Source organism: Capsella rubella, unplaced genomic scaffold, assembly GCF_000375325.1.
Source record: "Capsella rubella cultivar Monte Gargano unplaced genomic scaffold, Caprub1_0 scaffold_3, whole genome shotgun sequence".
NCBI classification, from domain to species: Eukaryota; Viridiplantae; Streptophyta; class Magnoliopsida; order Brassicales; family Brassicaceae; genus Capsella; species Capsella rubella.
The window spans coordinates 9108880-9161651 of record NW_006238921.1 but is presented as its reverse complement, the minus strand read 5'-3'; the positions used below and the strand labels follow the sequence as shown (position 1 = coordinate 9161651).

Below are 52772 nucleotides of genomic sequence, written 5' to 3'. Positions count from 1 at the left end.
TATACCCAAACCAACAAATAACCTGATTTAATTGTAAAATTAAAGTTGAAACCTTAATCCTCTTATGTAAACAAAAACCGCCGTATATTCTTGTTAATTATAAATTTTAAATCCCTATCTTATTAATAAACCAAATTGACATAACTGAAATTACGTTATTTGTTTAATTTATTAATAATTTTTAATATATAATTCTTTATAATATTTATTTTATATATTTTCTTTTTCGATAGGGTTAATAATATTTTTATTTTATCCAAATATTAACAAAATTAGTTACGACACGTGTCAATATCTTATAGTTTATAATTGACACGTGTCACGATCTTGTTAATGGCTAACTTTGAAAACCAAGGTTTATATAATAAGATATACGAATTTAAAAACAACCAGTTACCAAAATGAAATAAAAAAAATAATCTCAGCTCTTTTATACTATTTTTTTTTTATTATCCAGCTTCTTACTATTTTATATTAATTATCAATTCTTTTATCTGTTAAAAATATTATATGATTCTTGTCGCCAATTAGATCTGTTGTGTTTTTTATTTTATTTTTGACATCTCCAAGTGAAGTTTATTCGATGTATTCATTCATTATATTAAATCGATTCATGCAATGACATGCACAGAAGGAAAAACAAAATGTAAAAAAAAAAAAAATGTTATGATGCAACTAAAAATGTTAAAAGAAGTGAAATAAAAATATAAGATTGAAAAAAAAAAGAGTGAGTTGGACCAATGAGGCCATGCGTACAATAATAATAGAGTGGGCGGTGCTGATGCCAACTTTTTTTATACACAAGAATGAGTCTTCTTTGAAGTTTTTACTAACTTCTCACAAAAACATACCAAATTATATTTTTAATATGCTAAAGAAAAACTTGAATTTTCGACCAAATCAAACTGATTATTTTTAATCTTCTACGTATCTTTTTTTTTTTGTTTTCTTGGGTGTGTTTCTTTGTTCAGTTTTTGGCACTCCTTACATATAATAGAATAAAATATATTTATGCATTTTATAAGCATTAAAACCAGCTAATAAGGATTGATAAATATATCAGAAATTAAATAAATAAATTAAGTGATGATATAAAGCACATGAAGTAGGAACATAATTAATGTAGCTTCGATAATTAAGCATGGAAATATAAAAAGAGCATGTTTTAGCATGCAGAATAAGAATTATGCATTTGTCTTTTCACGTGATTAACCTAAAGCACTTAGCCAATTATAGCATATTATATAATTATACCTTCTTCCGGTACTCTCACATGTTCTTCACATATATATAAGTTTACTCAATTTTTGTGGTTGGGGGAGTTCTAAAATATCAGGTTTATCTTATCTATAATATGAGTCTCTATGAGAGATTTAGAAGTATAGATTATATACTTAACATACAAAGACGAAGCGTTTACTAATTTTTTGAATGTGTTTTATTTAATTAGCCGAATCATGTATATAGAGACAAAGAGATGGGATGATCAAAATAAAAAAATGTAATATGTCGAGCGGCGAGAGTGAAGCCAAAAGAGAAGATGCTTATCTCTACAAGTCACACACTAAACTTAGCTTGCATCACATGCCTCACTCACTAATTCACTCTTATCATTATTATGAATTATATTGAAATTTTAAAAGTTTTAATTTCAAAATGACATAAGAAAATTGTTGTCAATGTTGGAGAGTTGTTGAACGTGGAGATGTGACTTATGTCTTCTTCTTTTCTTTCTTTCTTTTATCACTTGTCATATCATATTATCTACCATATATAATTGTATGCTTCTAAACCAGTTATTTCACATACATTTCTCTCCATTTGACAATGACATTGTGCAATGTTTTAAAAGTAACACAAAAGATAAGCTACTTAATTAGTGGTTACACTCTCCATACTAATCAGAAGTTTATAATAATATTGGTTCACCACTTAACTCTAAACTAAACTAAAGACAAAAGTTAACATTAGATCTAATGATAGATTTAACCTTTTTTTAGTTGTAAAATTCATTGGTCTCTACAATATCATTTCAATGTTTGACTTATTCACACACCTCTTATATTCTCTCTATCTCTCTCATCTCTTTAAGACAGTGTAAGTGTGTAATACAAGCAAGTACTTCTTCTCTCTCACATATTCTCTCCTTTCTCACCCATCTCCTTTTTATTAGTCTTCTTCCCAACATCATCCAAACTTATCACACTCTCTTGATTAGTTTTCTAATGGGTAAGCTCCAGAAGATTGGGAGAGTATGGGATTGTCTTTTCCTTCCTACAAATCAGTGTTCATGTTTCTGTCTAAACACACTAGGAGACGATGAAGAAGATGAAGAGTTTGAGAAGAAGCCATTGATAGATTCTTCAACAGAGAAATCTGGAAAAGTCATGAGATTAAAAGATGTTGTAGCTGCTGATCATCGTCAGACTCTTGCCTTTCATCTTAAGCCTAAGGTATATATATTATTATAACCCACTAAATCAACATCCTAAAACATTATATGACGTATGATAAATTTCTTGAGCTTTGTAAAAAAATGCTTATCACAAAGCAAAATATTTGGGAAACAGTGAAAAATATATGTTTTATTTAGCTCTTCAAAAGTTGTGTGAGGGCTCTTTTTTTCTTGTTATCCCACACATTAATTAGTTTCTCCCAAAATTATATAGATTAATGTATTTTTGATTTTGGTTTATAAAATAATTGTAAATATGGGAATGGTGATGTATGGCAGATAGTGGAGCTAAAGGTGTCAATGCATTGCTACGGATGTGCTAAGAAAGTCGAGAAGCATATTTCTAAATTAGACGGTAACGCCAAATCTTCTTTATTTCTTTAGGCTCTTCTTTTATGGAAAAAAAAAAACATTTATACAAATTATATTACATATGACATGATGAGTCCTCTTCAATAATTGCAGTAGTAGTATAGTTCAAAGAACGAACCAAAATGGTTCTGTAGTTTTCTATGCCTAACTCCAAAATGTGAAGCTGAATTGTTGAGAAAAGGTCCATAGAATGTAGCTTTTTTACTGAAAGTTTCATATGGTTAGTAGTATTAATTAGGGATAAACATAGATCTTGTTAACTCTTAATGATAATTGCAATCATTTGGTTGTAAGAAAGAAATGACAATGAATAATATATATATATTTTAATAAATTTGTACATGTAGAACAGAAATTCAAACATTGCAGAGTTCTGACATTTAAAAGAACTCTTTTGGTTTTTATTTTATTTATAATATAAATGATTTATTACATTTTCTAAAGAAGAAATGTTTGTGAAAGTAATGAAAATGGATGTGACTTGAACAGGAGTGACATGGTACAAAGTCGAGCTAGAGAGCAAGAAGGTGGTGGTGAAAGGGAACATAATGCCAATAGATGTGTTAGAGAGTATTTGTAAAGTCAAGAATGCTCAGCTTTGGTCTTCTTCTTCTTCCTAATATCACACTCTTAAGTCTTATCACTCTAGTCTTCTCTCTTCTTATTTCACATGGGCCTTTCATGTCAATCTCTATCTTCATGTTATCATTATCTAGTTATGTGCGTACATACACATGCATGCATCTCTATCTCCTCTAAATCTCTCTATCCCTCATTGTTCTTTTTTGGATCCATTATAGGTTGTAATGTTGAATCTATCTCATTAATCATATTTATATAAATTAATGAGAATGGTTTTCGTTTTTTTTTTTGTTTTACAATCACAATGTCAAATAATCATATCTCTAACACATCTTATTAAAATGACTAACTATGAAACCATATTTGTATCTATCTATGAATTTCCAACTTCGGATGGACTCTTCATTTTTATATTACTTGAAGTAACATTTTTGATATGATGTGGGATTTCTAACAAATTGTGTATTTGGGTGAAATTATTTAGTAATACTAACACCAAGTGGCTGTGGTTATGTTAGTGTTAATATATTTATAAGTCATCAACCAAGTAGTAAATACATGCACATGCTTAAGTACTATATAATTACTTCTAGTTTTGAGAGTCATCAAAGTCTAATAACAACAATTTGACTAGTAATAATACATCTTATCTTATAGAACTTTGTTTTTGGTTACATACATCTTTAAAATATTGGACTCGATCGAAGTCGTGCGAACTGTGGTGGACCATAAGAAGAAGAGAAGCCCCCTCCTATAGTCCTATATGCCATAGGTAGATGATGATACATTGCCTCGTTTAAAGAATCTTTTAGCTTTGAAATGAGATCAGTTCAATTTATGGATTCAATGTCAGATTTCATTTTGACTTTTTTTGTACAATGTCTTTTTTATAGGAATCACTTGTTTTCACGTTCTGGTTTGGTTTCAGTATACACCAAACATTGATTCTACTTAAGTTTATATGTCGTAATTTTTTACCATCTCAAAATAGTGTTCACATTTATCATCGGCACAACTAATTTAAGTTGTTGGAAGTTTTCACTTGTGTTGTGTTGGTTGTTGCCATTTGTATAAACAAAAGAGTTGGTTGTTACCATTTTACACCGAAAATAATATTATCATTTTAGAATTTTTTTTTTTGTTTTGTTGACCTAAACTCACAATATCAGGCTGACAAGTAACATTATTTTCTAATTCAAAGTTTTGTTTTGTTTTTATTTAATAAATTTATTTTCATCAACTATTTATTCCAGCATTCTTATTGTTGAAGTCAGCAACCGGAAAGATTAAATAAATTAACTAGACTTGAGAAATAAAACCGAACCGAATTTTCCAAACTGAACCAAAATAAATTTGGGTAAATCGGTTCAAGTTTGGTTATAGCAGAATTAGACAAGATACAAAATAAATTCAGTTAACTATTCGGTTCGGTTCGGCAACAAATAATCGAATCGTTAACTAATCGAAAATCTGATTTGATTGATATAAACCGAGATTTAAAATCTATTCATGCACTGAATTAACCAAATTAGCCAGAATTATCCAGATTTAACTAAATTTAAACAAAAGATTCAAAATTTCAATTAACAAAAAAAGTTAACCGAAAACCCGATAACTGAACCAAATCGTTAATTGTTTTGGTTTTTTTTTTATAACAATTTGAATTTCTGAACTAACCGGATTACCTGAAATGAATTGTCAAAATAAACCGAAGTTTAAAGCTTAGCTATAGAACCATTAAGAAAGTTTAGGTTAAACCTTGAAAGCTTTATAAATAGAGGCCCCTATGAGTAAAAAAGCCCAATCTGATGTAGTAATTGTCATTTATCAAGTTACCCAATAAAAAAAGATTACGATCAAAAAATAATAATTTAAATAATTGACACGTGTACCCTAGAATTCCTAAACTTCATCTCCTTCGTCTCTCTCTTTCCCCCAAATTGAGCCGCCGCGGCTATGTTTTCTCAGGCGACGCCAGATTCATAGAAAAACACCTCCGGTAGATCGAATCGCTGAATCATGTCCCGAAATTTCTACACTGAATCAAAAACGACGACACAATCATGGTTTCTCGATGAAGAAGAGCTACAAAGACTTTGAATTTTTGTAAACAAGAAGAATGGATTCATCTTCAACGAAATCGAAGATCTCGCAATCACGTAAGACGAACAACAAGTCAAACAAGAAGCACGAATCAAATGGGAAACAGCTTAGCAAGAAACAACAGCAACAACAACAGCAACATGAAGAAGATGGTGGGTGTTTGAGATCATCATGGATCTGCAAGAATGCATCTTGCAGAGCTAATGTGCCTAAAGATGATTCCTTTTGCAAGAGGTGTTCTTGTTGTGTGTGCCATAATTTCGATGAAAACAAGGATCCTAGTCTTTGGTTTGTTTGTGAAGCTGAGAAACCTGATGATTTTGAGTTCTGTGGCTTGTCGTGTCACATTGAGTGTGCTTTTAGAGAAAAAAAGGTTGGAGTTACTAGTAATGCGGATCTGATTAAGCTTGATGGATGTTTCTGTTGTTACTCTTGTGGCAAAGTTTCTCAAATTCTTGGGTAAAGTTTCTTCCTTTGCTCTTTTCTTTGAGGATACAATGTTTATGGCTTTATGTAACTCAATGTGTGTGTGTGTTCATGAAGATGTTGGAAGAAGCAGCTTATGGTAGCTAAGGAAGCAAGACGGCGTGATGTTCTGTGTTATAGGATAGAATTGAGTTATAGAATGCTTGATGGCACTAGTCGGTTTTGTGAATTGCATAAGATTGTATGCGATGCTAAGTCTAAGCTGGAAGTTGAAGTCGGGCCTCTTGATGAACCTGCTGCTAGAAACGATAGGGGTATTGTTAGTAGACTTTCTGTAGCAGGCGAGGTACAAGGGCTCTGCACCTCTGCAATAACAGAGGCAGAGAAACTGTCAGTCAGTACAGCCATAGGTTTGTATTAGAGACATGTTAATTGCAATGTGTCTGAAAGAGAAAATGATGATATAAGTTACTATTATGTTTTTTTCTTTTGCAGATTCAATTCCTGCTGCGTGCAGGTTTCATTTTGAAGATATTGCACAAACACAAGTGACTCTTCGATTAGTTGAGCTACCTAGTGCTGCAGAAAATGATGTTAAGGGTTACAAGTTATGGTGTTTCAAGAAAGGAGAGAAGCCTAAGGATGATTTATTTATTGATTGCAGTAGAACTGAGATAAGGATGGTAATATCTGACCTTGCGCCTTGCACACAGTACACATTCCGTGTTGTCTCTTACACAGAAGCTGGTATATATGGCCATTCCAACGCTACATGCTTTACAAAGAGCGTTGAGATATTGCAATCAGTGGGTAGTAAGGACAAGAGAATAGCTGATTTAGTAGGTAATGATCAGCCTTCAGATAGAGAGGAGAAGAGTAGCATTTCCTCGAGATTCCAAATCGCGCAACTTTCGAAGTATGTGCAGCTGGCTGAAGCCCAGGAGGAAGGCTTGCTTGAGGCGTTTTACAATGTAGATAGTGAGAAAACCCGTGAGCCAGAGGTAGAATTGCCATCTCGACGGCCGCATGAGTTTGATCTAAATGTAGTTTCAGTGCCAGACTTGAACGAGGAACTAACTCCTCCACCTGATTCCTCTGGAGGTGAAGACAATGGAGTGCCGTTAAATTCAGTTGCTGAGGCTGATGGTGATGATGATAACTATGATGATGCTGTGTCCAACGGTCAACGGAAGACGAACAACAACTGCTTGGTAATATCAGATGGGAGTGGTGACGATCCTGCGTTTGATTTCCTTATGACCAGGAAGAGGAAAGCTATTTCTACCAGTAATGACTCAGAGAACCATGAATGTGATAGTTCGTCGATTGATGACACTCTTGAAAAATGTGTGAAGGTGATCAGGTGGCTGGAGCGTGAAGGCCACATTGATAAAATATTCAGGGTCAGGTTCTTGACATGGTTCAGCCTGAGCTCAACCGTTCAGGAGCAGTCCGTTGTGAGTACATTTGTGCAGACTCTAGAGGATGATCCAAGCAGCCTTGCTGGCCAGCTTCTTGATGCATTCGCTGATGTTATCTCAACCAAAAGGCCAAACAATGGAGTAATAATCTCACACTAATCAGCTTCCCATTCAACCACATTCTTTCTTAGTATGAATAATATGATTAGACCATAATAGTCCACGATTTCTCTACCGTGGATTCGGATTTCTATCATCAATTTGGACCACAGGATTGACCACATTGCAATCTCTTTGGATTGGGTTTTAGATTTAGGATTTGACATAAAAAAAAAAAAAAGACTTCCTTATGGCAAGTACTTTTGCCTTTGTTCCTTGTATCTGTTCATATCTATAAAACTAAAGAGGTCATGTGAGTTTTCTCTGTTGTGCACTTAGTAAGTCACTATGACGGTATGACCTGTTTGTTATATCTATGAAGGTTTAATATGATAAGCCAACTTGTATCGTAGGGTAGCCAAAATAGTCAGATATGGCCAATGTGGGTTTTGTAAGAATTAAGTGGGATTAAGCCTTTGATAAAAAAAAAAAATCAATTGCGAATTACAGTACATGGAAATGGTATATCTATTTTTAGCAAGTTGGTGGAAGATTTTACAATGGAATTATTACGAAAAATGCCTTTTCGCCATTTTTTATCGAAAATTTTACGAATGTATCATTTTTTACTAAAATCTTATGGATTTGCCATTTTTGAACTTTTAAATATATCTATTTTTGATTTTTTTTTTTTTTGTGCTAAAAACGTATTTTATAATAAATACTAAACCCTAAAGATAATTAGAACCGATTAAACCCAAGCATAACGAGTAAAATAAATTTTTAATCATATTTTTCTAATCTACAAAAATGGTAAATCTATAAAATTTTATTAAAAAAAATGGCAAAACCAAAATATGTCACTAAAAAAAGTCCCAACTCATAATTGATCCTTTACAATCGCTAAAAGGTTTGCTTGTTTCAGAATTAGGAATTATTGTGTTCAAATACTTATCATAGTAAACAACATCTTATAAACTAGATATTATCTTTTCCAAACTATAATAACATTTTATTTTGTATAAACATGTAAAACCTTACATAGAAATATAGAATGGTAGTGTTTTGGGTGTATAACCAAATATTACATGACCTACTATAGAAAATTCTTTTTTAGTATTGTTGATCTCTCAAGACTCAAGAGAATTGATACAATATATATAATCAACTTATGCTTAACTTTATGAGACTAGAAAATGAACATGAATAAGTAAATTATATAAATCTAGAATTTATATTGTGTTAGGATAAAGAGATTTTAAATATTTATTTAACATGTTTGTTAGTTGAAATATAATTTGAGATCTATCATCTATATATTGTATCATATCTCTTGTGAACAACACTTATAAAGAGTTTTCTCCGAACCATTTATCAACTTATCAAGTATTTGAACATTGATTCTAACATTTTGTTAACTATCATGTTTTTGTTTATATGTTTGAAAATATTCATTTCTTCTATTAAAATAAAAATTACATTTTCTATATATGTAATATGATTTTTTTTTTTGTAAATCAAAAATAAATTCAAAAATTTATATAAAAAATTCATATCTATTTCTCGTCAACCACACACATTAATTAAAATGATACTCCATAATTTTTATTTTAAAAAACAACAATTTATTTGATTATTTATTAGTATTTTAACTTTTTCTTGTAAGAGAAATTTCTATTAATTATTATATTAAAATTCAAGAAGATAGTATCTAAATATATTATAAAATATGTAGCCTAATATTTATCATGTTATGTAGTAATAATATAAAGCAAAGAAAATATAAAAATTTCTAACATATCAACTGAACGAAATATGCTTATTTGAAAAAACAATTGCAATGTAAGTTTGCTGCTGATGATTTTAGATACTATTTTGGCCATACTCAAATTGGCTGCAACCAGTATAGTAAATGTGTTGGTCATGTTATTTTATTTTAACATCGAAAGAAAAGACTATGTTTAAGAAAAGAGGATTTCTAAGTATTGGTCATGTTAATTTAAATGTGTTTATCAATACTTAATACATATCGTTTTAAAATATTTTTCTTAAGAATCTCATTAGGAGTACTACTATGGGAGAGGAATAAATTAGTTAAGAAACTTTAATGAAGTTCTTAACATTGAAAAACCAAAAAAAAAAATTGTTTATAACTAAACTTTGAAAAAAAAATTAACAAAATAAAAATGGTTATTGCCTTATTGGAGATGGTCTAATACTCTAATGCAATAACCATAATTTATGTTTGCATGTGGTTTGAAGTCTGAGAAGTGTACTGATATGATTCACATAATTGAAAATAAATAGGATAATAATCTTTGCAATCGTTAATTACATATCAGATTGAGTAAATTTGTAAAATTAATTCTTTATTAAATACCAATAAATTGATATTTTAATATAAAATATAGATTTTTGTTAATTATTATTAATGTTAGTTTAGTAATATGGGTATTATAGAAATAGTTCTTAAATGAAACAAAAAGAGAGTAGTTTCAAAACTATAAGAAGATATAAGTTATTTTCCAACTTTTTCTCAAAAATTAATGAATATATCTTCTGTTTTCTCTGTTTTGATTTTGTTGGTTGATTATTTTAATCTAAAATTAGCTTATGGTTCTTTGTTTAGGAATTAACTTATGGTTTTTTATGAAGGAAATTTAGGTTTAAGGGTTTGTGTTTGACCAGACTGTCACATTTTGGGTTAGGCATCATATTATTTATATGTGTTCCCTTTAATTAATTTGATTTCAAGCTCACTAACTACATCATAGTTTTTCTTCTATGCAATTACTAATTAGTTGTGTGAAGAAATTATTTTCTGAACGTAATAATTTAATTTTAAATTTTAACGGTATCAAAAAGAATAATAATAATAATTAAAAAATAATAATTAAAAAAAAAACCAAAAAAAAAGTTTTGAAAAGGTTTTATCTTTTAAAAGAGTAAGCCATGATCAAATTATTACAGACCGCTAGTTTTGGTTTTGCCACTCTTCTTCTCTCTTCTCTAGCATGCCGCTTCTTCATCCTCAGTCGCTGCGGCATCCTTTTATCGTGTTTCAGTCAACAACCACAAGAAGCAATTCCACTTCAAGATTGTCACTTTCTCACAAGTTTCTCCATTCTCAGTCTTCCACCATCTCAATCTCCAGGACACGAATACTCAAACGGGTCTCTCAGAATCTCTCTGTATCTAATTCTGTTTCCGCTCAAGGTAATAAAGCTTGTGTCTTTTTCACTATTTGGCCTCAAAGTTGTATCTTTTTGTGGTTATGGTCTGATTGAGTCGGGTCTGCGTCTGAGCTACTACATCAAAGGAGCTAGTTATGCTTATGTTTGGGTGGTTATTTTGCACAGCTAGTGGTACTGGTGAGAGTGTTGCTACGACATCAGAAAGAGATGTGTTGAAGGCGTTGTCTCAGATCATTGATCCTGATTTTGGGACAGATATAGTTTCTTGTGGTTTTGTGAAAGATTTGGGAATTGATGAGGCTTTGGGAGAGGTAAAAAATACCAAATTGTTCTGTTTTAGATTGTTTTTCAAGGCTGAAACATGTTTATTGTCTTCTGTTGTAGGTTTCGTTCCGTTTGGAGCTCACAACACCGGCTTGTCCAGTCAAGGACATGGTACATGACAAAAGCATCCAATATTGTTTTATCACACTACTACTACTTATTAAAATGTGGAGCTTTATCCTAAGTTATATAAGTAATGAATCTGTCTTTAGTAGATTCTAGTTTTTGATGGATTATAATATGATATGATACAATTGTTTTGTAGTTTGAGAACAAGGCAAATGAGGTAGTTGCAGCACTTCCATGGGTGAAGAAGGTCAATGTGACAATGTCAGCACAACCAGCCAAACCCATATATGCAGGGCAGCTTCCCCTTGGTTTATCAAGAATTTCGAACATTATCGCTGTTTCAAGTTGCAAGGTACATATATCTTCAAATAAATTCCCATTCTTTGTAGTTCTTGATGTCTCTTTTTGTACTGAAGTTTGTACTTATAGTTTAGTAACTATGGAACGCTATGCAATTTTGAATTTTACATGCTCCTGTGCCAAAGTAGTTATGGTTATTTCTTAGTTCGTTGTTGAATTCTTATTTTTGTTAACCAGTTAATGGATATAGGGTAGATATAAATAAAACAGGATTTGGTCTTTCTTCTTTTGAGACTAGAAACTTATCTGCCATATCTTTCTTTACTTCCATCCCTTTAGTTTATGACACGCTGTTGTTAGATGAACATTTCAGGGTGGTGTTGGAAAATCAACAGTAGCCGTAAATCTTGCCTATACATTAGCTGGTATGGGTGCTAGAGTTGGCATCTTTGATGCGGATGTCTATGGTCCAAGTTTACCAACCATGGTCAATCCTGAGAGCCGTATACTGGAAATGGTAATTATATTCTGACTCACCTTCTGATAGCAGTAACACCAAAAGACTAACTTTTTGAGTTTTTTGTGTGTTCAATAGAACCCGGAGAAGAAGACCATCATTCCAACAGAATACATGGGGGTCAAGCTGGTCTCATTTGGATTTGCAGGACAAGGGCGTGCCATAATGAGAGGTCCTATGGTGTCTGGTGTTATAAACCAACTTCTGACGACAACTGAATGGTTTGTTCATTTCAGTAACATCATGACTTCATGTTTTTCCAGTAGTATTCATAATCTTAAGGGGAATTTGATGCAGGGGAGAGCTGGATTATCTTGTTATCGACATGCCTCCTGGAACTGGTGATATACAACTGACCTTATGTCAGGTTCGGCTCTGAAGATCATACAATCATGTATACTTGTAGTTCGCGACTGCAGCATTCAGTCAGATTCATAGTGAAAGTAAATGCAAAATATACTTGTGCACACGCTTGTTCTGTAGCATGTAACAATTGAATAACTTTGCTTCTGCTAGATGCTATGGCTATTCATTGATCATTTTTTTCTTTTTTGATGTATCTTATACTATTATGATATGCATGGTATCAGGTTGCGCCTCTAACAGCAGCAGTAATTGTCACCACCCCTCAAAAGTTGGCGTTTATCGATGTTGCTAAAGGTGTACGAATGTTCTCAAAGCTAAAGGTGTTTTCCCTATTCAATAAAGTATCATTTTCCTGATATAGAGCTTGTGAACTTGCTTTTCTTCTTTACTTTGCAACAAACAGATATGAACTTCCTAGATTATTTTCTTGTTTGGTTTTGCGGAGTAGGTGCCTTGCGTTGCTGTTGTAGAGAATATGTGCCACTTTGACGCTGATGGGAAACGTTATTATCCTTTTGGGAAAGGTTCAGGTTCAGAGGTAGCTGATTTATGCCGTCTCTTATTTTCACTTGAAGTAACCAATTGAAAATTTCAACAGGAACATGTACATTAAGCACATTTAGATAACTTCTGACAATACATCTCTGGCTGCAGGTTGTCAAGCAATTCGGCATACCTCACCTCTTTGACCTCCCCATTAGACCAACGGTATGTATATTTCCATATGATGTCGACTTTTATGAAATATCACAGTTGCATCTTTAGCTTTTGACATTAGTTAATGGAAAAAACTCATTTTGATCATTCTTTCCTATTATCAAGTGATTGAATAGTAATATTACTGGACTTATTGTTCTAAACTGGTTTATCTTTTATTTCTTCTTGATTGTTAGTTATCTGCTTCGGGGGATAGCGGAACTCCTGAAGTAGTGTCGGATCCACTAAGTGATGTTGCCAGAACGTTCCAAGATCTTGGTGTATGTGTAGTGCAACAATGTGCCAAGATACGCCAGCAAGGTACAACCCAACTATTCATCACTATGAACCTCCTATTATAAAGTCATACAACAAACATGTTAAAAAAACCTTCCTTTCTCTTTTAGTATCAATGAATGAGTTAAGTTAAAGACTCTTTCTTTCCTGTGTATTGTATGTTTATAACAGTATCAACGGCTGTAACATACGACAAATATCTCAAGGCAATTAGAGTGAAGGTACCAAACTCAGACGAAGAGTTCCTACTGCACCCTGCAACCGTCAGAAGAAATGATCGATCTGCCCAAAGCGTGGTACGGAAGACATTAAGCCCAAGAATCCACTTCTTCCTGAAGCTTCCTTTGTTTTCTGTCTTTAAACTTAAAAACAAGAATTCAAAATGTCAATTTCTGGATCTTTGTTAAACAGGACGAATGGACTGGAGAGCAAAAGGTTCAATATGGGGATATAGCAGAAGATATCGAACCAGATGACATACGGCCAATGGGAAACTATGCTGTCTCAATAACCTGGCCAGACGGTTTTAGCCAGGTATATTTAATAAAACTTTGAAATCAGAAACTAACACAAAGAAACCAGAACATGTTGAGATGTTTATGAGTCTTGGGTTTGGTCCCTTCTGCAGATTGCTCCATATGATCAGCTGGAAACAATTGAACGGCTAGTAGAAGTTCCACCACTGTCTCCAGTCGAAGTCTGATACTCGAACGAACAATAGTTTTTTCCCGTTTATGATCTCTCTCGAAGAACAGAATTTGTATATTCATTCATATCAAGGAAAATACATTCAATTGAAGCATAGTTATGAAAACTTGCAAAGAGAGTAACCATAAATATAAGCTTTAACGTTTTCCTTATATAAACTACAGTTGTATCCATAGCTTTTGCACTAGAACTTGATTAGTCTATAACTCTACTAGCTAACACCATAACAGCATTGCAAAGGCGATATATAACCTTTTCATAAAGGCATATTTGTGTGGACGTCGGACGTACATGGGTGATAATACTATAAGAGAAGAAGTTGTATGTCATTTTCGTAATAAATGATGATAACTTTTCATTTTGATCAAAACACATGATCGTGGACCATGCATGTGCAGAAGAAGAAACTTGGTCGTTTCACCAATAACACATACTAACCCCGTTTTAATCGTTGCAAACTAAAAACCAAAAAACACGAAAAAAAAACCATGATGAAATTATATTGTTTTATTTGTCCAAACTAATCTTCAAGATATGTGAAAAGAACTCATATTGTTGTTATATATAGAAATTTCTTATGTCTAGGGCGACTTCACTACGACTTGGCTGGATTTGTCAGTCATCATTCATCACAACTTGTGAATCAAAAGAGTTTACAAAAGAAGTAGTAACATGAAATGGAATCTAGAGATTGGGGTAATATGATGATTAATGGAACAAAACACGTGGTGGTGGTGCATGTGTGTATGTATGTATATAGCATTGTAATGGGATAGAGAGATGATTGGTAATGTTAATAGAAGTCATTTATGTCGGGGAAAGAGAGTAGGAACCGGCTTTTAAAAGCAAAAGGCAATTTGTAGTTGTACTCTCTTCTCTCATTTTTATTCAGTTGTCTCATTCTATGTTTCTAACACATCAATTCCCAATTTTTGTGGTTTTGGAAAGCTTAAAATCTTATCTTAAGACAAAAGTTAAGAAAATCTCAACTATCTTTTTCTTCTTTCCTTAACTCAAAACGTGATTTACAATTTACAAAAGGTATTGAGTTATTCATTTTGTATGTAATAACTAGAAAGTTAAAGATGTTTCTATTCTTTTATTTCTTCATTCTTTGACCGAGATGTTACTTTACACTGAATCGTTTTATGATGAACTTGATAGAGAAAACTAATGTATAGAAAATGTTAAAAATTTTGATAGAGAAAACAAAAGACGATGATACCATACAAGCGTGACATATTCTTGATTAGGAGGAGTCTTATGTATTTATATGATCTATGTCAATGTGTATGGAATACTATTGTAACTAGGGTTCCTGAAAGTTTAACTTTACAATCTCAAAAGTACTATATATATATCAAGAAGTGATGGTGTGAAAATGGACTAATTTGGGTAAAGTTAAAAAAAGAAAGATGTGTGAATGGACAAGCCGACAAGGTAATTACTACACGACAACCCCAAGCTTTTTATTGTATTTAACATATCAACCTTTAAATTTGTACTTGTACATTAACTAAACTAAAATGTAACTTTTATTCTAATCTATTTTTACTCTAAGTCAAAAATCAGGATATTGGAAATTTCAAATATATTTTTTCTGAACTTGTGGTGGAATAGTGAATTAGTGATTGGTCCAAATTAGGAAGAAGAAAATGACAAGGTATGGACAAAACTAAACTTTTGCGGTCTGGTCCTGCAGATTCCTCATGTGCGGTTGTGTGCCTCTTGTCTTTTTCTTTTGGACCAAACTATCTCTGGTTTAACCTTTGAACTAATATTGGGACCTTACACTTTTCGTTTTTAACATTTTAGAGGCTAGAGCTTCTTTCTTCTCATTTGCTATCACTAAGATTAGAGTTTGGAGAATCTTGTTCATTGTTAGTTCTTGTTAAGCATCTTTTATTATTGCTTGAATGATTAACATAGTTCTGATAAGCATTTAAGACAACACCTACAATTCATCTTTTAAGAGATCATAGCCATATTTGAGTGAAGTATTTGCAGCTATAGCTTAAAAGATTTGTTTCAAGAAAAGTCAAATAAGTACAACGTTTTTTTTTCTTTAATCTCATACAATTTTTTAATACCAATTTTTCCCAGTTGGTGGTGGCGAGATTGACTCCATGCACAGCTACTACTTTTGAAATATCAAATAAAGAGGATCACTTGTGTATACCACTAAATATGTGTTTTCAGACTTATTATAAACATATTACTAGCATAGCAACAACAAAAAATATCGACCTTACGTAAGAGTAGTCTAGGGGATATAAACAAAAAATGGTTGTATCATTGTAAAGCGAAAGGTCATCATCTTATACGTTTTCTTATACGAGTACTTCTATGATTAATAAAACATTGATGTTAATTAATTTATTAGAATTCGTCATTGTGTTTCATTTTCATTGACTACAACATGATTTAGATTAATGGTTTATGTTAGTTTATGCATTTTTCACGTACAAACAAAAGTAGTTTATATTGTTTATCTCGAATCCAAAATAAATATACCTTCTTTATACCAAAAAGTAGAGATTCGTTTTCACATAGATAATTTATTTTTTATGATGGGTATTGTTTTATCCTCGCTAAGATGCTATGTAGATAGACAATGAATACAAAAACAGCCATTGTTGAAAAGGCCATAAATGTTTGGATGTACAAAAAATGCGAGCCTAATAAAATCGGTGGTTGGATGTCAATTAAGAACCATAAACCTAATCCATCTCTCTTCTCTCTTTATATATACGCACACAACTTATCAAAGCTCTTGTCCCATCTAACAAAACTCTCTTGTAAGCATGGTGGTTAATCAGAATATATCCGGCCTTGCATCCGCTATGAACGCCAAAATCATCGGTTCTGGCGAGAGAACAATGATCTTGGCACACGGTTTTGGAGGCGACCAGTCGGTTTGGGACAAGATGATACCGGTCTTGTCCCAATCTTTCAAAATCTTGGTCTTTGACTGGCTTTTCTCTGGAGCCGTTAAAGACCAAACTCTTTATGACCCTTCAAAGTATAACTCTTTAGATGCTTTCTCAGATGATCTTATTGCTCTTATGGAGGAGTTGAAGTTTGGTCCGGTCGTTTTCGTAGGCCATTCCATGTCGGGTATGATCGGTTGTGCTGCTTCTATTAAAAGGCCCGACTTGTTTACAAGTCTTCTTCTCGTTGGTGCTTCTCCCAGGTATGCTCACTCCTACTAATTATCACTTCCCTTAATTATAATCAGAAGTGAAAATCAAATACATGTGTGTAATCCAGTTCTGAAGATAATATCATCTAGGTAGATAAATATAATGAAAACAGATGATTAAGAACTATAACTTACGTTCGAAAGAGAGATCTAAATTCGTAAAGTTATACATTTCATCGATCGTATAATATTCCTTCGTGAATATGTGTTTCATGAAGAAGACAAAAAACGTATGCTTTACGATAATATACTATATTAAATGGTTTTTTTTTATGTGGATGATATCTATATGTAATGTTAGTGTAGTACTGTTGCCAAGTGTAGAACATGTGGACATTGTCAACTTCTAGCTTATTGGATGAATATGACATATGATCACCACATCTTGTCCTACTTCCAACTTAATTCCCTGCAGTCTACGCACATATACTACTAACATACATACATATATGTGCATGTTACATGCATACCAATATGGCACATGTGTGTGTTTTGTATGAAGAGAACATGCATATCAATATATTATCAGTTGTTTTTCAAGTTAGAAGTACTAAAACTTAACCCATCTTAATATATCACGTGGACCACTAAAAACACACTACTTTTCATATATATAGAAAATTATTGAATGGGAATTAATTGTTCAAAGTATCATATTTTGACTGATTACTTTAGATATTTATTATAATTATAGGTGAGTATAATTAATGCAAAAGTTGATAATGTTTGACTATAAATATACGTTCTAATGCAACGTACGAATTATATTTAGATGATCAAATCAGTAACGTTACTATATGGAAATGCAAATAGGTACATAAACTGTGAGGACTACGAAGGAGGGTTTGAGTCAAAAGACATCGACACAATCATCTCAAACATTGGCTCCAACTACGAAGCATGGGCGGTTGCTTTCTCATCCATCGTGGTCGACCCGAGAGATTCTGACTCAGTCCAAAGGTTTGAGAAGTGCCTTAAGAAGATGAAGCCCGAGACGGCTCTTGCCATAGCTAAGATAGTTTTTGGTAGCGACGAGAGAGAGCTCTTGGGACAAGTGTCAGTGCCTTGTCACGTCATACAGACTGGAAACGACGTCGTGGTGCCTGTCTCCGTCGCGTACTTCATGCAGGAGAAGATTAAAGGGAACTCGACGGTGGAGATCATCGAAGACGCCATCGGGCATTTTCCACAGATGACCTCGCATTTGGAACTGCTTGGTGTCATGAGGCGTCTCCTCGAGTTTTAAGAATTAAATTCATAAGAGCTTCTTGTCTATATATATGATCGTATTACTAAGATAATGAAGTGTGTCCATTAGTAGTATATGTTTTGTGTAATATGTAACGTGAGAATGTGTGTGTTTTTATTGATAGCTTAAAGTAATTTACTAAGCTTTCAAAAATATATATGGAGTTAAAAAGGGACCGTGTGCAATTTATCGGTTATACTTAATTGTGCATCACTTTGGTTTATTTGTTTAAAATTCAATTGGTATTTGCATATCAATCAATATGAAGTGGAATCAATTTGACAAAAACAAAAGATTTGACCAAATCAAACTTGACAAATTATCATTTCAATTACGTAGTTGACTTCTTTTTTTCTTTAGATTAAGCGTCTCGTGGGTTGCTTTAAGAAAGATAATTAGAAGAATGGTATAGGTTATTGACCCGGATACAATAAGGATAATTATTTACTTAAGACATATACTATTATTTTATCTGAAGAGCAAATACATTATCTGGAAATTAGACCAAATCACATTTGATATAATTGGCCAGTTTTTAAGAACCTCTTGATAAGATATGATTTAACAAAAAAAAAATGATTTAACAAAATACTTATTTACTGCCCGTTTGAGGTTGACTAGATTATTTTGTTGTAACTTGATGTTAAATATAGTAACACTATAAATTAGTGGAAACGTCAATGTAATAATAGTTGGCTTTCGGACTACAAGCTTGGTTCCGGTCTAGAAGCTGATTTAGTTTCTGATTTTTATCAAATTATTTATTTTCAACAAATTTTTCGATAAAACGTTGCACTAATAGTACAAACGCTTATTTTTTCTTTTAAATATAATTTAACATTAAATTAAAAAATAAAAATAAATAATAGTTGGCTTTGGTAATTATGCTGGTGCAATCTCTTGTTCTTAATTTCCTTAGCTCTCCTATATTCAATTTGTTAATAGACTTAGAGAAGTTAGAACAGTAAATGTTTGAGCATTTCGTATGCATCTATATATCGACCAAACATTTTGTTTATAATGATTGACTAGTCCATTGTCCAAATTACGACAAGAAGTAATCAAAACTCAAACTCTTAGTCTTGGTGGCAGCAAATGATGATCACATCTCTTTTCCCGCTTCTAACATTCATCTTCTGATTCTGTCGTAGTTTTTGTAATTGGTGTGGAGAGATGTCATCTGCGCCGTCTCCGGGTTCTACTCCGTCAACTCCACCACCACTTCCTCCCATTCCTCCTATAGCTCAGCCTCCCGTTATCATTCCTCCTATACCTCTTCCTCCCGTTGTTCCTCCTATAGCTCAGCCTCCCGTTATCATTCCTCCTATACCTTTGCCTCCCGTCGTTCCTCCTATACCTCAGCCTCCCGTTGTTCCTCCTATACCTTTGCCTCCCGTTGTTCCTTCTCCGCCTCCGCCTACACCCATTCCTCCTCCACCTCCGTTGACACCTTCACCTCCTTTGACGCCTTCTCCTTTGCCTCCTTCACCTCCCTTGACGCCTTCTCCTCTGCCTCCTTCACCTCTTTTCACACCTTCTCCTCTGCCTCCTTCACCTCCCTTGACGCCTTCTCCTCCGCCTCCATCTCCAACTATTCCTTCACCTCCCTTTACCCCTTCTTCTCCACCTCCACCTCCTCCCTCAAAGCCTTCTTCTCCTCCGCCTCCGTCTCCTTCTACCCCTTCAACTCCGCCGCCTCCCTCTACGCCTACTCTCGGCCCTCCACCTCCAGAAAGTCCCTCTAGCGGTGCCGGATCTTTATCGCCACCATCTCCCTCTTCCGTTGGTATATCGACGGGAGTGGCGGTTGGACTCGCCATCGGAGGAGTTGCTATACTTGTTATGGTATTGACTTTGATTTTTTTCATTTGTAAGAAGAAACGACGAAGAGACGAAGAAGCACCTCCTTCTCAATTTGGTAAAACAAATACCTCAAATTAAATTAAATTAAATCAAGAAATCAAATCTTGAACTAATATTAATTATTCCTCATTTTCTATGACTTATCTACATTTTCTATAGTTTATCTACATTTTCTTTGCACGTAGGTGATTTTCCAATATATAGGGAAACAAAATATATGAATATGGAAACAAAATATATGAATATGCAATTTGCGAAAATTATATTACATTTTTGTTTGTAGACATCTTCAAACTTGTATTTTGAAAGATCTGATGTTCTTGTGTTTGTCAGCTGGAGGCCCTTATTACGGTGGGCATCAGCAACAAAATGCATCGTCACGACAATCGGATCACGTGAGGACATCACTGGCACCACCAGGTCCACCACGTCCTCTACACTTCATGAGCAGTAGTACTAGCAGCGGTGGCTACGACTCAAACTACTCGGATCAATCGGTTCTTCCTCCACAATCTCCAGGGCTTGCATTAGGCATCTATCAAGGCACTTTCAATTACGATGAGCTTTCAAGAGCCACCAATGGCTTCTCTGAGGCCAACTTGTTAGGACAAGGCGGTTTCGGATACGTGTTCAAAGGTATGTTGCGTAATGGGAAAGAAGTTGCTGTTAAACAGTTGAAAGAAGGGAGTTCACAAGGAGAAAGAGAGTTTCAAGCAGAGGTTGGGATCATTAGTAGAGTTCACCACAGACATTTGGTTGCTCTTGTCGGTTATTGCATCGCCGATGCTCAAAGATTGCTTGTCTATGAGTTTGTTCCCAACAACACTCTCGAGTTTCACCTCCATGGTTAGTGAAAAAATCCTAAACTCTTCTTATACGTACGTTTTAGTTATTGCATGCTTTAATGTTTTCAATTAGTGACGATTTTATTTTTTTTGGGAATTGAATTTTTGAAAGGGAAAGGACGGCCTCCAATGGAATGGAGTTCAAGATTGAAGATTGCTATTGGTTCTGCCAAAGGATTGTCATATCTTCATGAAAATTGTAAGTCTAAGATATATATGAAAAAAATATATTGAGTAGCTTTTGAGAAAAAATAAAATAACCCATATGCATGTTTGTTTATTCAGGCAATCCTAAAATTATCCACCGTGATATCAAAGCGTCAAACATACTGATTGATTTCAAATTTGAAGCAAAGGTATATATATCAATCATCTTTTTTTTTTCTTCTTCTTTCCTTTTTAATGTTTCCATGCATGCATGAAGGCATAACATGTAACTTGGTATGATATTTTGGTGAAGCATTAAGCAGTGTGTGTCTCTCTATCTTATAGGTTGCTGATTTTGGTCTTGCCAAGATTGCTTCTGATACAAACACTCATGTATCTACTCGTGTTATGGGAACCTTTGGGTAAAGAGAATCTTGAAGCTACTAAATATGTACTTTTGTGTGAATGTTTACATATTCTGAACCTTTTGGTATTGGATCTTTAGGTATTTGGCTCCAGAATATGCTTCAAGTGGAAAGCTCACAGAAAAATCTGACGTCTTCTCATTTGGTGTTGTGCTTTTGGAGCTAATAACAGGGCGTCGCCCTATTGATGCAAACAATGTCCATGCAGATAATAGCTTGGTTGATTGGGTAATTAATATAAATTTCAAATAATCTAACACTGCACGTAAGTTCTACAACGTGACTGTTGATTAATGAAGCAAAATCTATGTTTTTGAATAATTGGAACAGGCACGACCTTTGCTTAACCAAGTATCCGAGATAGGAAACTATGAGGTTGTGGTTGATACAAAGCTGAATAATGAGTATGATAGAGAAGAGATGGCTCGTATGGTTGCTTGTGCCGCAGCTTGTGTCCGCTCTACAGCTCGCCGTAGACCTCGCATGGACCAGGTAACTTGATTAGAAGCCTAGAACTAAAAGACTTGTAAAGTTTTTGGCTTTGTATAAAAATTACTAGAATTATTTATATATGTATAATTATATTTATTTATAGTATGATAACTTAAAATTAAAAAATAGGTTATTTGTACTTATTTTGATTCCGGTTTTGTTTTTGGTTTATCCTGAAAAATTATTGTTAGATTTGGGTTTAGTGTTCATGCAACACCACTTGATTAAAACCTGACTTGAAGGAGAATGTTCCAACATGTTTTAGCTACATTTTTTTTTTTCATTCTGCCAAACATTAGTCATTTAATTAAAATGCTAATGATATACTAATCTAATGCTTACTTGGTCTAAAAAAAATGAGCAGGTTGCACGTGTGCTAGAAGGAAACATATCACCGTCAGATTTGAACCAAGGGATCACACCGGGTCATAGCAATGTGTATGGCTCATCTGGAGGAAGCACGGATTATGACTCGAGCCAAGACAATGATGGCATGAACAAGTTTAGGAAAGTTGGAATGCTTGAGACTCAAGATTTGTATAGTAATCCTATCAGTGAGTATGATTTGTACCCTTCCTTGTCGAGCACTGAGGTTCAGACCACACGGGAAATGGAGATGAGAAATGCTAAAAGACCTGGTCAAGGTTATGGTTAGAGAGGCGAGAAATCACATAGCCCTTTTTCAAATTATTGTCTTCTTTTAACTATAGAGATTTGAGTAATTGTGTCATAACTCTAATTGAACTACGATAAACAAGATACAGTTATACTGATTTTGTGGTTTTCAAGTTTTTTTCTTTGGTGTATATATTTCACTAGAAGTTGTGAGGTTAATATTGAGGTTGGATTCTTGAGAAGAAAAAAAAATTGAGGTTTGAAGATGAAATGTTGATTAGTAATAGTTTGGACGAGTTAGAATTGTTTGTTTGTCAAATTCGTTTGAAAGTTCGAAATCTCCATCGGACTGAATTATCTTAAACCATCTTTACTGCAGTACCCTATGTAAAACACTTAAAAATAAAATAATAATATAATAAATGACTGTAATGTCATATTGTGTTAAGTATCGTTACTGACATTGCTTCAAGAAGAAGCGGTACTCAAATATTGATGTATTTTAATTTTATTTTAGATTTACTTTTTTGCCAAAAAACCATTAAGCAACTTCCACCGGAGGTGCCTTTAGTAAGTAACTATCTTGATATTTGTGTAGGATTACCAAAATCCTTTTAGAATATGATGTTATGCAAGTTTCAAAATGTTGCATTACTTCCAAAAAGTGTTAACACTATTTTTACATTAGAAATTAGATGAACTAACTATTTTAATGATGTTTTAGATAAAAGCACGAATATTAAAAAAAATTAGAAACTAAAATTTATTTAACAATTTTTCAAAAAGAAAAATTCAACTAATTATAAAATTTAAAGAGTCAAAAATATCACATGACAATAAAAAATAAGTATCAAAATTTGTAAATTATCTTATAAAATAAATAAGACAAAAAAAAAAAAAGTTGGACAGTCTAATAAAAAAAAGGAAAATCTTTTTTATTTCATCATTCTAACATAATCACTACTGGGCCTGTTAGTATTGGGCCGAAGGACATATTTCCAGAGTAGTGAACCCTTCCACTGAGGTAGAGTACTTTGGTAGTTGGATCAGTCAGGATCACAATTACTGTGTCTGATGTTTGATTTCTCCGACAGACTTGGCATTGGGAAATAACAGTAATGATCAAGACTTTGTCTCTGGCTTCTGCTCGCATCTTCTTCTCCAGAACCTCTCCAGCCATTTCTATTCGCTGCTGTAAGCTCTCTTCATCGCATCGTCGGGAGTTCACTACTGTGATGGCCAGTGGAAGCGACGAGTTCGTGAAAGGACATGTTTATCCAAATGGAGTTGCTTTCATCACTCTTGATCGGCCTAAAGCTCTTAACGCCATGAATCTAGGTCCGTATTAAGAAAGGCTTAAGCTTTTTATGTAATGAGTCAAACCCAAGTTGAATACATTGAAGAAACTAATTTTGCAGAAATGGATTTGAAGTACAAGAGCTTGCTTGATGAATGGGAATTTGATCCTAGAGTCAAATGTGTTATCGTAGAAGGAAGCACACCTCGGGCCTTTTGTGCTGGTAAAGAACCTTCTTTTGTGTGTGTGTTGATTTGTGGATTCTGGTTTTTAAGATTGTAGTTGCATTTTATAGAGAATTAGTCTTGGTTAATGCTAGATTTTTAGTGCTTCTGTGATGGTTTTGGAGTGACCATTTGATGAATGGTGCAGGGAGGAATATTAAAAGAGTTGTTGCAGTCTTGCAGATATGAATCATGTGTTATTGGCTGCCTTGGCTTTTTGTCCTCTGTGTTTTGTTTTTTTTTTGTGAGGTTTTTGTGGATTCATTTTCTTGGATCAAAGCTGTTTTAAATGGATGGAAATTTTGTAACCATGGTCTAAGTTTATCTGCAGGAGGTGATGTGAAGGAGATTACTACCAAAAATCAGTTGTCTGATATGATAGAGGTCTGACTGTGTTCTTTTTATTTTCCATAAGTCAAGATATGAAGCTTATTGAAACAGAAACAGAATCGATTAGACATGCAACAGCAGTGAATTTAGTGTTTTAGAAAACCAATACGTGTTGTGTTACCTGATAGTACAAAGCAAGCACATTTTTCTATTATACTGTAATTTTTATAAACATACTTGAAGTAGTAGAAAACTTCTACCTTGGTAACAGTAGGTGGTCTATTTTGATCAAATTAATCTGTGTGGTACTGACTCTTTAGTCTAGGCTTTTAAAGATATTCCATGAAGCGGCCCTTGTTCACCTTCAGTTTCGCATAATTTTTGTTTTCACCTTTAGTTGCTTTAGTTCACTTGATTACCCTCCAAAATGTTTTTCTTTTCTTTTGTATGATGTCCTAACTTCATTACTTTGCTTCCTTTTAGGTATTTACAGCTGAGTATGGCCTTATATGCAAGATTGCTGGATACAAAAAACCATATGTCTCTTTAATGGATGGCATAACAATGGGCTTTGGTATTGGTCTTTCTGGACATGGCCGCTACCGGGTGATAACAGAGGTAGAAATAGTATATACTTGATCTGAAATTTTGTGCTGATAACATTTAGCATGGATTCCTACCTCTGTCATTGTTTTATTACCTATTTCCAGAGGACGGTCCTCGCAATGCCAGAAAATGGAATAGGCTTGTTTCCAGATGTTGGTTTTTCATATATAGCAGCTCAAAGCCCTGGTAGAGGATCTACTGGTATGTTCATATTAACAGGATCTTAACTTTATATTAGAATATTTTAAAGAATAAGGGAGCAAAGGTCAGTTATATTGTCTCTAGGTCAGCTTAGGTTCGTTCTCAAAAATTACAAAACTTGTGATTATTGCTATAGTACCTCCCAAGTTTTGCTTTCGGTAATTCAGTCAGATTCATTGTAGAAGGAATTTTCTTGCTTTCATGTCAATTGTTAACCTGATCATTATGTTCAAAGAAGTATGTTTCATATTGCTGAGATCCTCTACAATGCACATATCAATCACTGTAATATTCTTTAACTACAACTTTTCAACCATCAAATTCTGCAGGTGCTTACCTTGGTATGACTGGGAGAAGAATTTCCAAACCTTCAGATGCACTGTTTGTGGGCCTCGGAACACATTATGTACCATCTGAAAAACTAGGTTCACTAAAAGAAGCCATTTTGTCAGCCGACCTGTAGGCCTTCGCAGACTGTTTTGTTCGCATATTTTGGTTGATTTCATGTGCATATTTCATATCAATGAGCTTTTTGTATTACTCCTTTTTTGTCTCTCATGAAGCATATGTGTTGGTGATACAGTTCCCAAGATCCCCATCAAGACATCCAATCAACTTTATCAAATTACAGCAGTGGTCCTGAATCTGAATCCCACCTCAAAATGTTTTTGCCTCAGATAGAATCAGCTTTTAGTGCAAGTAAGTCTGTTAAGGAAACAATAGAAGAGCTGAAGAAGTACCAGCAGAGCACTGAAGCTTCAGGTATTATATACATCACGCTTTTAAGGTTTCGGTGAAGATTATTTTTGTTCCATGTTTTCTTAGTGTTTTTTATATAGAAATACCAAACCCTTGGTGCGTGTGTGGTATCAATAAGAAAGACTACTCTTCACGATAATAGAACCTCTGCACATCTCTAGTAGTGGCTACTTATAAAATAACTTCTGTGCATTTTGATGAAATCAAACATATTTTTGACTTTCTGCGAGTTCTAACTGAAACCTTATGGATACATGTTCACTTATTTGTTGTTTACAATATGATCAAATTGAAATCGTTTTATCCTGCCTCCGAAACTTGGATACAACGTTTGTGTACAGTTGCAGAATGGGCTAACGAAACACTCGAAGGCCTTGTGAAAGGGGCACCGTTTTCTCTTCACCTAACGCATAAGTACTTCTCCAAAGTTCTTTGTGCAAAGGGTAAAACTGACAACGAGATGGCAACGGTGAGTCCAAACTCTTTTTTCCAATTACGTTACAAGTTTTCACTAGTAAGGCTTAAGTTCTCTTTCCATCTTGAAGCTTAATGGTGTGATGAAAACTGAGTACCGTATTGCTCTAAGATCTGCTTTGCGCAGTGATTTCACTGAAGGTGTTAGAGCAGTCTTGGTTGACAAAGACCAGGTTTTGTCCATCATTTCTCTTTCTGCTGTTTATACATTCAGTAATTCAGTCTGTCACATGAAGTTTGCGTCCACTAATGCCATTTTAGGGGAAATTTTGACGAGCAGAGTTTATAAACTTAGACATGTCTCAGTCACTGTTTGTTAGCCTCTGTTGTCTCTCCTCACTATAAGCTCATTCATTAGTGGGGTTTTTTTCCGCAGAATCCAAAATGGAAACCAGCAAGCTTAGACGAGGTAGATGAGACAGAAGTGGATTCTCTCTTTAAGCCATTAAGTCCTGGACTGGAAGAGCTAAACGTATGAAAAAGCGACTTACCAAACAACATACGATACTTGCTTACCTTACCTCATGGATTGGTGGATTATTGTGTTGCAGCTTTTTAAATATTTTGTTCAACTCGTAGATTAGTAAATATTTTCTAATAAGTTGTCTCTCTTTACTTTTACGGCATAGTGTGTTACCATCAATTCATATATTTACAGGATTTTATCCTTCTCAAACTACTCCAAACAGTATGAGTTATTTTCTAATAAGTCGTCTCTCTTGATCAATCTGTCAATATACCACTCTTTTAACTTAACAGGAAATGATACAAAACCAAATAAATAAATAACAGAGTAATCAATAAACAAAGTACAAACGGAATAAGAAACATTCCTAATGGTAAGCAAAAGAAGTGGTAGTGAAAAGAGAAGCAGAATCACAAAAAATTGTTTGGAAAACTTGAAAGCAATTTTACATGGAAGTGACATTATATATCTCTATTAATCTGAACAGAGCACAAGATCCTTTTTTTTCTCTTTTAGTCTTTACATGTCAATAGGATACGACAAGAAAAAAAGAAAGAAGAAGAAGCTCGTCTAGATGTTGAAACTCTTTTAAAATCAATTTTCAGAACTCAATGTTTACGCCACGAAGAAGAGGAAAATCATGAGAAATGCAATGAGTACGAAGAAAATCTTCATCATCAGCCATCTGTTTGACGATATACTGTTGAGATACCTGGCCAGTTGGCTCTGTGCGCCTTCCACATTCGCTAATGTATCTTCCATGTTTTGATCGATCCTGTACAAACCGGTACCATATTATATCTATACTTTGACGTTTCCAAACAATGTGTTCAATGAATCTTAAAACATTATCAACATGAGGAAGACCAACCTGATAGCAATCTCCCCTTGCTGGGAAACCATGGTTGCTAGTTGTGTGAAGATACTGCCTAGCTCATGGATTGTTGATTCGACGTTGTGTAGAGCTTCAGCTCGGCTCTGCATATATGTGTCTTGCAAGGGGACCATCTGTTGCTGTTGTTGTTGTTGTTGACTCTGCTGCAACAATGGTGAAGATTCGGCCTCTCCCTGCTTCCTGTAAATGTAGAGATTATGTACGGTCTTGAGTTCTTGACAAGCCAAATTCTAAATTGAGCAACGACTGCCATGGTACAGGTATACGATTCTAGTAAATACATAGCAACTTTCTAGACTCCCATTAGACAAATTCTTAGCCTGATTTCAAGAGGTAAGCTGTATTTTGCAACTGTGGTTATTAGGTTAATAGTACTTTACCATGGGACTAACTGAGATGACGATGAAGAAGCCCCATTTGCCCATGGAAGAGGAGCAGATTCACTAGCAGCAGCAGCCTTAGCAGCCAAAGGGCGCTGGCGAACGAATGGGTTTGTTGATTCTTTTGAAGCGTTTGAAGAGAAAAGTTGCCTTCGATTTTCATGGATCTTCATGTTCTGCAATATCATACATGTAATTCATAGCTCAGACTAGCATCATTATACTAACAATAAGGTAATATCCCCTTCTGAATATTCATGCTTTATCGATAAGAAATCCAAGGAAACAAAGAAAGAACCTCAGTTCTCATAGTAAGAACATCCTTAAACTCTTTGGTAGTGTCCATCAGACGATTCTTTAGATCGTCAACAACTGTTGCTGAGAAAGTAGTTTTATCCCTATCTCTAGAGTTATTCCCTTCATCATTCTGAGAGCTGCGGAACACTTGAAGGTCGATAAGAGCAGTATTTAAAGCAGAGATCTCTTGCTTGACGACTACTGTCAGCTCTTGTATCTCCCGAGTCGGATCATCAAAAACTGATGTCTTCTTTGCAACTGATTTGCAAACAAATTCACAAAGTTAATACATTATTCACACACAAAAAACAGCCTCTTCCATTCCCTACTATAACAATGAAACGTTCTGAAGTACTAAAATAAGCACTTGAGAAATTAACACCACTAAACAAATCGGTTCCACGAGTTTACGCCCCTGTGTGGCAGAAGCCATGGTGGTGCCTATGCTTCTCAATCCAATCAAATGATATCTCCTGCTACGATCTAGACCATTTCTAACTCTTAAGCTAAAGCCATTAGGTTATAACTTATCCAGATTCACAAGATGCCACTAATATCAAACAACTTACGTTTCGCAAGCTTCGAGAGCTTCTGCGAGGTCTGATTAATAGCTAAACCAATCTGAGCAGCTCTCCTGTTGAACTCAGATCGTTTATTCAGATCCTCTCTTCTCCCACCGTCGCTTCTATTATTACCATACGGCACATTACTATTCGCCGCCGGAGCAATCGATCCCCTTAGACTCTCCACAATTTTGAAAAATTCGCCCGTCCGATCTCGATACGACGATTGCCCATGCCTCACCGACATTATTATTCTTCGAATTCGTTCGAGAAACTTCGGATCTGGCCTCTCTCAGAAGCAAAATCAACCAAGAACCTATAGAGATTGAAACGAAAATGGGATTCGAATCTGGTGATCAGAAAGATGATAAAAAACCGGATTTGGAGCTTAAACCGATCAACGCGTTGGTAGCAAATTTTTTTTTATCAATTTTTGGTCCATTGTGTTTTCTTAAATTTAAGATTTTGGCCCTATATTTATTTATTTGTTTTGTATGGTACCCAAAATTAGTTTGCGTTACAAAATCGAATGTTTCAATTTCGAGAAACGATTCTATATTTTTATTGGATTTAGTAAATTCAGGTTTTTAAATTCGTTGAAACTCAACATAAAATGAAAAAATCCTATATAGTAATAATAATAACACCGATAAATACTTCTATGAATTGAGTTTTTTCATCGTAATTATTTTCAAAATATATTTTTATATTGATAACTATTTAAAAGAAAACTAAAATAGTTAACCGTATTAAATTTGCCATCTTAGTTGTGTTAGAAATTCTTAAATGGAAAATTTCATTTAGCTTTGTCTTAAGATTATTTGTTTTTATCGTCGTATTCGGAAACTTGTTTGAGATTTTTTCAACTTACTTGTTTAGCTTACCGGGTTACGAAATCTCTACTTATTAATTTCAAAAGTTCAGCTCTTACCATAATAAGAGGAAGTAGATGTTATTTAGATACACTAAACGAGTAAGCTGAAAAAAAGAAGTGTGTTTTATTGTGCTTTTTGGTCTAAGGTTTAAGCCTTGTGCTTTTTCTTAGTTGCTGATTTTACCCTCTTACACTTTTCATTTGAAATCTTTTGCTTTGTACTTCTAATGTTTTTAGTTTTCTTTTCATAGGGCCTAATTTCTAAAGAAATTTTGTCTTTCTCCGGATCCAGCTATGGTTCCGAAAACATTTATGTCGTTCACCGATTTATAGTTCCTCCTTTTGTATTTTGTATCTATCTTGGTGTGAACCCAAGTTTGTTAATAAAACTTCAGTCGACCAAAAAGTATTTTTTTTTGAAAAAATCATAAAATATTTAACCAATTTTTAATGTAAAAGTTTGATTAGTGTCGACTACCCTTTTGTAAGAAATAGATGGTTTAAATAGCAACTTTTTCAAACTTTATTGTTATGGTATTGTTGATTATTCTTTTAGTTAAAACATAATATATGAGTTTGTATATATACAGTTTATTCTCTAAAAAAAAAAGAAAAAGAGAGTTGTATTTTATGAAATATTAATGTTAGGTCCACATTACTACAAAAACCTGAATATGAAAAAACATTAGTATTCAAATCAGTATCGATCCAACAATGAAAAGTTTAAACTATAGGCTTTTTAAATTTACCGATACATACGAGTATATAAATGTTTGATTTATCTTTATATAGTTATATATGTATTTCGTTTTGTATTCACTGCGTTAGCGATCGAATACATAAAAATAAACCTCAATAGCAACATCAAAATGGTTAAAAGATAGTAAAAATGTCGCTCTGACAACTTTTAGAGGTAATGTCAGTGTTTTTGGTATCGTTAGAAAAATCTAAGATCGTTATTATAATCCCTGTCACTACTTTTAGAGCTGATGAATGTGTTATGGTTTAATGGTTGGACTATATATAATTTATTTATTTTCTTTTTAAAAAAATCTACAAATTGATTGATTTCCAATTAAACCAGACAAACCCAAAGATGTGGTATAAAATGTCTAAACATAAGTGAAAATAAGCATATAAAAAGTATACTGTTATCGTTTGTGAAAAATTTTAGTCCATGTAACCATAATGTTTTCTTCGAAGATCATCTAGGATGGAGCTTCACATAGATAGAAAAGCTTGCACTTGGGAAAACCGCTTAAACTCATCTATGTTACTACGTTAGATTAGTGTCTTGAATTTGACTTGAAATATCATTGGGTATCTAAGGCTTTGAATGGAGAAAGCGGATTAGGCAAAGCGGATCATGTGGAATAAATGCAGATTAAGCATTTTTGACACAACAACTGCATATGAAACGGTTCTCCCGCACAAACACTAGAACTGTCTTTTATCTGTACCTTCATTCACAACCTAAATATCTGAAATACAAATATATATTCAACAATAACCGCAAACTAAAAATATATAAAATACTTGAAATACCAAAAAATACATAGAAAACATATTTGACTAGAAACTAAAACTTTTTTTTAATGAATATATAAATTTTCTTTGTACATGTTAAATCCAAATAAGAAACCAATCACCTCCAGATTTCTTTTATGCATCATGTACACATACTACATCTTTGAATGACATTGGATTGTACACCTGTGTCAGGGAATTTTGCCATGTGAGATTTATAATTTTCACTAGATTTTGATAATTGTCAAAAAGAAAATAACAAAGCATAACAAATTGATACAATCAATACATACAAACGAAACAAAAAAAAATTGTTTGCAAAATATAAAACTTTTCCAGTTACAAAACATTTACACTTTGATTAGTCACATCAAAGACTCTAATCTAAACATAAATGAGAGAATCCTAAGCAAACATATATACTAAAAACTTTTCATTTTCCCCAAACGAAATTAAAATAGACTGAACCAATTACAACAACCACTTCTCTACTGACACACTCCGACAAGCTTTGAAACTCCCGTGTCAATCAATTCTGAGAATTCCCCACCAATAGAAAATTTTCTGATAATTTGCTATTTAGCCCCTCATCTTTTCCATTATTACACTTTTCCATAATGAAAACAAAAACCCTTTTTTATTAATGTTTTCGAGAAAGTTGAATCGTTACCGCCAAAGGCAAAGACGGGACAGCCCCATCATCAGCTTCTTCAATCTTCTTCTTCTTCTTCTTCCTTCTTCTTCGTCGTCGAATTCACTCTTCTAGGGTTTTTTTTCTTCTTCTCTTCAGCCATGGATATGACTACTTGTGTTGCTAGAAGAACTCGATCGAGAACTGAGTCTTACTTGAACTCGATTCTGAATAAATCAAAAGGGATTGGTGATTCTGAGGGTTCGTTAAATTCGAGGACGGGGCAGAAGAGCATGCGCGATGCTTGTTTGCCATCTCCGAGGAAGAAGAAACGGCGGCGGAGAAAAGTGAGTGAGGATGAAGACGACGACGACGATGTTGAATTTATCAGAACTGATTATCCAGAAGGTAAGCGAGTGGGTGAATGTATTGTTGATGGTGTTGGTTCTAATTTTGAGGTTTTGGAATCGAAATCGCTTGATTGTGGTGATAAGGTTTGTGATTTTGATATCGATGATGATAATTTGAGAGGTGAGGAGAAAACTTCGAATTTTAAGCCTTTGTCTCCTCATGATGATGATGTTGTTTTTGTTGGGACTATCCCGGGAGAGAATGAGCATGTAGAGGAAGGTGGCAATGTTGGTTCTGCTTCGGTTATGTCTCCTAGGGTTTGTGATTTTGATGTTGATGATGGTAATTTGAGGGGTGAAGAGAAAACTTCTCCTTTGAATCCTTTGTCTCCGGATGAAGATGTTGTTTTTATCGGGACTAACTCGAAAGAGAACGAACGTGTTGAAGATAGCAATGTTGGTTCCGGGGTTTGTGATATTCTTCTGGATGATATTAATTTGAGGGGTGGGAAGAAGATTTCTGAGTATGATGAGGTTGTAAGTCTGAGTATTGATTCTGTGGAGGAATCAGGGACGGATTCAGGCGAGGAAGTTAGTGGCCGAGATAGGGATTCTGGTGAAAGTCATAGTGATGGTGAAGATGCTGATTCTGACTCATCTGATTACGTGGTGGAGTCTTCAGATTCTTCTGATGTAGATAGCTCTGATAGTGGTCTCGTTTGTTCTGAGGATGAAGAGAGGGATGCAGAGGGTGATGCCAGAGACGTTGCTAAAGAAAAAAAGAACCCAAGTGAAAAAGTATACAACCATAAAAAGTCGAGGACTTCTCGTAGGGAGAATAACTTGCATGTGTTTAACCTGCTAGCTAAATCTATTTGGGAGAGCACATACATTTTGGGGGAAGACATTTGCTCAGGGGACAAAACAGCAGAGGTTGATTGTAGAGAAGATGTTTTAATTAGGGAGAGCCTAAGTGAAAAGGTAAATGAACAGGGGAAACCAAGGGAACGGAGGAGTTTCCATAGGGTGAAGGAGAAGAACCACTTGACGGGTGAGACTTTTGTTGCTGGCGAAAAACTATGTGATGGACAAGAGACAATAGACTGCTTGACAAAAGAATCACCTCCTGTAAACTTGAGATTCGGCTGTGAGGAGCCTGTGCTTATCGAGAAAACAGAGGAGGAGAAAGAATTAGACAGCTTGTGGGAAGATATGACCCTTGCTCTAACATTGGAAGGAATGCACTCATCTACTCCTGCTAAAGTAAGACTACTAATTCTTCTATTTTTCCCTTGCTATGCCTGACTATCTTGTTGCCTGCTTTTTACCTACAGCTTTGTCTTAGCTTTGTTTCGCCATGATATTAAATCACTTGCTTTTTGATTTATCAGAATGGAGATATGTTATGTAGCAAAGAGACGCACGACTTTGTCCTGGATGAGGAAATTGGTTTGAAATGCTGCCACTGTTCTTATGTGGCTGTCGAGATCAAAGACATCTCACCAGCCATGGTAACATTCATTGAACTCCGAAATCCTAGATTAAGTTGTACTAATTTGTTGATTTTCTTTTTGTATTTAGTAACATGTTCATTTTTTGGCATTGTGCAGGAAAAGTATCGTCCTCGTGTTAATGACAATACGAAATGTAGAGATAAAAAGGGTGACCCTTTACCTAACAGGCTTGAGTTTGATGCTTCAGATCCCAGCAGATATGTTGCCCCTTTGGATAATACAGAAGGAACTGTTTGGCAATATGTCCCTGGCATCAAAGATACTTTGTACCCACACCAACAAGAAGGTTTTGAATTTATCTGGAGGAACTTAGCTGGGACAACAAAACTTAATGAGTTAAACACCGTAGGGGTTAAGGAAAGTGGCGGATGCATTATTTCGCACAAGGCTGGAACTGGTAAGACACTCTTGACCATCGTTTTTCTTCTGTCATACTTAAAACGGTTCCCAGATAGCCATCCTGTGGTCATAGCTCCTGCAACTCTAATGCGTACGTGGGAAGAAGAATTCAAGAAATGGAACACAAATATCCCATTTTATAACATGAATAGTCTGCAGTTCTCAAAGTATGAGGACGCTTCAGCTGTCTCACGTTTAAATGGAAATAGGCAACATAACTCCATCCGTATGGTTAAGTTATATTCGTGGTGGAATCAGAAAAGCGTACTTGGAGTTAGCTACCCTCTGTATGAGAAGCTCGCGGCAAATAAGAACGCTGGAGAAATGCAAGTGTTTAGGAAGATGTTGCTAGAATTGCCGGGGTTGCTGGTCCTTGACGAGGGCCACACTCCCAGAAACCAGAATAGTCTCATTTGGAAAGTGCTTACTGAAGTCAGAACAGAAAAGCGTATCATTCTTTCAGGGACACTGTTCCAAAATAATTTCAAGGAACTTTCTAATGTCTTATGCCTGGCAAGACCATCTTTGAAAGATACGATATCTTCGAGACTACAAGAACTTGGCAAGTGGAGCCAAGAAGGAGAACACGGAAGGGTGAACGAAGAAATTGGATTGGTGGATTTTAAGGCTGTGATTGCTCCTTTTGTGCATTTCCACGAAGGAAACATCCTTCAAGAAAGCCTTCCAGGTCTAAGAGACTGTGTTGTGGTGTTGAACCCGCCTTTTCAACAGAAGAAAATTCTAGACAGAATTGATACTTTTCAAAACACATTTGAATTTGAGCACAAGCTTTCAGCTGTTTCAGTACACCCATCTTTGTATTTGTGCTGCAATCCGACAAAGAAGGAAGACTTGGTTATTGGGCCTGCAGCATTAGGAATTCTGAAGAGGATTAGACTTGACTACAAGGAAGGTGTGAAAACAAAGTTCCTTATCGACTTCATATACATCAGTCAAACAGTGAAAGAGAAAGTGTTGGTGTATAGCCAATACATTGACACTCTAAAGTTGATCATGGAGCAGCTCAGTGTAGTATTTGGCTGGACTGAAGGGAAAGAAATTCTCTTTATGCATGGTAAAGTTGAACAAAGAGACAGGCAGCATCTGATCAACAACTTCAACAATCCAGACAGTGAATCTAAAGTTCTACTGGCATCAACAAAAGCATGTTCCGAGGGTATCAGTCTAGTTGGCGCTTCAAGAGTTGTGTTTCTTGATGTCGTTTGGAACCCTTCTGTTGAAAGCCAAGCCATAAGTCGAGCTTACAGAATTGGCCAAAAGCGTGCTGTGTTCATTTACCATCTCATGGTTAAAGACACATCTGAGTGGAACAAGTACTGTAGGCAAAGTGAGAAATATCGCATATCCGAACTGGTCTTCTCTTCTACCAATGAGAATGATAAGCCGATTAACAACAAAGTGTCTGAAGATAGAATCCTCGACGAGATGGTTCAACTCGAGAAGCTGAAAGACATCTTTGAGAAGATACTTTATTACCCAAGGGAATCTGACATGTTTACCGGCATCTTCTGATTGAAATCTCATTTCTCTGTTAATCCCACTGAGACTCTTGACGTTTATAATATAGTTCCCTTTGGAATTGATCACTCTAGTAATATGTAATTTTCTGATTCGATTTCTTCTTATTAATGAAGTTGTGTAATTATCCATGGCTATGCTATTCGAAGGCAACAATCTTTAGTTTGAAAGATTCTTCTGCAGGAAGTAAAATTTGAGAGATTTACAATGACATAACCAACAGGTACGTACTACAAGATGGTAAGGACCAACATAACTAAAACTGTGGCTGCAAATCTGGTCAACACTCTCGAAGATCCAGGCTGCAACCTCGGTGAATTTCCTGTATCAATCATCACAGGGAACTCACAAAGTTCATCAGATGGATCTTCGTCTGTGATCAAACCCAACCCCAAGAAATCGCAGTCCCAAGTTTCCTGATCGTGCATCTGATAATACATATTAAAGGCATATGAAGCATTGCCTATGGCAGTAAGATGGTTACAAGAGGATCCATACCCGAGTGCTGTGCAATCAGATAAGCTACAAGCATAGTCGATGTTATCAGGCAAGTCATCGAGGTTAGATGCATTAGGATCAAGAACACACCAAGTTTTGGGCAGATACTTCACATCTTCCACAGGAACTAAAGGGTTGTCATTGCCTTTACCCGACAAGTCAAGCTCATATTTTGGTCTCCCATCAAACCCAAAGATCCCCCAATGTCTCTCAAAAGTCCCTGGCGCAATGCTCTTGGCGTCCTCATCAACAAGACTGAAAAGGTACACATCCATGACCACTCCTTTCCTCGCAGGCGTTCCATTTCCAGACATAGCATGCTTTACCATCCCCTGATTAAATCTCTTTGCACTCTTTACATTAGCATTCTTGTCTCCATCAGTAGGCCATCCGACCTCTCCCACAATGATCTTCATTCCCAAGAAGCTATATCTCTCCATAGCACAAATCAAAGTGTCGAGATTTGCATCAAACACATTGGTGTAGACCAAACTTCCATCTCTTAAAGGCTTGTTAGTCCCATCAAAGAAGGCAAAATCCAAAGGGAAGTAAGCATTTCCATAGAGACTAAGGAAAGGGTATATGTTGACCGTGAAAGGTGAATCATGTGAATACAAGAAATTGATTATCTCAATCGTTGCATCCCTAAGCTCAGGCCTAAAGTCTCCAGCTGATGGAACAGGGTTTGCTTCAGGCGAAAAATAGATGTCTGCGTTGAAAGGAACAGTGACTTTCACATTTTTCAAATCAGCTTCCTCTAATGCTCGTTGGATGTTGACGAGAGCTGGTAAAGTGAACTCAACATAAGTACCATTATATGTCTGAAGGAAAGGCTCGTTTCCAACAGCTATGTACTTGATGTTGACTCCACCATGGTAAGAATAAGCAGTAACGTTCTCTTCAACCCATGAAGCTGCAACAGATGTATCTTGAGCCACTTCTTTAAGAAACCGGTTTGGTATTCCTATCATGACTTCGATGTCTGAGCCAACTAGAGCGTCTAAGATGTTTTGGTCGGCTTCAAACAGTTTCAGCTTAGTGAAACCATTGTCTTGTAGCATCTTCACCACCTTTTCAGGTGGAAGCTGGTGACTCGCCATTGTTCCCCAGTTCACTCCTACACTACTAGTGTTGCTAGAGGCAACGGAAGCTTGTGAGAAAAGAAAGAAACAGAGAATAATCTGATGAGGAAAGAAGCACTTTGTTAACTCTGATCTCTCTTCTGCCATTTTTCTTTCTTGATTAGTCTTGTTTTCTTCTTGTTTATAGAGTCTTTAAGGGAGAAGACGAAATGTGATTTTGTACTTTGGTTCAGTTAAAGAAGCAGACACAACATGCAAAATTAGCCATTGGCCTTGTTGTGGAAACACTTTGTACATGCCTATCTGTTAATCCACATGGCATTGACTCACCACAAATTTCTTTTTTTTATTCACATAATATATGTTTCATATTTGTTGTGTAAAAACAAAACACACACAAACACAAGTATTGTTCAAACTTAGATCTGGAAACGAAATTGATGTACTTCATTTTTTTGTACTAGTCTATAAACAAACTGTAATTGAAAAGCTGAACAACTTCTTAATCAAATGGTGGGTTGCTTGAAATCGAAAAATCTCTTTTACCAAATATAGGTTTGTTGAGGTTCAGTTTTTATATTGTCGGTGATCATTATGTTTGTCAAGTTTAATGTTTTCATTTTTAGTGGCTTGGAATATTGATTTTTTTTTGGTATTAGGACACAGCTTCTTTGGTTAATAGATAGAGATGATTATTTATATCATGTTATGTCTAATGTTATTGGTTTTCTAGGACAGGGTGCTTCTTTATTTATAGTATCTCAAATAATAAACTTATTAAATTACTCATTCTCTTGTCTTGATAACGTTGGTCGATCAGACTATTCAAGTTATAGAGAATGCAAGTGCACCATATAAAATTTTATATGTAATGCTAATTTATGTTAGATACTAATTATGTAGTTATAAACTTTCTTTGCACCCGTTCAATATATTTCCTTCAAATATGGATCAAAAAATTTATAATTTAATATTTTTATATATTTAAATAGTTTTCATGAATTTTACTTTCTTTTCAAATAAATTGTATTTTTAAAAAAATTATACTCTTTTGAATAATTTTCGCATAAGTTTTGCATAATGTTTGTATGTAATTATTATTTAAATTTTGTTACAAAACTGTTGTTTTTATGAGTGAGAAAGAGAGCTCTAGTTACAAACTAAAACAAAGGACACACCAGAATTGCTAGATTTGTTATAGGTTTGTGAAATCAAACATTACTTTATGAAATTAAACATGCCTATTAAAAACTAAGCTTAAACAATTAAATAATTCGTTAAAAGGACAATCACTCATTTAAAGGTCAAAATATTACAATTTTGAGAGTGGCTTATAGCAATTTGAATACATCATGTTAACCTTGAGGTTGCATCACTCACTTGAGGAACTGGGGCACTGCTCGAAGAATTTTCATCGCCAATTTATGGAGATGCGACATGATCGACGAATTAGAGATCCACAAATGTCTAACTCCTATCAGATATCAGTGTTTTAGATACTGAAATTAATAGTTTGACTTATGTTTTAACGCTTGTGGGCCTATTTTTAACTTGTATTTGGACTTATGGACAACTTGAATTTTTTTTGATATTGACATGAAGATGATAAATGATGATGTTGTTTCTTCTTAGCTTTGGTCGGGAAATATTTGCCTTTTATAATTAACAATTTAACATGCTCACTTTTTTGTAAAGTCAACATTTTTTAGAGTTTTTTTTTAAAAAACTTAAAATTATGTTATTATTAGCTTCAAGTATTCATTTACACATAATTAGGATTGGCAACTTTAACATGAACAAAAGTTGACGATAACCATTCTCACATATCACAACGACAAAGCACAATTGCAAAATTACAAGGGTTTGAGAAAAAGGGTTTTGGGATTGATTTTGGATCATTAAAAAATGAATAAAAATATTTAGAAATAAAGCAAATTTTGTACAATGAATACAAAGGTGAAATGGTAATTCAATTTATTTTTAGTGATACTAGTTTAGCAAATTTTATAAAATTAACGGTACAAGATATACATATAATCCTTAAAAAAATTCGAAATTACTTATTCAAACAAATAGAAAACATATAACAAAACAAAAAACAAAAATGAAGACACAAATAATAATTAATAGTGTATGGAAGTGGAACAATATGGGATCAGAAGAAACATTATTTCCAAAAAACAACTTTGAATTAAAAAACCGTATGTACAAAGGAACAATATAAATTATTAATTGTACAATGGATGATGAACAAAACATCCTTAATTATTAAAAAAATAATAACTCTAATAGGACTACAACGAGGAAAACTAATAATCAGATATGATGAAAAACAAAACAAGTTAAAGCAAAAAAAAGGATGAAATTATTTTAAAGAGTTAGATCCATGTACAAAGGATCAATAGAAATTATTAATTTTACAATGTATGATGAACAAAACATCCTTAATTATAAAACATTGTACAAAAGATGATTAACAAAAAAAAATCCATGTTCAAATTATCAGATCCATATAAATCATTACACATACAAAAGATCCATATATAATTATTGTATTTTAAAGAACAAAAGAATCCATATAAAATCATTGTACATTGAAGAACACGAATCCATATAAATCATCATACAAAGAACTACATCCTTGTATGTGTTAACAAAAGGATCCATATAAATCATTATATATTGATGAACAAAGGATCTACATACTCTCTGCTTATTTTATTTCTATAGAACATATGTTTTTGATATTGAATTTTGATAGACATCTAGATTAATGAAATCTTTGTCATTACTGAACCCATTACCCAACAAACAAATTAACTTGTTTAGTTACATTCACTTTTGTAATTGGAAAAAATCGTAGGGACCAAAATAGAAATATTTAACTAAAAAGGGGTACAATCCTAATTTCCTTTAAACTATTAACGAAGAAGATAACATGTTCAACATGTTCAACACTCGGATCGATCAACATGATCTCAGTCATCACTGGGTTATAGGTAACTGACATTTCTCCCCCACCCTCTCAAAACATTCTATTCTCATCTGGTTCTTTTGTTTCTATTTTTCTCTCACTACTCTAACAATGGCGGGTGCGAATGATATTTTCAGGGGAGAATTTTCAAGCATAGTTCGAGATCCAACTCAAGCTAATCACGTCGCTGGAAAGATTCGTGCTTGTTCATCAGCTAAGGAACTAAATATTCTAGTTTATAAATCTCGTTCTCTGATTTTCTCTTTAGCAATTGATGAGATAGGTTCACAATTCTTGGTTTCTCTTGTTGCTAAGCTCAAATCTATGAACATGAAGGCTGAGATATTTGCTCTTTATGCAATATTGACTGTAAGTTCTAGGAAATTGATTGATAGCATCATCACTCACGATATTGGGTAAGAATTCTGTGTTTATTGCGTTCTAGGGTTTTTATTTGTCTCATATGATCTTCAATATTTGATTTGTAACCTTTCAGGTGTCAGACACTCTTTGCTTGGATAAACCTCTATCCCATGCTGAAAAGACATCTAGTGTCTGATTTGGAGCCTCTGTTCTTGGAGATCCTTCAACTTTCTCTCCCCATCCAAACCTTTCTCACTCATCTTTGCAATGACATCCAAACTTGAATTTTTTTGACATTGACATGAAGATGATAAATGATGATGTTGTTTCTTCTTAGTTTTGGTCGGGAAATATTTGCCTTTTATAGTTAACAATTTAACATGCTCACTTTTTTGTAAAGTCAACATTTTTTAGAGTTTTTTAAAAAAACTTAAAATTATGTTATTATTAGCTTCAAGTATTCATTTACAAATAATTAATTTCAAATAATAATTAATAGTGTATGGAAGTAGAACAATACGGGAACAATAATAATTAATAGTGTTGGATATTGAATTTTGATAGACATCTAGATAAATGAAATATTTTTCATTATTGAACCCATTACCCAACAAACAAAATAACTTGTTTAGTTTACCAGCACTTTTGTAATTGGAAACAATTATAGGGACCTAAAGAGAAATATTTAACTAAAAAGGGGTAAAATCCTAATTTCCTTTAAACTATTCACGAAGAAGACAACAAGAGAGAATAGAACACAGAGAGTCGTCTTGTCCCGTTGTCCGTCGTCGTCGTCTTCTGGCGGGAAAAAGAAGCCCTAGAAAAAGGTGAAAGGTGAAAGCTTTTCTTCTTCTTCTTCTTGAGACTTGAGGACTTGGGAGTGTTAGAGAGATGCATTGGATTGCTACGAGAAACGCCGTCGTTTCATTCCCCAAATGGCGTTTCCTCTTCCGCTCCTCATACCGCACTTACTATTCTCTCAAACCCTCCTCCCCAATTCTACTGTAATCCCCTCTTCCTCTGTGTCTCGAAAGCTTACGTTTTTCTTATCATGGAGTAAAAAGTTTAGATTTTTTCTCTAAATTTGAACTACTGTGTTTTGAAATATTGGACTTTGTTGTACCTCTAATTAGAATCGAGGGCTTTGATATTTTTTTGATTGAGGGGATGAGATTATTAGTTCATACGAGCTCAAATACTTAAACTTTGGTGTTTGGGTCTAATTCTTGAGAGAATCTTGTCATGGAACTGTTTTAATATGATGTGTTTTTTAATTGTATTGACAGTAATAGAAGGTACTCTGAGGGGGTATACTGTCTCAGAGATCGAAAGGCTCTTAAAGGAATCACAACGGCTTCTAGGAAAGTTAAGACGTCAAGTGATGTTCTCGCTGATAAAGATCTCTCTCATTTGGTTTGGTGGAAGGAGGTGAGCTTGTTCTGTATTTTGGTTGAGAATTTTTCAATTCTTGATATGGTTTCATTATATGATTAAAGTAGTTTTGTTCACATGTCGTCTTGGATGTTATTGAGTGGTATAACTAGTGATGGTAGAACTTGACTGATGCACACAATGACAATATAGATATACTGATTTTTAATTCTATGCCTTTTCAGAGATTGCAGACATGTAAGAAACCATCTACCCTTCAGCTTATTGAAAGGCTTATGTACACCAATTTACTGGGTTTGGACCCCAACCTGAGGAACGGAAGGTCAGTTTTCTTCTGAGACTATTGGAAGATTTTGTCTTGCTTTTCCGGTTTCTGCCTTTAATCCTTTTTGAGCTTGGTTGTTAAATGACAAGTAGCTAGTATATATTAGTATGACTCAGGAGACTTACATTCTTCCTTGAGGGAGATTTATTGAGAATCAGAAAGATGTTTGGAGCCTCATATTTTAAGTTGTTAGGCTGTAAGTAATGGAAACAATCCATTAGTTCTCATTCCAGTTGTTCAATTGGTTGTAATTACTGTGTGGCTTTCATTTACGGAATATTTTGGATTTTCTTCATCTCAGTCTAAAAGATGGGAACCTCAACTGGGAGATGTTGCAGTTTAAGTCAAGGTTTCCACGCGAAGTTTTGCTCTGCAGAGTATGTTGTGTTTTCTCTTTGAAAATTTTCTAAGAGGTTTTGCTGGTGTAAATCATGCGTTTTGTGATCTCTGTTACTTCATCATAACAGTAATTAGTAGAATGTTGGCATTTTTTGCCGCATCTTATGAAGAAATTTGCTGCAATTCTTTTTTTTCCTCAGGTAGGAGACTTTTATGAGGCTATTGGAATAGATGCTTGTATACTCGTTGAATATGCTGGTCTAAATCCTTTTGGTGGTCTTCGATCAGACAGTATTCCAAAGGCTGGCTGCCCAGTCGTGGTACGCATCCTTTCTGAATATCAAGCATCCCATTAAGGGCATTGATGTGTAGTCTCTGGTAGCCATGAAAAAAGCACTTGTTTTTTAATAGGACAGCCAAGTGTTCTTAAGGAAAAATAGAGACAGAACAGTACAATTTCTTAATATTTGCTTTTAGTAAAGTACAGTCTGTTTTGATTCTATTTAGTCTTTGAAAGTTGTAGTCGGCAAGTTGCATAAATAGCTGCTTAAGTTGCCATTGCTTCTTAATATGAAATCAAGTTTGGATGCTTTTTGTGTGATAGGAAACTTAATTTGCAGCTACAATTTATCTATCTTTCTTACTCTTCCCTCCAGACCTTTGTTGTCTACAACTATGTTTTCCGTTCCCACAAATTCTTGCTCTCAACCCAGTTTAAAAATGTTCTTTCTTTCTGCAGAATCTTCGACAGACTTTGGATGACCTAACGCGCAACGGTTATTCAGTGGTGAGTTGAGATAGAAAATTCTTACCATATCTATATGTCTCTCAAGCATGTTCAATAAAAGCGATTATATTACTGTTTCTGCGTGTTTTGTTCGTGACTGTAGTGCATTGTGGAGGAAGTTCAGGGGCCAACACCAGCACGTTCTCGTAAAGGTCGATTTATTTCAGGGTATATAATAAGTTACAATCAAAAACATTTCTGATTTCACAAGAAGGGGTATTCGTTGCCTTATTTTCTAGGAAAGCACGTTGAAACTTTTTTTTCCTTGACATTCATTTCTCTGACATGTACACATCAATGTATATAGGCATGCACATCCAGGAAGTCCTTATGTATATGGCCTTGTTGGTGTTGACCACGATCTTGACTTTCCTGAACCTATGCCTGTTGTTGGTAAGTATTTCTTATGGTAGGTTGTTAGTCAGTGAAATATTATTTTTTGCCTTAATTTTAACCTATTCAAGATTTCAAGTCTTCACACTTTTGTATATGAGTATTACATGACTTGATTTTTTTCTGTAAGTGCAGGGATATCTCGTTCAGCAAGGGGGTATTGCATGATATCTATTTTTGAGACTATGAAAGCATATTCGCTAGATGATGGCCTAACAGAAGAAGCGTTGGTTACTAAGCTCCGCACCCGTCGCTGTCATCATCTATTCTTACATGCATCGTTGAGGCACAATGCATCAGGTTTTGTATACTATGTAGAGTTCTAAATTGTATTAGCATCTCTAAACTGTTGAAGATAATGTGAAAGGTAGAGTCGTAGACACTGTGTGATAGGTCCAGGGACACCTAATCCTTACATGAACAAAAGTACGTCCAGGTGCTAGCATATGCTTTAGCAATCAGTATAGAGTGTCAGGAGACTGTTAGAAGACAATTCCTATTCATGATTTATGTCAGCTTAGCTTTGGAGTTTTATGGTCTTTTGTGATAACAATTGAAAATTATGCCATCCAGGGACGTGCCGCTGGGGAGAGTTTGGGGAAGGGGGTTTACTCTGGGGGGAATGCAGTGGCAAGAATTTTGAATGGTTTGAAGGAGATACCCTTTCCGAGCTCTTATCAAGGGTCATAACTTCAAACTTTGGCTGCTGATCAATTTTCAATTTGCTTGTGACATTTCAGTTTGGTGAAAAATTAAATATTTTACCTTTTTGTTCCTCGCAGGTCAAAGATGTTTATGGTCTTGACGATGAAGTTTCCTTTAGAAATGTCAATGTACCTTCCAAAAACCGGCCACGTCCGTTGCATCTTGGAACAGCTACACAGATTGGTCGGGATTATAATTCTTAATAAATAATGTTTCAATAGGAGGTTTAGGAGTTTCGGAATGATAACGCATGCTAATATATATATTTTGGTACGGCAGGTGCCTTACCTACTGAAGGAATACCTTGTTTGTTGAAGGTGTTACTTCCATCAACGTGCAGTGGCTTGCCTTCTTTGTAAGAAATTCTTATTTAAGAAGAAAGAAAATTAGTTATATTCTCCAAAGTACCCGTTTGGTTTTCAATTTTGCTATATCATAATTTTATTTGGTGGACAATCTGTGCCCTTTTCATTCGGCGCCTCTTTCGTTTCAGGTATGTGCGGGATCTTCTACTAAATCCTCCAGCTTATGATATTGCTTTGAAAATTCAAGGTATTAACCATTGTGGAGAATTTTCTTGGTTTATAACCTTCTAGATTTATATGACTTAATGTTTCTCACTCTACCTATAAAACTATTGCCGTTTGCAGAAACATGCAAGCTAATGAGCAGAGTAACATGCTCAATTCCAGAGTTTACCTGCGTCTCTTCTGCTAAGGTATTCATCTCTTACAATGGGGTTAAGAAGTACCTTTTCCTTTGTCACTATAGGAACATAATAGAATACTGCTGGTTACCAGCTATAAGTTACTGATACTAATGGATGCAGATTTCATAATTAGTTGGTCAGCTTCTAACTTCCATATTCATCCTTTTCCAGCTTGTAAAGCTACTTGAGCAACGGGAAGCCAACTACATTGAGTTCTGCCGAATAAAAAATGTTCTTGATGAAGTATTACACATGCATCAACATGCTGAGCTTGTAGAAATCCTGAAATTATTGATGGAGCCTACCTGGGTCGCTACTGGTTTGAAGATTGACTTTGAAACTTTTGTAAGTATATCTGTATATGCATAAAGCATGACTCTGAGTTTGTGTTTTTAAGTTTTGCTTTATTATCTGCTTTCCTTGATGATGAGTACCTATCCCTTAATACGAGCTCAGAGAATAAGCATTTAAGTTGAATATATTTTTTTAAAAAATCAATTTAGTTTTACCAATTTCTGGTGTCTTCAGCTGATGAGTATAAGTTGATTTTTTGGGGTTTCTGGTCACTTGCCAGGTAAATGAATGTTGCTGGGCCTCTGATACAATTGGTGAAATGATATCTCTAGATGACAATGAAAGTCATCAGAATGTAAGTAAATGCGCTAATATCCCGAAAGAGTTCTTTTATGATATGGAGTCATCATGGAGAGGTCGCGTTAAGGGAATCCATATAGAGGAAGAAATCAGTCAAGTGGAAAAATCAGCTGAGGCTTTATCCTTAGCGGTAAGTATTCAAAAATTGTAGCTTAATTCTTTTAGTGATTATAGATGGTCCTGTATATGGTATAGTTTTTGCTTGAATAAAATGGTGCTGGTGATCTTGTCTTATTCGTAAGAAACAAAACCTCCTTATGTAGGTAGCTGAGGATTTTCACCCTATTATATCAAGAATCAAGGCCATGACTGCTTCACTTGGTGGCCCTAAGGGAGAAATTGCATATGCAAGGGAGCATGAGTCTGTTTGGTTCAAGGGGAAACGGTTTACACCATCTATCTGGGGTGGTACTGCAGGGGAAGACCAAATTAAACAGCTAAAACCTGCTTTAGACTCGAAAGGGAAAAAGGTTGGAGAAGAATGGTTTACAACCCCAAAGGTGGAAGTTGCTTTAGTCAGGTTGTTTCCCTATATGAATGAACCTTTCAGTAGAAATTTTATTCAATAATACTGGGTAGATATTGATGTCATATTGTGCTTTTGTTGCAGATACCATGAAGCTAGTGAGAACGCAAAAGCCCGGGTGTTGGAGCTGTTGAGGGAGTTATCTGTTAAATTACAAACAAAAATAAATGTTCTGGTCTTTGCATCTATGCTTCTCGTCATTGCGAAAGCATTGTTTGCCCATGCTTGGTAAGTTTGTGCTTACTCTATTCACATTAAGAAATTTCTGTAGTTTTAATTTAAGTACTGTGCACAACTGCAGTGAAGGGAGAAGGCGAAAGTGGGTTTTCCCAACGCTTGTTGGATTCAGTACAGATGAGGTAATTATCCTTGCTAGTCGTTAAAGTTTGTAGACAGATACATGCAGTTTCTAAGACATCAAAACATGCTGGGTTGTCTTATCCTTATATCTCATGTTTTTCTCACCTATTTTGATATATTTAATATAGGGCGCAAATTCATTAGATGGTGCCAGTCAAATGAAGCTGACAGGCCTATCGCCTTATTGGTTTGATGTAGCTTCTGGAACTGCTGTTCGCAATACTGTTGACATGCAATCATTGTTCCTTCTAACTGGACCCAACGGTGGTGGTAAATCGAGTTTGCTCAGATCAATTTGCGCAGCTGCTCTACTTGGAATTTCCGGTTTAATGGTTCCAGCTGAGTCAGCTTGTATTCCTTACTTTGACTCCATAATGCTTCACATGAAATCGTATGACAGCCCTGTAGACGGAAAAAGTTCTTTCCAGGTAATATATGCAAGCATACAATTCCAAAATTCACCAAACTGAATTTGTCTCTTCAATTGGAATGTTTGATATTCTCTCAACTGGTTCTGTGCCATCAGGTAGAAATGTCGGAAATACGATCTATTGTAAGCCAGGCTACGTCGAGAAGCCTAGTTCTTATAGACGAGATATGCCGAGGGACGGAGACTGCAAAAGGCACCTGTATTGCTGGTAGTGTGGTAGAGTGTCTTGACACAAGTGGTTGTTTGGGTATTGTATCTACTCATCTCCATGGAATTTTCAGTTTACCTCTGACAGCCAAAAACATCACATATAAAGCAATGGGAGCCGAAAATGTCGAAGGCCAAACGAAGCCAACATGGAAATTGACAGATGGAGTCTGCCGAGAGAGTCTTGCGTTTGAAACAGCTAAGAGGGAAGGCGTTCCCGAGTCAGTAATCCAGAGAGCCGAAGCTCTTTACCTCTCGGTTTATGCAAAAGATGCATCATCTGAAGTTGTCAAACCCGACAAAATCGTAACTTCGTCCAACAATGACCAGCAGATCTGCAAACCAGTGAGCTCTGAGAGAAGTTTGGAGAAGGACTTAGCAAAAACTATCATTAAAATCTGTGGAAAAAAAATGGTTGAGCCTGAAGCACTAGAATGTCATTCAATCGGTGCTCGAGAACTTCCACCTCCATCTACAGTCGGTTCTTCATGTGTGTATGTGATGCATAGACCCGATAAGAGATTGTACATTGGACAGGTACGTACTTACCATATCAATACTAGTAAAACTTCTCTTAGAATCGACAAAAAAACCGAAAGTTATTGATTCTGAAGATATCTGTTATGAAACTGCAGACAGATGATCTTGAAGGACGAATACGTGCGCATCGAGCAAAGGAAGGGCTGCAAGGGTCAAGTTTTTTATACCTTATGGTCCAGGGAAAGAGCATGGCTTGCCAGCTAGAGACTCTTCTGATTAACCAACTACATGAACAGGGCTACTCTCTGGCTAACCTAGCCGATGGAAAGCACCGAAATTTCGGAACGTCATCAAGCTTGAGTACACCAGACGTAGTCAGTATCTCCTAGTTTGAAACACTAGCTGTAACTGTAGTTGATCTCTCTGTGCAATTTCACAAGTTAGTTTGGGTAGAATTAGAGTAGATTACACTAACAATCCATGCCGTTTTCCTTTTTTTGAGAGATTTTTCAAACGGCACGCAGTTCAGTTAAATCGGATTTAGCAATTACCAATTTTGGGGTCGTCAGGTGTAATTGTCGTTTCATGTAAAATATTTTGAACAAAAACCAGTTCTTGTGTTATCATTTTGTGTTCTCTTTTTATATGGGAGAAGAAGACTTCGTCATTCCTCAGGAATATAAACCGGACATCGGACCAGCCTTAATAACAGCTTAAATCCAATTGCAAGAGAACCGAACCGGGTTCAGAATAATTCGTGGTTATCTCTGGTATTAAAACCGAAATTTAATTAAAACTACGCCGTTTTAGTCTTTGTCATCATCCTCACCAGTTTTGTTTTTCAAAATCGATATTTTCTCTTTGCTTCTTCCTTGCCCAGAATCGAATTTTGAGATCTCCTCCGATCAGTTTTGATCTCCGACACTCTCTCGCTGGTTCAACCCATCTTCTTCGTCGATTTGGTTCTCTTCTTCAACCTTGTATCTTTGTTTCTTCAATTCTCTTATCCAAAGAGATCCGATTTCGTTCTCTCTCTTTCTCCAGTGTTCTTCTCTCTCGCTCAACCAATGTAAGTTTCGTGTCCCTTACACCGCATCATTTGAATTGGCTGTGTAGAGAGCTTTGTAGTAGATTGAATTGCAGTTTTGTGTTTTAATAATAATTTGCAGTTGAGACATGGATGAGGTTGTTGTTGAAGTGGAGAAGACGAAGAGAGAATGGGATGATGCTTATGAGAAGACGATTGAACATATCATGGCGATTCAAGAGTATGGCAAACCAAGGCGAGGAGGAGAAGGAGGAGAGGAGAAGAGGTCGCTACAGAGACTCAACGGATTGGCTCAGGATGGTCTCTCTCTTCTCAATTCCTTGCAGTTCAACTTGGATCTTCTCGCGCCTCAGCTTCCTTCTGATGATCAGGTTCAGTCCACTCTGTCACTGCTTGAAACCTGGAAGAATCAATATCACAGGTACTTGTTTGAAATTTGGCTTACTGTCTGCGTTTGGAATCTACAACATTAAGTAGAAGAATAAAGGAACCTTGCTTTTGTACAATGATGGTCGTCTTTAGGCAGTTGAGTCATTTCAATCTATGTGATAGTGGGCGTTTAACCTTGGCTTAGGGGTACACTTGAGTCCATCGTTGTAGTAGTTTGTAAGAACAAGGGGAATGTTATATAGCTTTCTCAATGCTATATGGAAGTTTTTAAAGTATGTCCTTGAGCTTCAGTTTCATCTCAGTCACTTAGACTTCGGGTAAAACAAGAGAATGAAAGTATGAGTTCAGGGAAAGGTAAAATGGGGGAAACTAATTTGAGTGTTGCTTATCCTACAATTCTGTCGAGCATTTATCAAATACAGGGTATGGATAATATTGTTCACAGTAGCAGCAAAGGTATTATTATTGTGTTTGAAAGACATCTGAGTCATTGTGTTTGTGGTCAGTTTGAGGGTAAATCTGAGAAGTGCTAATTTGCAAGCTAAGGATAACATGAGGAAAGCAGCTCAAGAAGAGGTAAAGTCTCATGGCATAAGCCTTTTTTTTTTCTCCCTCTTTTTTTACCAGCCATCTCCTTTGAAATTTGTGTATTAAGAGTGCTTACAATAATTGTAGAGAGAGCTTCTCCTCGGTGGTGGAACAGAGTCAACTGTTCTCAGACGTAAACGACAGTATGTTCTTCTTGGCTATATCTCTCCTACTAAACCTAGTCATTCAGTTGTGTTGCCTGTTGAAAATGTTTAACTCGTATTGTACTTTTTTTAATTGATAAATGCCACACTAGCAAAAGATTGTTCCGTGTTAGTTTCTAGTCAAATCTGACATTTTTGGGTTGTTTGTAGAGCAAATGCTGGCGTGACGTCGAATGCTGAAAGCATAACTGAAAGTCTCAGGCGTACAAGGCAGCTAATGGTTCAGGTCAGAAAAAAAAAAAAAGTAGTTATGAATGGATTGTGCATTTACACCTGGTTTGCATGTTTGGCTCAAGGTTATATTGTCTGATCAAATGTTCTCTCTTGACTTGTTGAATTACAGGAGGTTGAAAGAAGTACAAACACTCTCGTGACTTTTGGTATGTCATTCATAATTATTTAGTGAAAACAGGTTAAGACATCAAACTTGTATTATATTATCCATGATTACATTTGTAGATGAATCAACTGGAGTACTTAAACAAGCCGAGAGTGAATACAAAGGGCATAGGTCTCTGTTGTCGAGGACCCGAAATCTGCTTTCGACAATGCAGCGTCAAGATGTAATTGACAGGTATGTTTTAAAAAGATTAGACTCTGTTTAACCAAACCATTCTATAGGTGAATAGAAAAATAACAACTAAACTTCTTTGTTTGTTGGCACTATCAAACAGGATAATCCTCATAGTTGGATTTTCTCTCTTTGTCCTTGCTGTTGCTTACGTTGTTTCAAAACGTATCGGGATTCTGAAACTGCAACGAATGGCTACTGCTGCTATTAAATCTCAATTAGCTGGAAAAGCAGCAAATGGTGTAGGAGATGTTGTCATGCCTCCACAACAACGCATGCACGATGAACTCTGAATCTTAGATTTTTGTAACAATGTTCATGAATCTATCTATACTTTACTTTAGAATTACATTTTCTGCAGAGTAATATTTGTTTTGTTAGAAGCTCATTAAAGGTAAATATGGAATTAAAAAATAGTTTTGTTTATGTATCCAAACAATCCTTAATTTAACTAGATTAGTACCCGGGTTATGTTCGTTTAAAATAAAATTAAAATTAAAAATTTATTATAACTTATTAGAAACAAATATCCAAAGCTTTAGAAGAATTAGAGAAAAAATTAATTAGAAAAAATTGATTTCGACGTTTCTTGATAGCCTAGCCTGAGTTACTAGCCCTTGTCCCCCAAATCTTCTTCTTATATTCTAAATTCAGTTAGTGGTTTCTTGCACTCACAATAATATTGCCAAAAATAATAGAAAACTTAATTTAAAAATTATCCTTAAAACATGATTATATCATTTTCTATATAAAAAATAACTTTAAGTTTTTAATTTTTTTTTCAAATTAACATCAATCCAAAATATGATGTTAAATACAAATAAAGTCATTTGTAAAGAAGTTTATATAAACAACGCAAATCAACATAAATTTTTTTTAAAAATAATGTATTACATCGCTGAGGAAAACAGTATGAATTTTTGGAAATACAAAATATAAAAAATTACGTATTTAAAGAATACTAGTGATGGACCCGCACGTACGTGTGGGGTTATTTTTACAAAATTACGATTTTTTAAGTAGATGCTATTTTGGTAAAATTTTGTTATATTAGTTTATTTGATAAACTCTATATAGACATACAATTGTAAAATATAGATATTATATTACATAATACAATTTTAAAATTATTTAAATGAAAATGATAAATGATATTACGTGTTTATTTTTTAAACTAATCAAAACATTTCTAACTGTTTGCTTAGAGATGTTAAATCGGATTTGAGTTTGGCTTTAGTTTGTATTATTTTATGTGTAGTTTAGAATGGAAAACCCGTCCTGTCCCTTTTCGTCTCGTCCTGACCCGTCCCGTCCCACCCCGCCCCGTCCCGTCCCGTCCCACCCCGCCCCGTCCTGTCTCGTCTTCTATTTGTAGTAAAATTTCTGTCCCATAATCGTTTCTTTTTAAAACATAATCATTTGCCAATGTTTATTATAAGAAACTTGGTAAAAGATTTAGACGGGAAACCCGTATTCCTCGTTTAAATATTTATTTTTATCAAACTAATAAAAATCTAATTATCAATCTAAGTCACATGCTCCCACCATTTTTATTCATAAGGCACTCTCTGTAATCCTAACATACACAATCCTTGTTCGATTTTTAATTTTATTGATCTTTCAGTTTCATCTTTATTTCTCATTACTTTTTTCAATTCAAAGATTCATGTTTTAGCCTTTTTGTTTTCTAAAGA

At 34.9% G+C, this 52772-nt stretch overlaps 11 protein-coding genes across 13 annotated transcripts; 9 read left to right on the top strand and 2 right to left on the bottom strand.

The window, feature by feature from the left end:
• The first annotated feature begins 2114 nt into the window (after positions 1-2114).
• On the top strand, positions 2115-3635 carry LOC17891979 (heavy metal-associated isoprenylated plant protein 8). The gene is made up of 3 exons (XM_006298570.2): positions 2115-2453; positions 2735-2810; positions 3317-3635. Exons 1-3 carry the CDS (start codon positions 2226-2228, stop codon positions 3445-3447), a joined length of 435 nt encoding a protein of 144 aa, XP_006298632.2. The 5' UTR covers positions 2115-2225; the 3' UTR covers positions 3448-3635.
• Positions 3636-5342: 1707 nt separating this feature from the next.
• Positions 5343-7831, top strand: LOC17892665 (VIN3-like protein 1). Its single transcript, XM_006297191.2, has 3 exons — positions 5343-5971; positions 6056-6348; positions 6434-7831. The coding sequence occupies exons 1-3, from the start codon at positions 5529-5531 to the stop codon at positions 7516-7518; spliced, it is 1821 nt and encodes a 606-aa protein (XP_006297253.1). The 5' UTR covers positions 5343-5528; the 3' UTR covers positions 7519-7831.
• A 2599-nt stretch (positions 7832-10430) lies between these two features.
• LOC17890816 (fe-S cluster assembly factor HCF101, chloroplastic) lies at positions 10431-14038 on the top strand. Its single transcript, XM_006297351.2, has 14 exons — positions 10431-10674; positions 10818-10963; positions 11037-11087; positions 11242-11397; positions 11719-11862; positions 11941-12083; positions 12160-12229; positions 12453-12548; positions 12677-12766; positions 12883-12936; positions 13122-13245; positions 13393-13517; positions 13633-13755; positions 13850-14038. Exons 1-14 carry the CDS (start codon positions 10473-10475, stop codon positions 13922-13924), a joined length of 1599 nt encoding a protein of 532 aa, XP_006297413.1. The 5' UTR covers positions 10431-10472; the 3' UTR covers positions 13925-14038.
• A 2549-nt stretch (positions 14039-16587) lies between these two features.
• On the top strand, positions 16588-18601 carry LOC17891269 (strigolactone esterase D14). The gene is made up of 2 exons (XM_006298246.2): positions 16588-17122; positions 17945-18601. The coding sequence occupies exons 1-2, from the start codon at positions 16734-16736 to the stop codon at positions 18375-18377; spliced, it is 822 nt and encodes a 273-aa protein (XP_006298308.1). The 5' UTR covers positions 16588-16733; the 3' UTR covers positions 18378-18601.
• Positions 18602-19363: 762 nt separating this feature from the next.
• Positions 19364-22982, top strand: LOC17893440 (proline-rich receptor-like protein kinase PERK2). The gene is made up of 8 exons (XM_006299469.2): positions 19364-20298; positions 20577-21089; positions 21201-21287; positions 21374-21444; positions 21581-21657; positions 21741-21888; positions 21991-22152; positions 22517-22982. Exons 1-8 carry the CDS (start codon positions 19554-19556, stop codon positions 22805-22807), a joined length of 2094 nt encoding a protein of 697 aa, XP_006299531.1. The 5' UTR covers positions 19364-19553; the 3' UTR covers positions 22808-22982.
• Positions 22983-23823: 841 nt separating this feature from the next.
• Positions 23824-27334, top strand: LOC17892571 (3-hydroxyisobutyryl-CoA hydrolase-like protein 4, mitochondrial). Its single transcript, XM_006297718.2, has 10 exons — positions 23824-24105; positions 24186-24287; positions 24620-24672; positions 25102-25236; positions 25329-25425; positions 25755-25884; positions 26009-26187; positions 26526-26653; positions 26730-26831; positions 27035-27334. Exons 1-10 carry the CDS (start codon positions 23886-23888, stop codon positions 27134-27136), a joined length of 1248 nt encoding a protein of 415 aa, XP_006297780.1. The 5' UTR covers positions 23824-23885; the 3' UTR covers positions 27137-27334.
• Positions 27335-27523: 189 nt separating this feature from the next.
• On the bottom strand, positions 27524-29614 carry LOC17893087 (syntaxin-32). Its single transcript, XM_006297991.2, has 5 exons — positions 29266-29614; positions 28698-28954; positions 28400-28575; positions 27996-28199; positions 27524-27899 (listed from the first exon to the last, which is right to left on the bottom strand). Exons 1-5 carry the CDS (start codon positions 29504-29506, stop codon positions 27740-27742), a joined length of 1038 nt encoding a protein of 345 aa, XP_006298053.1. The 5' UTR covers positions 29507-29614; the 3' UTR covers positions 27524-27739.
• Positions 29615-32330: 2716 nt separating this feature from the next.
• On the top strand, positions 32331-36224 carry LOC17892285 (SNF2 domain-containing protein CLASSY 4). Its single transcript, XM_006296801.2, has 3 exons — positions 32331-33904; positions 34033-34152; positions 34252-36224. The coding sequence occupies exons 1-3, from the start codon at positions 32453-32455 to the stop codon at positions 36085-36087; spliced, it is 3408 nt and encodes a 1135-aa protein (XP_006296863.1). The 5' UTR covers positions 32331-32452; the 3' UTR covers positions 36088-36224.
• An 81-nt stretch (positions 36225-36305) lies between these two features.
• On the bottom strand, positions 36306-37832 carry LOC17892321 (glucan endo-1,3-beta-glucosidase 8). The gene has a single exon (XM_006299447.2). It carries the CDS (start codon positions 37818-37820, stop codon positions 36324-36326), a length of 1497 nt encoding a protein of 498 aa, XP_006299509.1. The 5' UTR covers positions 37821-37832; the 3' UTR covers positions 36306-36323.
• A 3910-nt stretch (positions 37833-41742) lies between these two features.
• On the top strand, positions 41743-48984 carry LOC17893289 (DNA mismatch repair protein MSH1, mitochondrial). 2 transcript variants are annotated; one of them, XM_023786784.1, is made up of 22 exons: positions 41743-42014; positions 42297-42438; positions 42627-42724; positions 43029-43104; positions 43267-43386; positions 43806-43853; positions 43957-44021; positions 44161-44246; positions 44382-44546; positions 44820-44929; positions 45029-45134; positions 45231-45306; positions 45445-45503; positions 45602-45669; positions 45832-46005; positions 46235-46444; positions 46578-46834; positions 46925-47068; positions 47142-47199; positions 47329-47628; positions 47727-48374; positions 48473-48984. In XM_023786784.1, the coding sequence occupies exons 1-22, from the start codon at positions 41902-41904 to the stop codon at positions 48704-48706; spliced, it is 3357 nt and encodes a 1118-aa protein (XP_023642552.1). In that variant the 5' UTR covers positions 41743-41901; the 3' UTR covers positions 48707-48984. The 2 variants fall into 2 exon arrangements, with proteins under 2 accessions (XP_023642552.1, XP_023642553.1); XM_023786785.1 differs by lacking the exons at positions 41743-42014; positions 42297-42438 and adding an exon at positions 42834-42923 and having other exon boundaries at positions 42687-42724.
• Positions 48985-49173: 189 nt separating this feature from the next.
• Positions 49174-51508, top strand: LOC17893300. 2 transcript variants are annotated; one of them, XM_006298228.2, is made up of 8 exons: positions 49174-49386; positions 49487-49786; positions 50262-50331; positions 50431-50486; positions 50658-50733; positions 50851-50887; positions 50967-51081; positions 51182-51508. In XM_006298228.2, exons 2-8 carry the CDS (start codon positions 49494-49496, stop codon positions 51369-51371), a joined length of 837 nt encoding a protein of 278 aa, XP_006298290.1. In that variant the 5' UTR covers positions 49174-49386; positions 49487-49493; the 3' UTR covers positions 51372-51508. The 2 variants fall into 2 exon arrangements, with proteins under 2 accessions (XP_006298290.1, XP_023642011.1); XM_023786243.1 differs by having other exon boundaries at positions 49461-49786.
• Positions 51509-52772: the final 1264 nt, after the last annotated feature.

Excerpts from the sequence above, each read along its gene's own strand:
- LOC17892285 (XM_006296801.2), top strand. The coding sequence starts at position 32,453 with ATGGATATGACTACTTGTGTTGCTAGAAGAACTCGATCGAGAACTGAG. Across the intron at positions 33,905-34,032 it reads ACTCATCTACTCCTGCTAAA|AATGGAGATATGTTATGTAG; the intron begins GTAAGACTACTA and ends TTGATTTATCAG. Across the intron at positions 34,153-34,251 it reads AAGACATCTCACCAGCCATG|GAAAAGTATCGTCCTCGTGT; the intron begins GTAACATTCATT and ends GGCATTGTGCAG.
- LOC17893087 (XM_006297991.2), bottom strand. The coding sequence starts at position 29,506 with ATGTCGGTGAGGCATGGGCAATCGTCGTATCGAGATCGGACGGGCGAA. Across the intron at positions 28,576-28,697 it reads TTCTTACTATGAGAACTGAG|AACATGAAGATCCATGAAAA; the intron begins GTTCTTTCTTTG and ends ATGATATTGCAG. Across the intron at positions 28,200-28,399 it reads TCATCTCAGTTAGTCCCATG|GAAGCAGGGAGAGGCCGAAT; the intron begins GTAAAGTACTAT and ends CTACATTTACAG.
- LOC17891979 (XM_006298570.2), top strand. The coding sequence starts at position 2,226 with ATGGGTAAGCTCCAGAAGATTGGGAGAGTATGGGATTGTCTTTTCCTT. Across the intron at positions 2,454-2,734 it reads CCTTTCATCTTAAGCCTAAG|ATAGTGGAGCTAAAGGTGTC; the intron begins GTATATATATTA and ends GATGTATGGCAG. Across the intron at positions 2,811-3,316 it reads GCATATTTCTAAATTAGACG|GAGTGACATGGTACAAAGTC; the intron begins GTAACGCCAAAT and ends TGACTTGAACAG.
- LOC17890816 (XM_006297351.2), top strand. The coding sequence starts at position 10,473 with ATGCCGCTTCTTCATCCTCAGTCGCTGCGGCATCCTTTTATCGTGTTT. Across the intron at positions 10,964-11,036 it reads TTGATGAGGCTTTGGGAGAG|GTTTCGTTCCGTTTGGAGCT; the intron begins GTAAAAAATACC and ends CTTCTGTTGTAG. Across the intron at positions 13,756-13,849 it reads GGCCAGACGGTTTTAGCCAG|ATTGCTCCATATGATCAGCT; the intron begins GTATATTTAATA and ends TCCCTTCTGCAG.
- LOC17893300 (XM_006298228.2), top strand. The coding sequence starts at position 49,494 with ATGGATGAGGTTGTTGTTGAAGTGGAGAAGACGAAGAGAGAATGGGAT. Across the intron at positions 49,787-50,261 it reads TGGAAGAATCAATATCACAG|TTTGAGGGTAAATCTGAGAA; the intron begins GTACTTGTTTGA and ends GTTTGTGGTCAG. Across the intron at positions 50,487-50,657 it reads GTTCTCAGACGTAAACGACA|AGCAAATGCTGGCGTGACGT; the intron begins GTATGTTCTTCT and ends GGTTGTTTGTAG.
- LOC17891269 (XM_006298246.2), top strand. The coding sequence starts at position 16,734 with ATGGTGGTTAATCAGAATATATCCGGCCTTGCATCCGCTATGAACGCC. Across the intron at positions 17,123-17,944 it reads CTCGTTGGTGCTTCTCCCAG|GTACATAAACTGTGAGGACT; the intron begins GTATGCTCACTC and ends AAATGCAAATAG.
- LOC17892321 (XM_006299447.2), bottom strand. The coding sequence starts at position 37,820 with ATGGCAGAAGAGAGATCAGAGTTAACAAAGTGCTTCTTTCCTCATCAG.
- LOC17892571 (XM_006297718.2), top strand. The coding sequence starts at position 23,886 with ATGATCAAGACTTTGTCTCTGGCTTCTGCTCGCATCTTCTTCTCCAGA. Across the intron at positions 24,106-24,185 it reads TCTTAACGCCATGAATCTAG|AAATGGATTTGAAGTACAAG; the intron begins GTCCGTATTAAG and ends CTAATTTTGCAG. Across the intron at positions 25,885-26,008 it reads GCCATTTTGTCAGCCGACCT|TTCCCAAGATCCCCATCAAG; the intron begins GTAGGCCTTCGC and ends TTGGTGATACAG.
- LOC17893289 (XM_023786784.1), top strand. The coding sequence starts at position 41,902 with ATGCATTGGATTGCTACGAGAAACGCCGTCGTTTCATTCCCCAAATGG. Across the intron at positions 42,015-42,296 it reads CCCTCCTCCCCAATTCTACT|TAATAGAAGGTACTCTGAGG; the intron begins GTAATCCCCTCT and ends TTGTATTGACAG. Across the intron at positions 45,670-45,831 it reads CCTGCGTCTCTTCTGCTAAG|CTTGTAAAGCTACTTGAGCA; the intron begins GTATTCATCTCT and ends ATCCTTTTCCAG.
- LOC17893440 (XM_006299469.2), top strand. The coding sequence starts at position 19,554 with ATGTCATCTGCGCCGTCTCCGGGTTCTACTCCGTCAACTCCACCACCA. Across the intron at positions 20,299-20,576 it reads AGCACCTCCTTCTCAATTTG|CTGGAGGCCCTTATTACGGT; the intron begins GTAAAACAAATA and ends TGTGTTTGTCAG. Across the intron at positions 22,153-22,516 it reads GTAGACCTCGCATGGACCAG|GTTGCACGTGTGCTAGAAGG; the intron begins GTAACTTGATTA and ends AAAAATGAGCAG.
- LOC17892665 (XM_006297191.2), top strand. The coding sequence starts at position 5,529 with ATGGATTCATCTTCAACGAAATCGAAGATCTCGCAATCACGTAAGACG. Across the intron at positions 5,972-6,055 it reads AAAGTTTCTCAAATTCTTGG|ATGTTGGAAGAAGCAGCTTA; the intron begins GTAAAGTTTCTT and ends GTGTTCATGAAG. Across the intron at positions 6,349-6,433 it reads GTCAGTCAGTACAGCCATAG|ATTCAATTCCTGCTGCGTGC; the intron begins GTTTGTATTAGA and ends TTTCTTTTGCAG.